The 72,089-nt window shown below is 44.0% G+C and overlaps 2 pseudogenes; one reads left to right on the top strand and one right to left on the bottom strand.

The window, feature by feature from the left end:
* Positions 1-31,076: 31,076 nt before the first annotated feature.
* On the bottom strand, positions 31,077-32,357 carry LOC100403608 (large ribosomal subunit protein uL3-like; annotated as a pseudogene).
* Positions 32,358-52,135: 19,778 nt separating this feature from the next.
* LOC100403245 (mitochondrial disaggregase pseudogene) lies at positions 52,136-54,153 on the top strand (annotated as a pseudogene).
* The last annotated feature ends 17,936 nt before the right edge of the window (positions 54,154-72,089 follow it).

Below are 72,089 nucleotides of genomic sequence, written 5' to 3'. Positions count from 1 at the left end.
TCTTGAGATCAGGTGATCTGCCCACCTCAGCCTCCCAAAGTGCTGGGATTACAGGTGTGAGCCACTGCACCCTGCTCCTTTTCCCACCATTTTGAAGTGCTCCTTTATCATATACTGAATTTCCATGTATACATTAGTCAGTTCTATTTGTCTATTTATATACCAATACCACTGTTGCCAAAGCTTTATAGGATAATTTGATAACCAAGAGGACAACTCTATCTACACTGTCACCCTATTTAAAAAAGAATCATGGCTATTGTATATAGTCTCTTGAATGGAGATTATTTATTTATTTAAAAACAGAATCTCACTCTGTTGTCCAGGCTGGAGTGCAGTGGTGTGATCTCAGCTCACTGCAACCTCTGCCTCCCAGGTTCAAGTGATTCTCCTGCCTCAGCCTCCTGAGTAGCTGAGATTACAGGCACCCGCCACCACACCCAGCTAATTTGTATATTTTTAGTAGAGATGGGGTTTTACCATGTTGGCCAGACTAGTATTGAACTCCTGACCTCAAGTTATCCACCTACCTTGGCCTTCCAGATTTCTGGGATTACAGGTGTGACCCACTGCGCCTGATCTAGATGGAGTTTTAAAAATCTGTTATAAAGTTTTATAAAAATTGTGATTTTGATTAGTGTTACACTAAGTTTCTGGATAACAGTTTAAGAAAAAGTGATGTCTTTATCATATAGAATCATTCATTTTTTGGGGGGCTTTAAGAAGGAATCTGTTATTGGAGTATAGGTAATATATAGATTTGTGAGACTCTGATTCTATAAACTATTAAAAAAAATTAGCCTGATGTTGTGGCATGCACCTGTAGTCCCAGCTACTGAGGGTTGAGGGGGCTGCTGCTGAGGTAGGAGGTAGGAGGACTGCTTGAGCCTCAGAGCTGGAGGCTGCAGTGAGCCATCATTGTGTCTTTGCACTCCGGTGTAGGCAACAAAGCAAGATCCTGTCTCAAAAAAAAAAAAGTTCTACACATTCCTCAAGGTTGAATATACCTGCTCTAGGTTGCACTGAGACTGCACCCTCTGCTGGGGTTGGGGGTCCCTTTGAGTTTCTGTGCCCACCACATGCCTTTCCAACCATCCCTTGCTTCCTAGACTTCTCTACCGTGTCACCTCCTAATTCACGATTGGAATCTGACAAACAGCCAGTGCCAACCTGTGGGCTTTGCTGATGGGTAAGTGAGGGCCTTAGGCAAGTCCCTGGCCACAGGGAGAATGAATGAACTTGATACTGGCACCATGGTTTTGCATGTGTCTCCAGGTCCCAGCAGTAGGGATTAAGGCGCCAGCTTTCCCCAGCTTCCTGGTGTTAATGCAGGGAAATCAGGGTGGCTTGGCGCCCATGAGGGAACAGTGGACTGATGGGAGTCTCAGGTAGAATCAGAAGAACTGAAACTATTCCTGGAATTTCTTCTTAATAAAAAAATATTTTGGGTTAGACACAGTGGCTCATGACTGTAATCCCTGCACTTTGGGAGACTGAGGCAGGTGAATCACTTGAACCCAGGAGTTTGAGATCAGCCTGGGCAACATGGCAAAATCCCATCTCTACAAAACAAACAAATAAAAAACCAACCACAATAACTCTTCCCCTACCCAAATTAGCCAGGTGTAGTGGCACATGCCTTTAGTCTCAGCTACTCGGAAGGCTGAGGTGGGAGGATCACCAGAGCCCTGGGAAGTCAAGTCTGCAGTGAGCTGTGATAGCACCACTGCACTCCAGCCTGGGTGACAGAGCAAGACTCTGTCTCAAAATAACAAAACAACCACCACCACAACAAAAACCCTCAAATTAGCTAGGCATAGTAGCTAATTGTGGTCTTAGCTACTTGGGAGGCTGAGGCAAGAGGATCACCTGAGCCCAAGGAGGTCGAGACTGCAGTGAGCTGTGACTGTGCCTCTGCACTCCAGCCTGGGTGACAGAGCAAGACCCTGTCTCAAAACAAAACAACAACAACAACAACAACAAAACCCCCAAAACAAACAAGGAAAATATTAAAAAATATTTGCTCAGTGGAACTATGCCCAGTAGAGCTGAATGGATCTGACTTTGTTGTGGCTTCTGCCAGCATTGTCACAGCAAGTGGGAGCCTGCCCACACTCCGAGTCTATCGCTTGCTGGGACTAAGGACACGCTGAGGCAATTTAGACCCACCCAGTTAGACTGAAGGTTATTTATAAACTCACTAGATGAGGCTGGGCATGGTGGCTCATGCCTGCAATCCCAGCACTTTGGGAAACTGGGGTGGGTAGATCACAAGGTCAGAAGATCGAGACCATCCTGGTGAAACCCCCAGGTGAAACATGGTGAAACCCCTCTCTATTAAAAATACAAAAAATTAGCTGGGTGTGGTATCAGGTGCCTGTAGTCCCAGCTACTAGAGAGGCTAAGGCAGGAGAATTGCTTGAACCTGGGAGGTGGAGGTTACAGTGAGCCGAGATCGTGCCACTGCACTCCAGCCTGGGTGACAGAGTAAGACTCTTTCTCAAAAACAAAAACGAAAACAAAACTCCCTATATGGTTATGCATGTTAAGAAAATAATCAAATCTCTAAATAAGGGCCAAAGACCTACCTGATCTCTGTTTTTAAAAATGTAATAAGTATTATTATTTTTGAGACAGGGTCTCACTCTGTCACCCAGGCTGGAGTGCAGTGGGGTGATCTTGGCTCACTGCAATGTCTGCCTCCTGGGCTCAAGCTATTCTCGTGCCTTGGCCTCCCAAGTAGCTGGGATTACAGGTGCCTGCCACCACACCTGGCCAATTTTTGTATTTTTAGTAGAGATGGGGTTTCACTGTGTTGGTCAGGCTGGTCTTGAACTCCTGACCTCAGATGATTAGCTGGCCTCAGCCTCCCAAAGTGTTGAGATTACTGGTGTTAGCCACTATGCCTGGCTGGGATCTCTGTTTTAAATACTTGACATCTTAAACCTTCCAACATGGTGGCTTATGCCTGTAGTTCTAGCACTTTGGGAGGCCAAGGCCGAAGTATCGCTTGAGGCCAGGAGTTTGAGACCAGCCTGGCCAACACAGTGAGACTCTGTCTCAACAAAAAAGGAAATATATATATATATATATATATATATATATATATATATATATATATATATATATGTATGTTCCAGGAATAGCTTCAATTCTTATGATTCTGTCTGTGACTTCCAGAAGCCACTGGCTCCTTGTGAGTCCCATACTCCCCTTGGGATCAGAGATCAGCAGGTACTTGGTCTTTTCTTCCTAAAAGCCTGAAGCCAAGAATGACTTACCATCTTGGGCAGATTATTTCCCTTCCTTGGCTTCAGTTTTCCCCATTGAAGATGAGGTTAAATCAGTGTTTCTAAATCTCTCTTCTGTGAAGTGATCCTAAACATCCTAAAACCAACTGAAACATTCCAAAACCAAAACCAAACCCTAAAACAACCCAGACGATATTTTTTCCTTAAATGTATTGAAGAACATGTAATAAAATAGAAAGACACATATATTGTGTGTGTGCGTATCTTTTTTCCTTAATAAACCATCCTTAAGGGACAGTGACCCAAGCCTGGAAACATGAGGTTGAGCTTGCTTGGCAGGGATAGGCAGTGATTGCCAGCTGACGGTGGAGTTGATGGTACTGCTGTATTATTAGGTCTCTTGTCTTGTAATTATTACACATTTTCTTGGTCATGAATTGTGCTTTTCATTCTTAATGCAATAATACGATTTAATCTAGCTAACATTTTCACTTTATTATGAGACAAAACAACAGGTAAATAAACTTTGCCTGTTTTTGAGCATTTAACTCTCCTATGAGACTGTTTTGGCTACTTAGTTGAATCCAGTGACCTACCAGCATTCTGTCAAGGCATGATGATTTTAACAAAGTGTTTTTGTCAAATTTCTTAAGAAAGCACTGAATTTTAGGATCTTGGATGTTCTTTTTAGGCCAGTGAATCTATACTAACATGCATGCAGTTCTGGGAAAGAAAGAGGCAGAGACTTCATCTAGTAGGAATTTAGTTACCTACCAAAGTGAAGTGTGAGCCTGTATGTGTGTGTACCTGTGTGTGCAGTGAGTGAGTGAGAAAAACATGCAGGTATGACAAGGTATGAAGTAGTCTGAATAGATAGGCCTGTCCTGGCACTTGTCAGGAAACACCTTGTCTAACGAGCCTTTTCAGGACTCCTGCCACAGCCACACACATACCCAGATACACAAACACATTCAGCCAGACACAGATACGCATACATGTGAATGTCCATACACACACACACACACACACACACACACACACACACCCTCAGAAATACAATCTCTTTTTAAAGAACTAAAGGCATTTCCAGCCTTGCCTTTTACTTTACAGGAGCCCTGGATGAGCTTTCTTGACAATCAGGGCTATTTCCAGTTACATCCATAGTGCAGTGGAAATGTCCCAGGATTCTGATCAATTAGGCCTTTGCATGAGAGCTAACTTTTTTTTTTTTTTTTTTTAATACAGGGTCTCCTTCTGTCACCCAGGCTGGAGTGCAGACCTTTGTATGACAGTTAACCTAAAAAAGTTTTTTTTTTTTTTAACAGGTATTGTCTCATTATGTTGCCCAGGCTGGTCTCAACCTCCTAGCTCAGTGATCCTCCTTGCATGTTTTTTCCCAAAGCACTGGGATTATGGGTGTGAGGCACCATGCCCAGCCCTAAGTTTCAATCCTCATACATCCTCCCTGTGACTCAGTAGATCTCAAACTTTAGTGCATTTATAATTCCTCTGGGGGGCTGGGTTAAGATACAGAGGCTTGAGTCCCCTGCCTCATGTTTGAAACGTGGCCAATGGATCTGCCTTTTTACAAGCCCCCACGTGATGCTGATGCATCATGAATTTTATGGAGAAACATACCATCAAACTGTCTCAGAAATTCCATTAATTACTGAGAGGATCAAGGCACAAAATATTATAGCAAAAATATCCACGAACCATCTAGAACACCACTTTCCTAGGAATTGCCTCCTTTCTTGCTCTCAGAGGCAGAAGGTGTTTTTGTTCCTCTGTTTTATATGGCAAAGCTAAATGGGCCCACCTGTAACTTGCTTACAAGGTATGAGAATTTCCAGCTTCCTTGACTCACTGAGATGATATTGGCCTTAGTGGAGTTTGGTTTATGTAGTTTCTGGAATTGCAACAATAATCTAGGTTCTTATAACTTAAAAAAATTTTTTTTTTGAGACAGAGTTTTGCTATTGTTGCCCAGACTGGAGTGCAATAGCATGATCTCGGCTCACTGCAACCTCTGCCTCCTGAGATCAAGCGATTCTCCTGCCTCAGCCTCCTCAGTAGCTGGAATTATAGGCATGTGCCATCATGCCTGGCTAATTTTGTATTTTTTTTTTTTTTTTTTTTTGAGACGGAGTTTCGCTCTTGTTACCCAGGCTGGAGTGCAATGGCGCAATCTCGGCTCACCGCAACCTCCGCCCCCTGGGTTCAGGCAATTCTCCTGCCTCAGCCTCCTGAGTAGCTGGGATTACAGGCACGCACCACCGTGCCCAGCTAATTTTTTGTAATTTTTAGTAGAGACGGGGTTTCACCATGTTGACCAGGATGGTCTCGATCTGTTGACCTCGTGATCCACCCGCCTCGGCCTCCCAAAGTGCTGGGATTACAGGCTTGAGCCACCGCGCCCGGCCCTAATTTTTTATTTTTAATAGAGATGGGGTTTCTCCAAGTTGATCAGGCTGGTCTCAAACTCCCAACCTCAAGTGATCTGCCCACCTTGGCCTCCCAAAGTGCTGGGATTACATGTGTGAGCCACCGCGCCTGGCCAAAACTAAAAATTTTACATGATGCACAGAAACAAATACATTTTGCTACTTGATCCAGTATACACATATGCAAACACATTTATTGGAAAAAGTTTCTCAACAAAACCTTCGTTATTACGTTTTCCATTCTATTCTGTTCTCTACCAGTTAATTCTTAAAAAACAATGCTGGTTATTACACACTTGAATGATTTTATGACTCACTGTTCTAGTTATCTGTTGCTGCATTACAAATAATTTCAACACGATGACCTAAAGCGACAGTAATTATTTCAGTATCTTTCACGGTTTCTGTGGGGCAGGAATTTGGGAAGAGCTCAGGAGGGCCGTTCTGATTTAGATGTCTCATGTGACTGTGGTCAGTAGCTGGGGCTGGAACAGTGACGGGCTGAATTAGCTGTCTCTCTCCAGGTAGTCTCCCCATATGGTCTCTAGGTCTGGGCTAGTTTGGGCTTTCTTGTGCATGGCAGCCTCAGGGCAGTTGAACTGATTAAGGTGACTCAGAACTCCAAGTGGAAGTCATATAGCATCATTTTCTTCAGAATCGCCCACCAATTCCAATGCAGTGATGGGAACATAGACTCTACTTCATAATGGGTGGAGTATCAAAGTCCCATTGTAAGAACAGCAGGTGGGATGGGAGATTTGAGTCATCTTTGGAAAATACAATTAGCCACATCAAGAGGGCACCATTGCAATTTGAAAACCAGTCCTCTAGAGGGCACTGTTGTCATGTGATGCCGAAACCATTTGACTGGGGGATGGGGTAGAGTGATGGGAAGTGTGCTGGGGAGAGAGAATAAGGAATTTGAGTGTTGGCAAAGGGGCAGCTTATCCTTTTTGAATTGATCATTCCTTCTGTTGCATAGAACTTATGAAGGCAGTAATGGGGGGTGTGGCTGTCTGGATGTCCTAAGGGAGGGGAACCCAGAAAAGGAGATGGTGGGCTAGTGACCAGCTTGCAGGGCTTTCAGCCTCTGTGAAATCCCCCCCAGTGCCTAGCAGAAGACCTTGTCCATGAATCAATTTGACAGCTAAGCATAAAGTGTCCATGGGTCGCCAGGCAGAAGTCTGAGCTGTAGGTAGGATAGCACCAAACCTAGCACCCTCACAGTACCCACAGTTTCCACCAAAGCATGGCTGGTTCCATACTTCTGGTGCTTGGGTGCTGGCAATGATGACTTGGAAGACTGGTGCAAATGCGTGAGTGGATGGGCTTGTCCAGGAAGAGTGACAAAGTAAGAAGAGAAAGGGGCCAAGGAAAGAAAACTGGGGCCTTCTACATTCAAAGAGAAGAGGTGGCAGAGGAGGCTGGGAAGGTGTGGTTGGAGATGCAGGAGCAAACCTAGTGAGATGGTGGCACGGGCTGGGATGGTTTCTAGGAGGGAGTGGTCCTCAGGGTCAAGTGTGGCTGCAAAAGCAAGAAAAAAGGGAATCATCAGATATGGCAATGAAGAGGTCCCTGGTGACTTTTATGATGCCATTTGCAGAAAACCAGGCAGGCAGGGCATATGGGAGTGCAGTAGTGTTGGGAGGGAGGAGTGAAGGGCTGTAACTTGAGAGGAGGACAGGGTCATGAGGTTTTTGTTTTTTAAAATCTTGAGTAAGGCTAAGTTGGCACATAAGCAAGGGAAAGGAGATGGAATGAGAAACCAAAGACTAAAAAGGAGTAACTGGGCTGGGTGCAGTAGCTCACGCCTATAATCCCAGCACTTGGGGAGGCCAAGGCTGGCAGATCATCCGAGGCCAGGAGTTTGAGACCAGCCTGGCCAACATGGCGAAACCTCATCTCCACTAAACATACAACAATTGGGTGTGGTTGCATGTGCCTGTAATCCCAACTACTTGGAAGCTGAGGCATGAGAATTGCTTGTACCCGTGAGGCGAAGGTTGAATTGCTGGCACATGGGAGATGGCGCCACTGCACTCCAGCCTGGGTGACAGAGCAAGACTCTACAAACAAACAGACAAAAAAACAGAAAAGGAGGAATAACTGATACGGCCTGGTTTGAGGCATGTGAGTGTCCAGATGGAGGGGTCTGCCTTGGAAGGGTAAGGTGGGTGTCCCTTCTGAGAGAGATGGGAACTGATAAAACAGGGAAGAGATGAAGATTTAGGGAGAAGGGATGGTCTGCTGAGCTAGTGCAAGTGAGCAGTGAGGATTGGGTAGATGGCTTGAGAGGAGTTTACTCATTAGAGATGAGTGAAAAGCCTGTTTAGCATCAACTCACACATATCTAGTACCTACTCTGTGTCACATGTTTTCACAAAATTGATTTTATCCTTACAACAGTCTGTGAAACAGAAAATATCCCGATTTGCAGGCTCCGACCTCTTCCTTGGTGAGTTCCTTGGTTCACCTGAGCGTAAGAATGTGCTTGTGAGGAAAATGTGTGACCTTGTGTGGAAGCCAGGTCAGTCCTGAAGTTCAGAGCAGCCTGGCATTGCCTAGTCCAGGGACCCTTGATGAGGCCAGTTGTCCACTTGAAACAAGGGAAAGTGACCATGATCCTGTTTTGTCTGGGAAGAGGGGTTAGCAGGGAGAAATGGGGCCTTCTGACCTTTGCCCAAGGTTTAGTCAAAGGGAGGAAGAGGAGGAGGTGGTGAGCTCTGCCTTCAGAAATACATGTGGAGGGGGGTGCAGTGCAAATAGCAGGGCCCTAGGGTTCAGTTCTTTCTGGACTTGCACCCCTGGACAAGCCATTTTGCATGAGCCTTTGTTTCTTCATCTGCAAAAAAGGGGATAATTCTATTAAATTTGTACATCTGTGGAATGCAAAGTACCTGGAAATCCTAGACATCCAATACCTGCTATTATTATTATTATTATTGAGATGGACTCTCACTCTGTTGCCCAGGCTGGAGTGCAATGGCATGATCTCGACTCTGCAACCTCTGCCTCCGGGGTTCAAGGGATTCTTCTGCCTCAGCCTCCCCCGTAGCTGGGATTATACGTGTGCACCACCGCACCCGTCTGTTTTTTATACTTTTGGTAGAGATGGGGTTTCACCATGTTGGCCAGGCTGGTTTTGAATTCCTGACCTCAAGTAATTGACTCGCCGCCTCAGCCTCCCAAAGCTCTGGGATTACAGGTGTCAGCCACTGCGCCTGGCCCTTGCTATTATTATCATCATCATCTTCATTTTATTTACTATCTCAGAGAAAGTTAGAAACTCCTGATTCAAGATCAGGACCCTAAGAATTTGGTAAGATTTTGGAATCTTTGTAACTAACGTAGACCCATTTTATCATTTTTTTTTCTTTTTTTTTTTTGAGAGGGAGTTTTGCTCTTGTTGACCAGGCTGGAGTGCAATGGTTCGATCTCATCTCCCTGCAACCTCTGCCTCTCAGGTTCAAGCGATTCTCCAGCCTCAGCCTCCCAAGTAACTTGGATTACAGGCATGCACCGCCACACCCGGATAATTTTGTATTTTTAATAGAGATGGGGTTTCTCCATGTTGGTCAGGGTGGTCTTGAACTCCTGACCTCAGGTGATCCGCTTGCCTCCCAAAGTGCTGGGATTACAGGCGTGAGCCACAGCACTCGGCCCCACTTTCTTTTTTAATGTTCCCTATGACCTTACAGTATAATTAGCAGTCAAATCCTTAAAACCGAGATTCCTGGGTACTTCATTTTTGGGGAGTAACAAAAAAAGGGAGCAGGGGAGACTGTCTTACTTCACTGCTTGAACTGGAGGGAGGAGACCTGGGGAGGCCAATCTAGAAGTCAGAGTGGCTGAGCTGAGATGGAGAAGAACTTCTGAGTAGAGGAAGGGGACTGTAACTAGCCAAGAAGGATCTTAGAGTCCAGCTGAAAGGAAGACATTCGGGGGGACCTTGGTAATGCCAGCCACAGCCAAATTATTTCTAGAGGGAGGGCTTCCTTGCCGTTTCCCTCCAATGTGGCACTTCTACTACCAAGAACCTGGATGACCATGGGGTCCTGTGCCTCCTTGTCTCTCTCTGCTCATCTTGCCTGTGTCACTCATCAGTCAGAACTGCCTTGAGGGTGGGGCCAGGAACTTGTTCACTGTTGAATCTCTAGTGCTTACTGCTCAGTGCCTTCCCTGTGCCCAATCCTCTGTAGATGTGATTCATTGACTGCCTGCATGTCTGAATGAGTGAATAAATGAATGAATGACTAATCATTGAATAACAGAATCAAGCAAATGCAAGAACCTTGCCTCAGCCTGTTTTGAGTCTATTGAAGTGTTGCCCAAGTGTCAGTTAGGGTCACCTCATTCCTTAAGAATTAGATAAACTTCCTTTGAGCCATCTATTTCGTTTTTCTTTCTTTTCTTTTCTTTTTTTTTTTTTCTGAGACAGAGTCTTGCTCTGTCACCCAGGCTAGAGTGCAGTGGTGCGATCTTTGGCTCACTGCAACCTCCATCTTCCAGGTTCAAGTGATTCTCCTGCCTCAGCCTCATAGTAGCTGGGACTACAGGCATGTGCCACCATGCCTGGCTAATTTTGTTTTGTGTCTTTTAGTAGAGACAGGGTTTCATCATGTTGACCAGGCTGGTCTCAAACTCCTGACCTTGTGATCCATCTGCCTTGGCCTCCCAAAGTGCTGAGATTACAGGAGTGAGCCACCTTGCCCAGCGAGCCATTATTTCATAAATGGGAAATCCAGAGGTCTCCCTAACATTTCTGTGGATTCTTAGGGCTGTGGGCTAGGGTGTGGAAGGGAAAATAGTAGGAGAGAGGCTTATAGTTTCCACTGCTTCTAAACTTCTGCATCCCCGGTTTAAGGACTGTCTCCATCCAACTCTGCCTTCTCTGATGCATGCAATCCAATCTCTTCCTGTTTCCACACGATTCACACTCCCAGGAAACAAGGCAAGTTGTGTGTGGAGCAGACTTCACTGTGGTACTAGGAGTGGGGGCAGAGGAGGAGTTTACATCATGACAACACAGCAATTTCAAGTGAAAAGTGTTCTTACAATCCCTTGACATCCCACCACTAGACATGTCTTGGTTGCTTTATTAACAGTGGTGTGGCTGGGCACGGTGGCTCACACCTGTAATCCCAGAACTTTGGGAGGCCAAGGCCAGTGGATCATGAGATCAGGAGTTCCAGACCAGCCTGGCCAAGATAATGAAACCCTGTCTCTACTAAAACTACAAATATTAGCCGGGTGTGGTGGCGGGTGCCTGTAATCTCAGCTACTAAGGAGGCTGAGGCAGAGAATTTCTTCAACCCGGGAGGTGGAGGTTGTAATGAGCTGAGATTGCACCATTGCACTCCAGTCTGGGCGACAGAGCAAGACTCTGTCTCAAAAAACAAAACAAGCCCGGCGTGGTGGCTCACACCTGTAATCCCAGCACTTTGGGCGGCCAAGGCAGGCAGATTGCCTGAGCTCAGGAGTTTGAGACTGCCTGGGCAACACGATGAACCCCATCTCTAAAAACAAAAACAAAAAAAACAACAACAAAACAGTGGACTCCAGTCTTAAGATAATCTTCTCTGTCCTTGTTTTCCCTCCTCTTGTTCTTTTCCTCATCCTTCCACTCTAGGTTGCTTTCAGGAACTTCAAAATCTCTTTGTATTTTTTTTTATTGCATTTTAGGTTTTGGGATACATGTGAAGAACATGCAAGATTGTTGCATAGGTACACACATGTCAGTGTGATGTGCTGCCTTCCTCCCCATCACCTATATCTGGCATTTCTCCCCATGCTATTGCTCCCCAACTCCCTACCCCCCGCTGTCTCTCCCCTATTTCCCCCCAACAGATCCCAGTGTGTGATGCTCCCCTCCCTATGTCCATGTGTTCTCATTGTTCAACATCCACCTATGAGTGAGAACATGTGGTGTTTGATTTTCTGGTCTTGTGTCAGTTTGCTGACAATGATGATTTCCAGGTTCATCCATGTCCCTACAAAGGACATGAACTCATCATTTTTTATGGCTGCATGGTATTCCATGGTGTATATGTGCCACATTTTCCCTGTCCAGTCTATCATCGATGGTCATTTGGGTTGATTCCAGGTCTTTGCTATTGTAAACAGTGCTGCAATGAACATACGTGTGCATGTGTCCTTATAGTAGAATAATTTATAATCCTTTGGATATATACCCAGTAATGGGATTGCTGGGTCAAATGAAATTTCTATTTCTAGGTCCTTGAGGAATCACTACACTGTCTTCCACAATGGTTGAACTAATTTACACTCCCACCAACAGTGTAAAAGTGTTCCTATTTCTCCACATCCTCTCCAGCGTCTGTTGTCTCCAGATTTTTTAATGATCGCCATTCTAACTGGTGTGAGATGGTATCTGAATGTAGTTTTGATTTGCATTTCTCTGATGACCAGTGATGATGAGCATTTTTTCACGTTTGTTGGCCTCGTGTATGTCTTCTTTTGTAAAGTGTCTGTTCATATCCTCCACCTACATTTGAATAGGCTTGTTTTTTTCTTGTAAATCTGTTTTAGTTCTTTGTAGATTCTGGATATCAGTCCTTTGTCAGATGGGTAGATTGCAAAAATTTTTTCCCATTCTGTTGGTTGCTGATTCACTCTAATGACTGTTACTTTTGCTGTGCAGAAGCTGTGGAGTTTGGTTTGGTCCCATTTGTCTATTTTGGCTTTTGTTGCCAATGCTTTTGGTGTTTTGGTCATGAAGCCCTTGCCTACACCTATATCCTGAATGCTTTTGCCTAGATTTTCTTCTAGGGTTTTTATGGTGTTAGGGCTTAGGTTTAAGTCTTTAATCTATCTGGAATTAATTTTAGCATAAGGTGTCAGGAAGGGGTTCAGTTTCTGCTTTCTGCACATGGCTAGCCAGTTTTCCTAACACCATTTATTAAACAGGAACTCCTTTCCACATTGCTTGTTTTTGTGAGCTTTGTCAAAGATCAGATGGTTGTAGATGTGTGCTGTTGCCTCTGAGGCCTCTGTTCTGTTCCATTGGTCTATATCTCTGTTTTGGTACCAGTACCATGCTGTTTTGATTACTGTAGACTTGTAGTATAGTTTGAAATCAGGTAGTGTGATGCCTCCAGCTTTGTTCTTTTTGCTTAGAATTGACTTGGCTATGTAGGCTCTCTTTTGGTTCCATATGAAGTTTAAGGTGTTTTTTTCCAGTTCTGTGAAGGTCATTGGTAGCTTGATGGGGATAGTATTGAATCTGTAAATTACTTTGGGCAGTATGGCTATTTTCATGATCTTAATTCTTCCTAACCATGAACCTGGAATGTTTCTCCATCTGTTTGTGTTGTCTCTTATTTCATTGAGCAGTGGTTTGTAGTTCTCCTTGAAGAGGTCCTTTATGTTCCTTGTTAGTTGTATTCCTAGGTATTTTATTCTCTTTGTAGCAATTGTGAATGGCAGTTTGTTCTTGATTTGGCTCTCTTTGAGTCTGTTATTGGTGTGTAGGAATACTTGTGATTTTTGCACATTGATTTTGTATCCTGAGACTTTGCTGAAGTTGCTTATCAGTTTCAGGAGATTTTGGGCTGAGACAATGGGGTCTTGTAAATATACAATCATGTCGTCTGCAAATAGAGGCAATTTGACTTCCTCCTTTCCTATTTGAATACCCTTTTCTTCTTTTTCTTGCCTGATTGCTCTGGCTAGAACTTCCAATACTATACTGAATAGGAGTAGTGAGAGAGGGAATCCTTGTCTAGTGCCAGATTTCAAAGGGAATGCTTCCAGTTTTTGCCCATTCAGTATGAAATTGGCTGTTGGTTTGTCGTAAAGAGCTTTTGTTATTTTGAGATATGTTCCATCAATACCTAGTTTATTGAGGGTTTTTAGCATAAAGGGCTGTTGACTTTTGTTGAAGGCCTTTCTGCATCAATTGAGATAATCATGTGGTTTTTGTTTTTGGTTCTGTTTATGTGGTGCATTACGTTTATAGACTCGCGTATGTTGAACCAGACTTTCATCCCCAGGATGACGCCTACTTGATCATGGTGGATAAGCTTTCTGATGTGCTGTTGCAATCGGTTTGTCAGTATTTTATTCAAGATTTTTGCGTCTATGTTCATCATGGATAGTGGCCTGAAGTTTTCTTTTCTTGCTGAGTCTCTGCCGGGTTTTGGTATCAGGATGATGTTGGTCTCATTAAATGATTTGGGAAGGATTCCCTCTTTTTGGATTGTTTGGAATAGTTTCAGAAGGAATGGTACCAGCTCCTCTTTGTATTCTGGTAGAATTCGGCTGTGAACCCATCTGGACCTGGGCTTTTTTTGAGTGGTAGGCTCTTAATTGCTGCCTCAACTTCAGACCTTGTTATTGGTCTATTCAGGGTTTTGATTTCTTCCTGGTTTAGGCTTGGGAGGATGCAAGTGTCCAGGAATTTATCCATTTCTTCCACGTTTACTAGTTTATGTGCATAGAGTTGTTTGTAATAATCTCTGATGATGGTTTGTATTTCTGTGGAATCTGTGGTGATATCCCCTTTATAGTTTTTTATTACATCTATTTGATTATTCTCTGTTTTCTTTTTTATTAATCTGGCTACTGATCTGTCTATTTTGTTGATCTTTTCAAAAAACCAGCTCCTGAATTTATTGATTTTTTTGAAGGGTTTTTTGTGTCTCTATCTCCTTCAGTTCTGCTCTGATCTTAGTTATTTCTTGTCTTCTGCTAGGTTTTGAGTTTTTTTGATCTTGCTCCTCTAGCTCTTTCAATTTTGATGATAGGATGTTGATTTTAGATCTTTCCTTGCTTCTCACGTGGGCATTTATTGCTATATATTTTCCTCTAGACATGCTTTAAACGTGTCCCAGAGATTCTGGTACGTTGTGTCTTTGTTGTCATTGGTTTTGAAGAACATCTTTATTTCTGCCTTCATTTCATTGTTTATCCAGTCAACATTCAAGAGCCAGTTATTCAGTTTCCATGAAGCTGTGCAGTTCTGAGTTAGTTTCTGAATTCTGAGTTCTAACTTGATTGCACTGTGGTCTGAGAGACTGTTTGTTATGATTTCTGTTCTTTTGCATTTGCTGAGGAGTGATTTACTTCTAATTATGTGGTCAATTTTAGAGTAGGTGTGATGTGGTGCTGAGAAGAATGAATATTCTGTGGGTTTTGGGTGGAGAGTTCTGTAGATGTCTATAAGGTTTGCTTGGTCCAGGTCTGAGTTCAAGTCCTGGATATCCTTGTTAATTTTCTGTCTCGTTGATCTGTCTAGTATTGACAATGGGTTGTTAAAGTCTCCTACGATTATTGTGTGGGAGTCTAAGTCTCTTTGTAGGTCATTAAGAACTTGCCTTATATATCTGGGTGCTCCTGTATTGGGTGCATATATATTTAGGTTCATTAGCTCTTCTTGTTGCATTGATCCTTTTACCATTATGTAAAAGGATCAATGTCTCTTTGTCTCTTTTGATCCTTGTTGGTTTAAAGTCTATTTTTTTCAGAGACAAGAATTGCAACTCCTGCTTTTTTTTGCTGTCCAGTTGCTTGGTAAATCTTCCTCCATCCCTTTATTTTGAGTCTTTGTGTAAACTTGCATGTGAGGTGGGTTTCCTGGACACAGCACACCGATGGCTTTTGGCTTTTTATCCCATTTGCCAGTCTGTGTCTTTTGATTGGTGCATTTAGCCCATTTACATTTAGGGTTAATATTGTTATGTGTGAATTTGATACTGCCATTTTGATGTTAGCTGGCTGTTTTGCCTGTTAGTTGATGCAGTTTCTTCATTGTGTCAATGCTTTTTACCATTTGTTTTGGAGTGGCTGGTACTGGTTGTTCCTTTCTATGTTTAGTGCTTCTTTCAGGAGCTCTTGTAGAGCAGGCCTGGTGGTGATGAAGGCCTCTAGGTACTTGCTTGTTCGTAAAGGATTTTATTTCTCCTTCACTTATGAAGCTTAGTTTGGCTGGATATGAAATTCTGGGTTGAAAGTTCTTTCTTTAAGGATATTGAATATTGGCCCCCACTCTCTTCTGGCTTGCAGGGTTTCTGTTGAGAGATCTGCTGTGAGTCTGATGGGCTTCCCTTTGTGGGTAACACGACCTTTCTCTCTGGCTGCCCTTAGCATTTTCTCCTTCATTTCAACCCTGGTGAATCTGATGATTATGTGCCTTGGGGTTGCTCTTGTTGATGAATGTCTTTGTGGTGTTTTCTGTATTTCCTGGACTTGAATATTGGCCTGCCTTGCTAGGTTGGGGAAGTTTTCCTGGATAATATCCTGAAGAGTATTTTCTAGCTTGGATCCTTCTCTCCGTCACATTCAGGTACACCTATCAAATGTAGATTAGGTCTTTTCACATAGTCCCATATTTCTTGGAGACTTTGTTCATTCCTTTTTACCTTTTTTTCTCTAATCTTGCCTTCTCATTTTATTTAATTGAGTTGATCTTTGACCTCTGATATCCTTTCTTCTGCTTGGTCTTTTTGTATTTTGAAGACCAATTTACCCCACCAAGAACATCCCTGGTAATAAAATAACTAACAACTGCAGAGTACCTGATAGGTCTTAATACATAAGCACAGAGATGTACAAGTGTATGTGTGTGGTGGACGGTGGTGTGAGAGAGGTTTGGTGTCATCCTTCATCTGGCCCAGGACTGCCAATGTCAGACCCAACCCAGTGCTTGTTTGTTTTCCTGTTATGGGGTCAATGAACAGAAGCCTGCAGGTGCCCTGGCTGTAAGAAGTACCCAACTCTAGGGCCAAGGCATGAGAGTAAGAAGCAGAGGGCCGCTTGGTGATTTCTTCTTTCCTTCATCAATGGGCTCTGCTTTAAGTGTTAAAGCCATTGAAGGTGCTTGAGGCTGCCTGGGTGTGGTGGCTCACGCTTGTAATCCTAGCACTTTGGGAAGCTGAGGCAGGCGGATCACCTGAGGACAGAAATTCGAGACCAGCCTGGGTAACAGGTGAAACCCCATCTCTACTAAAAATACAAAAAATTAGCCAGGTGTCGTGGTGTGCACCTATAGTCCAGCTACTTGAGAGGTTAAGGCAGGAGAATTGCTCGAACCCAGGAGGTGGAGGTTGCAGTGAGCGGAGATCACAAAGCTGTACTCCAGCCTGGGCGACAGAGTGAGACTCCGTCTCCAAAAAAAAAAAAGTGCTTGAGGCTTCACATGTCTCATTAAGGGCAGGGCTGGCAATGGCTGTCTCTCTCTGCTGAAGGCTGTGGCTCCCTTTAAACAGCTGGCTCCCATGGCTGTGGGTCTCTCTGTGTTGCAGTGTCCACTCCCTCCCTTGCCCCTCAGGTCTAGAGATAGCAACAGCTCCCCACTGTCACTAGTTTCAGGGTAAATCACAGGATTGTTGCCTTTAACCTGGTTCCTGCCATGTCACTGATCTCTTTATTAAACTCTCCTCAATCATGCTAAGTGTGTCGCCATTTCAATTCAGACTCTTCCTTTGAGTCCTTTGTGCCCTAGTCCTGGTTTTATTAGAGTCTTGCCTACCTGTAGGAGGAGTCCTTAAGGGTCCCTCAGGTGTTGCTGGGTTCTCTAAGAACCCCTTTCCTGCCGCCTTCCCTGGGGGTCCTGGGGACATGAGGGCTGAAGAATAAGGTTTTGTAAACAATTATTATTACTATTAATTTGAGACAAGGTCTTGCTCTGTTGCTCAGAGTGAAGCACAGTGGCACAATGACAGCTCACTACAGCCTCGATCTCCTGAGCTCAAGCGATCCTTTCACCTTGGGCTTCCAAAGTGCTGGGCTTGCAGGTGTGGGCACCATGCCTAGCCGAGATTTTGTAAGCAATTATGCACCTTTTCCCTTTCCCCTTAGAGGCTCTAAAACTCTGCCATTAGAAAGTCTTCCTCAAGGAGACCAGGGATATGCTCTGGTATGAAAAGGTGATGGGTTTTCCAGTTTGTTCTGAGGATCCAAGCCCCTTTGGAGCAAGGATCAAAACAACGCCTGGGTCCTGCCCTGTTATTCAACCCCATGCTCTCTCTTCCTAGTGGAAGCTCCAGAATTTCTGGATCACAGGATTTAGGGGATGCAATCCAGTTGGAAGAGAGTAGAACAGAGTTAGAGAACTTGACTTGAAGCTGCAATTGGAGGGTTTGGCACTGAGTGCTTTAGGAGGTGGCTAGGGTGGGGTGGTGGTGAGCGGGTGCTGATGAGATTTCATGGGAGGTTTTGAGCGTGGGGACTGCTACTGGCTTCCCCTTTTGTTAGAACCTGGCCATGCCTCTGAACAGACACCTCCCAGGCTTCTCTTTTCTCTGTGGACTGACGGTACGTGAGGGAGGGCAGGGGACAACCAGGGAGGTCCTAGGATGGGAATAGAGCAGAGAGAGGGGCAGCCCTGCCTGTACCAGGAAGCTGTTGAAGACTGTGTGGATGGTTTCTGACTTAGGATGGTTTGATTTAGGATTTTCCTACTTTAGATGGTATAAAAGTGATACACATTCAGCAGAAACTGTACTTTGAGTTTTTTGGAATTGGGCTACATTTTTTGGTATTGTTTTTTCTATTCCAATTAAGTCTAAGAGAAGAGACATTATATTTTGGCTTGCAGTGAGGTTTGAGTATTATGTGATGTGGTGTATTGTAATGGGAAGAACCCTAATATGCTGAATAATTTATATGTGTGTGAGGGGGATTCAAATCTGAGATTAATAGTCATAAGATTAAGTTCCATTGCCACTAAATCCTAGAATAGTTATGCCAAGGTATGTAAGTTTTCGTTTAGTTTCACATGACCATTCTGTTTTTCAACTTTGATATAGTATTCAATAAATTACATGAGATATTTAATACTATTATAAAATAAGCTTTGTGTTCAATGATTTTGCCCAACTATAGAGTAATGTGTTCTGAGCACTTTTAAGGTAGACTGTGCTAAGCTCTTGTATTCAATGCATTTTTGATTTTTAGTATTTTTAACTTACAATGGGTTTATCAGGATGTAACCCCATTGTAAATCAAGGTGCATCTGTATGTGAAAGAAAGTCGGTAGAGAGCCCTGTTCATCTACCAAGTCCTGCAGTGAGGACTGGGGTGGGGCTGGGAGTGGTGCTCTGCAGGGAGCAGGAAGTCATCCTCTCCAGTTACCAGGGGGCAGGGGAGCTGGGGATGAAGGCCGTATTGCTGCTATAAAAAATTACTATAAATTTAGTGGTTTAAAACAACACAAATTTGTTATCTTACAGTTCTGAAAATCAGAAGTTTAAAATCAATCTCACTGGGATAATGTCAAGGGACAAAACGGCTGATTCCTTTTGGAGGCTCTAGGGGATCTTTTTCCTTGTCTTTACAGCTGCCAGAGGCCACCTGCATTCCTTGGCTCATGTGCCCTTCCTCCATTGTCAAAGCCAGCAAGGGTAGCATCTGTCAATCTCTCTGACTTCTGCTTCCACAATCACATGTCCTTCTGTGACTCTGACCTTCCTGCCTTTGTCTTATAACGACCCTTATGATTATGTTGGGCCTACCCAGATAATCCAGGATAATGTCCCCATCTCAAAATCCTTAATTCAATCACATCCGCAAAGTTCCCTTTATCAGGTAAGATAATGCATTCTCAGGTTCTGAGGATTAGGACTTGGATATTTTTGGAAAGTCTTTTTCAGCCTGCCACAAAGGCCAAATTCAGACAGTAAAGAGTATGCGCTTGGGACACAGCTGTAGGAATTGTTATGTCTATTTTACTAGAATTCCCTCTTCCAAAGATTGTCTCGAGTCAGAGAGCTGCCAGCCAGAGGACAAAGGAGCTTAAGGGGTTTTTCTTCTACCAGAAGGAGTTCTTTTTGGGCGTTGGTACTTTTGCCTCTCTGGTGACCTGGGACAAGTGTTAAATGCCACAACATAGCTTGGAAATATCGCCCAGGTGTTACAATTCTCTACATATATGTTCCAAGAGAGTCTTCAGACAACAAATGAAGATCAACTTTAAAAAACTCAGTAGTGGTCCTAAACACCTTAAATAACAGAATCTATAATTAAAATACATCATTTCCTATATCCTACTTTCACCAAGTGAGATTAACAAACATTTCCTATATCTTTATATTCACCAAAAATATATTCAGAGTAATACCATTTGCATTAGCCCCAAACCACTTCCCAAATGCCCCCCAACAGTAGAATGGATAAACTGACAAAAGACTGGTGTAATCAATGGAACTCAAAACAGCAGTGAGAATGAACCAACAACTGCATGCAATATGAAAAAGATATCAAACAGAATGTTAAGAGATCGGCTTAAAGAAAAGCACATTTTCTATGATTTATAAAAGCCCCAAACCAGGGAAACTCAATCATGGTGTTGAAGTCAGGGCAGTTACTGTTGATGAGGGGAAAGGCAGTGAACAGCTACTAGAGGAAGGCACAAGTGGGTTCTGGGATGCTGATAAGGTTTTGTGCTTCTGTTTGCTAGCTTTATGGATGTGTTAGGTTTGCAAAAATTTATCAAGCTGGACATTTGTGGTTTGTGCAGTTTGTCATATGAATGTTATACCTCAATATAAAGTTAAAAATATATGAATACTATTTCGAACAGCAACAAAAACTATGAGTCCAGTAATAAGTCTAACAAGCAGATATGCAAAACTTTTATGGAAGGCATCAAAGAGGACCTAAAAACACAGAGAAGGTGGTGGTTAAAGTGTCAACTTGGCTGGGCTATGGTACCCAGTTATTGGGTCAAACAGCAGTCTAGATATTGCTAGGAAGGTATTTTTTATATTAGATTAACATTGAAATCAGGAGAGACTGAGTAAAGGAGATTATTCTTCATAATGTGGGTGACCTCAGAGAAAAGATGAAGGTCTCCACAAGAAGAAGGAATTCTTCTTCCAGATTACCTCAGGATTCAAGACTGCAACGTCAATTTCTGCTGAAATTTCCAGCCAGTTGGCCTGCCCTACAGATTTTGAACTTGCAAACCCCACAACTGTGTGAGCCAGTTCCTTAAAATCTCTCTACATAGACACACACACACAGACACACACAGACACACACACACACACACACACACACACACCCATATTGGTTCTGTTTCTCTGGAGAACAGAGACTAATACAGAGCTATATACTATATTCATAACTGAGAACATTGTACCCTAAATTATAATTTTAATGTAATTCAAATAAAACTTTGAGTAGGGGGTTTTTATGAAATTTGACAAAATTAATATCAAAAAAGATAAAGAAGAGCTAAGACAATATCAAAGATCAGTATGATAAGGATATTTGCCCTTAAGTTATGAAGACATCATCAAACTGCAGGAATTAAAACTGTATAACTTTTATAGAATGATGAATTTCCATTCCCTTCAACTTTACTGTGGTACAGTTGACAGTTAAACATGGCATATATTTAAGTTGTACAACTTGATGATTTGGTATATGTAAACATTGTGAAATACTCAGTATAAGCTAATTAACATATCAATTACCTCACATAGTTACCTTTGCGCGCGCGCGTGTGTGTGTGTGTGTGTGTGTGTGTGTAGGGAGAACACTTAAGTTCTATCCTTTCAGCAGAGAGGGTAGTATACAATACTGTGAAATAGAGTCGCATTGTTATACAATAGGTTTCCTGAACTTATTCCTCCTGTATAAACCGAAGCTGTGTATCCTTGACCAACATCTCCCCAATCCCCAATCCCCATTCTCCCAGCCCCTGGTAATCACCATTCTAACACTGTTTCTAATAGTTTAACATTTTTATATTCTACATATAAGCAAAATCATACAGTATTTTTCTTTCTGTGTCTGGCTTATTTCACTTAGCATAAAGTCCTCTAAGTTTATCTGTGTTGTTCCAAATGACAGGATTTCCTTCCTTTTTAAAGGCTGAATAGATTCCAGTATGTGATATATATATATCTAGATATCTATATGTATATTTTACTTTATTTATCCCATCATCCATCAGTAGAAAATTAGGTTGTTTCTATGTGTTGGCTATTGTGAATAATGATGAAATGAACATGAGAGTGCAGATATTCCTTCAAGATACTAATTTAATATCTTCTGGGTGTATACCCAGGAGTGGCATTGCTGGATCATAAGGTAGTTCCCCTTTTACTTTTTAGATGAAGCGCCACACTGTTTTCTATAATGGCTATACCAACCTTTACATTCCCATCAACAGCATACAAGGATTCTAATTTCTACACGTCCTTAACACTTATTTTTTCCTCTTTGATAATAGCCATTCTAGCAGGTGTGAGGTGATATCCCACTGTTTTGCTTTGCATTTTCCTGGTGATTGGTGAAGTTGAGAACACCTTTCCATATACGTGTTGGCCATTTGTGTGTGTGTGTTTTTCTTTTTTTTAGAGATGGGGTCTATGTTTCCCAGGTTCACTTGAACTCCTGGGCTAAAGTGATTCTCCCACCTTGACCTCCTGAGTAGCTGGGACTACAGGTGCATTCCACAGTGCCTGGCTCCTACTGGCCATTTGTATGTCTTCTTTTAAGAAATGTCTATTCAGATTCTTTGTCCATTTCAAAATTTGTTTTCTTTTTTGGCTATTGAAGTGCATGAGTTTTTTTAAAAAATATATTTTGAATATTAGCCCCTTATCAGATTCATGGTTTGAAAATATTTTCTTCCATTTCATAGGTTGCTTTTTCATTCTATTGATTGTTTCCTTGGCTGTGTAGAAGCTTTTTAGTTGGATGCCATCCCGTCCCAGACCAATGACAAGTACCTTCTTTTTTTGTTGAGACAGAGTCTGACATTTTTTTTTTTTTGAGAAGGTGTTTTGCTCTTGTTGCCCAGGTTGGAATGCAGTGTTGCAATCTTGGCTCACAGCAACCTCTGCCTCCCAGGTTCAAGCCATTGTCCTGCCTCAGCCTCCCGAGTAGCTGAGATTACAGGCATGCGCCACCATGCCTGGCTGATTTTGTATTTTTAGTAGAGATGGCGTTTCTCAGTGTTGATCAGGCTGGTCTTGAACTCCTGACCTCAGGTGATCCTCCCACCTCAGCCTTCCAAAGTGCTGGGATTACAGGTATGAGCCACTGTGCCCAGCTGAGTCTTGCACTCTTGCCCAGGCTGGAGTGCAGTGGCAGGATCTGGGCTCACTGCAACCTCTGCCTCTTGGGTTCACATGATTCTCCTACCTCAGCCTCCCTAGTAGCTGGGATTACAGGCGCACACCACCACACCCAGCTAATTTTTTGTATTTTTAGTAGAGCGGGGTTTCACTATGTTGGCCAGACTGGTCTCCAACTCCTGACCTTGTGATCCGCCTGCCTCAGCCTTCCAAAGTGCTGGGATTACAGGTGTAATCCACCTCGACTGGACCAAATATCTTTTTTCTTATTTATGTTTTCTTCTATTAGTTTTATAACTTCTGGTCTTATGTCTAAGTCTTTAATTCATTTTGAGTTGACTTTTGTAGATTGTGTGAGATAAGGGTCAAATTCCAGTCTTCTGCATGTGGGTATCCAGTTTTCCCAATGCTATTTATTAAAGACATTATCCTTTCCCCATTGTGTGTTGTTGGCACTTTTGTCAAGGGGGATGAATTTCCAAGTACTCCATTTGTGTGTGAGAACTTGGATTTGATAGCAGAGCCACTACAAATTATAGGGGAACAAAGGACTATCAAGTAAAGATACTAGAAGCAGTGGCTATCTAGAGAAAAATAGAGTTGAATTCCTACTTCATAGCACACGTAAAATAAATCCCATATGGATTAAAGCCCAAGTATAGAAAAAATTATACAACTTTAGAAAGGAATGTACAGAATATTTTTATGAAATAGAGATGGATTCGGCAAAGAAAATAAAAAATTTCCATGAACTCAAAAGGAATATTTGACAACATTAAAATTAAATCTTGTCAAATAGACTGGGCGCAGTGGCTCAGGCCTGTAATCCCAGCACTTTGGGAGGCCAAGGTGGGCAGATCACCTGAGGTTAGGAATTCAAAACCAGCCTGGCCCATGGCAAAACCCCGCCTCTACTAAACATACAAAATTAGCCAGGTGTGGTGGTGCATGCCCGTAGTCCCACTCGGGAGGCTGAGGCAGGAGAAGAGCCTGGAGGTTGCAGTGAGCCGAGATCACACCATTGAACTCCAGCCTGGGTGACAAGGGCAAAACTCCGTCTCTGAAACAAACAAGCAAACAAACAAAAAACTTGTCAAATAATAAAAGGTATCATAACTAAAGTGAAAAGACAAGGCACAGACCGAGTGAAGATATTTGCTAGGCACATAACTGACAACTGATTAGAACCCAAGATATTTGTAGATCTACAAGTCAAAAAGTACAAGACTGCCCCTAGTAAAATGACAATGGATATGAATGGGTGATTCATAGAGAAAGAACCTGTCTATTTATAAACTTATGAACAGAGGCTCACCTGATAATTAGAGAAAGAGATAATATTTTATAATCATTGTGCTGGAAAAACCATTAAGTCTGATATACCAAGGACTGGGGAGGATGTGGGAAAATGAGAACTCTCACACATTGCTGGTAAGATTGTAAATTATTTCAACCTTTTTTGGAGAATAAACTATTAATGTCTAGGGGAGTTGAAGATATGCCTTATAATCCAGAAATTCCATATCATCTATATCCTAGAGAAACTCACACTAGTGCACAAGTAACACTGAATGACAGTTTCTTTGTAGGGGGAAAAGTGGAAGCAACCTAAAATGCCCTTCGGTAGGTCCAGGCTATTATTTTCTATGGTACTTTCTCTTTGAAGCATTTTATCCCCTCTCTCTCCACTCTCCCTCTTTTTCTCCCCCCTCTCTCTTCCTCTCTGTCTGGATCTGGCAGAGTGGTAGAGTGGTGTGTAGGCTCCAGGGCTGGGATCAATGTTGGAGAAAAGCCGGAGAAGCATGGGTAGGACAAACACCGCGACAAGGAATGTGCAAAGAGGCCTCTGCATCTGGTCCTGAAAGTGGGAGGAAAAGAGGCGACTGGCAGGTCAGGACACAATTTTTAAAAATAACAGCTTTATTGAATATCATTTACATATCACATAATTTACCCATTTAAAATGTACTATTGTAATCCCAGCATTTTGGGAGGCCGAGGCAGGAGGTTCACTTGAGCACAGGAGTTCAAGATCAGACTGAGCAATATAAGGAGACCCTGTCTCTACAAAAAATTAAAAAAAAATGGTCTGGTGTGGTGGTGCACACCTGCAGTTCCAGCTACTTGGGGGGATGAGGTGGGAGGATTGCTAGAGCTGGGAGGTGTAGTGAGTCCTGATTGCACCGCTGCACTCTAGCCTGGGCAACAACAGGGTGAGACCCTGTCTCAAAAAATATTAAATGTACCATTCACAGAGTTATGCAACCAGAACCACAACCGACCACTGCTGACTTTTTTCTGGGGGGAGAGTGGGGTGAGGATGAGGTGGAAACGCACTCCTCCATGTGGCCTCCTCCTCTGGGTGTGTCTCTGTGTGTTCTCTCCTCTTCTTCTTTTCTTTTCCTTTTTTAGTGTCCTTAGTAGGGATTCTCCTCTTTTTATTAGGATACTAGTCATTGGATTTAGGGTCCGCCTCAATTTGGTATGCATGTCTCTTTGCCTTAAACTTCTCTGAGGCCCAAAATGATAATAACAAACAAGGGCAGAAAAAGGAAAAAGAGAAAGAAAGGAAAAAAGCAGTTCCCAGGTGAAGGAAAAAGGGAAAAACAAAGAAGAGCAAAGGATGCTAAGCAGCAGCAAGACCAACGCCTTATAAAGAATAAAGCGGGATGCCTCCGGGGCCAGGCTCCTACAAGTCTGGAATTTCTATCTCTGAGCTTTCCCGAAAGCTCTTTAGTTAGGACAATAGACATCCCTTCCAGAAGTTTTGAATCAATAGATAAGGCATTGTAGAGAAAGGACCCAGGAGCTTTCTTTTTACTTCCTGTGACTCCTGACTACTCTGTAATTATTAAATATTAGTGATTTTAATACTTAAAAGAGAAGATCTAAGAATAATGGCTACCAGTCCATAGGGGAACTAAAAGATATGAAATGCCATGCTTTATAACAAACAGATACCATTTATTATAAAGTTGCAAAGAGGTTATTGCACTCAGGGGTGCAGTGCAGACTCTTAGCTTAGAGCAAACTCAGAGCGTGAGTCAGAGGATAGATTTCATGACAGACTCACAAAAGACTGCAGAGCAGAAGGCTGAATCACACACCTTGCAGAGGTGGGGAGAACCATGGCTGCTGTCCTAGGGAGAAAGAAAACCCTATAGTCATTGATGCCAAAGACTTCAACATTCCCATTGAGGAAAATAAAAGGAAGTCAGAGACGTGCTAAGATAATTGTAAAGCAATAATTTAGAAAGAGAACAGAGGCAGACTGGCCCTGTTAAAAATAGTTAAAGGATCTGGAGGAAAGCTGACCAGCTGGCTTGTTATAGTCAGAGGAGTCTGAAAGAAGACCAGATGGCCAGCAATATGGAGACTTCTCCATTCCGAAGATCCTGTGGTAGGAGAACTCTGCCACTGTCCTGTAAGACTGGGGGTAACAACTCAACGGTTTCAGTCTGGAGTGACTGTCTTGTGGAGGTTCCAAGAAGGCCAAAGGAATCATGTTATTCCAGTGTTATATTTGCATCATAGACAACTGTTAGCAACCATGATTCAAATTTAAGTGACTGAACTTATGGGGAGGATGCTGAGCTCCCTAGTAGTTTTCAGCATCCATATTTTGCTTTGACTTTTTTTGTTATATGCCAAGATTGCCCATATATTAACGGCAGGTAGTTTACTGGATATTCTAATGAAAGGAGAGCATTCTAGAATCCTGCAAGAGTTGGAAATGCTATCACCTGAAGATGAAGGTCACAACAGGATACGTGACACAGCAAAAGACATGGAGGCTACAGAAATATAGCAGGCCAACTGCTGTCTAACAACCAGAATGGGTTCGCAGCACTCAAAACAGTAACAACTCTGGTGCTCTGGCTGCAGTTTTTTACTCTGACAAGTTCTGGAAAAAACTCACCAAAAGACCAAATGGTTCAAGGAGTTCCAGGAACCTAGAATAAGCATCTGAGCACCAGGCTTCCTCTCTGCATGAGATAGTGCCTGTGACCTTCTTACTGAGAGATGCATCTTGAAGATCATCTTAAAGAATTTGTGCAAATAACTCCAGCATCACAAGCATGTATGGAGGTAGAAAAACAGTGGGGATTTCCATTCCTTCCCCCATCATAGAAAACAACAGAAGAGTTTGAAGAACTTTCAAAAGACTGGTCTTGCTGATTGTTGACTGCGGACCAGATCGAATAGAAACTATCTGTGTTTAATGATATGTAATATGCTTTATTTTTCATTTTTAACTTAGAAATGCTTTTAGGGACTATTACACATTGGCATTACATTAGATGTTATATACTAATAAATTTTAATTAGTCAAATTTAGAAGAATCAGTGTTCTAGACATTGGAAATGTGTCAAGTAATAAAGCTGAACCTTAAATGTGGAGAAAAAAAAGAAACATGACCCCTAGATGCTGTCTACACTAGGCATCTGTTGATATGATCAATATTCTTCACTCTCTTCCTTTCTGGTAACAGTGTCAGCCTGTCTCCTCTGTGGATCTGAACAACCCCCATTCTACATGGTAGGAAGAGCACCCTGGCCAAAGGCATAGAGCTAGGCTTGGTCAATCAGGATATGACACATCTATTTGTCCACAATGATGGGTCCAGGGGTGGGCGTATGATCCAAACAGGGCCAAATGGAATATTTCCCTGGATTTCAAACACAGATGTATGAAGAGAGAAGCTCTGTCTTTCCTCTGGGGTTACTTGCTCCATAGAGGAGGAAGAAGAGACCAATCTACAGAGAGAAGCAGGACTGAGGGAAGGAGTTAGAGAGCCCTAATGACTTTGAGTCTTTGAAACCAGTCACGCTCCAGGCACACTTCATCCCTGCCAATGACTGAACCCTGCCGAGAGCTAATGAATCCCCTTTTTCATTAAAATTAGTTTTGAGTTGAACATCTGACACTTGTAATTCAAAGAGCCCTTATTAATCCACGGTTGGCTATACCAGCTTTGACAGTCTTCCACACCTGACACTGCTCCAGGGAATGTGTGATCGTACTATGGATGGAGCTGATTCTGACCTCCAACAGTGTTCTCACACAGTGTTACCATAGTAACCACCAAAGTAAGAATAGCCAACATCTTAGAATCAAAATATTATCAAAATCACTGTGCTCAGTGCTTTGTGTGCATCATTTCCTTTACTCACTGCCAAAGCCCTACCCAGCATTATTTATTTCTACCTCCCTACTTTTGATGTGAAGAACCTAAGGTTTGGAGAACTTGAGAAATTGTTCATGGTTCCACCACCAGTAGGTGTTGGAGAGAATGTTTAAAGCCAGGCAGTCTAACTCTCTGGAACATGTGCTGTTGGCCTTACGTTATATTACTTCCTTCCTAGACAGCCTCCCAAGAACATGTGCTGATGGCCTTTCGTTATATTACTTCCTTCCTAGACAGCCAAGGAGGGTCAATCTGAATTCCACGGTGCCATTTATCTACCAGTTGGGCAGCCACTATTATGAGATAGTGAATGATTCTGAGGGGGCGTTTTGTACTAGGATTATAGATCGAACCCTTTCAACAATGCAAAAAGATAGGAATGAGTGTTTTAGTTTAAGATTGAATTTCTAAATTAAGAAACTGGAATGGTTCAGTGACTTGCTTATGGTTGCGCTGCCCCAAGTGCTGAAGTTGGGAAAGGCTCCCAGAAACGTGCGTCTTCATCCCCAAGAGGACTGAAAAGAAAGTGTTCTGACATTGGAAGGTATACAGAAATGAAAGGATTCAGGTTGATGGGGTGAAGCGTTTGTTTTAGTAAAAAATGTCTTTTCCTTGTTTAATCAGTTATTTCATTCTAGGGAGGAGGCATCGTCTAGGTTTCCTTTTTTTGGAAAGGTCAGCCAGTGGGTCAGGCAGCTGGGGAATGTGTGCCTTTTCATGAGTTCAGGCTTCCTGATTCATGGGGTGAAATTTTGCTTTCTTATTGCCTCTCAGAGAAGGATGAGCTCATTGGTGGTGACAAGAGCAGCCTTCTGTCCTTCCTGCTCCAAATGCTGAAAGAAGTGGGAAGTGAGCTCTCAAATGTCACAGAAGCCTACAAAACGCTGACTCCCGGATGCCAGACATAACTGGGGTTGGCGCAGAACATGGAGACAGGGCAACACCATCATCTGCTAAGAATTCATTGTTCTGTAGCTTGCCCTGGACACAATGGCAAGACTGAGACAGGAGGAATAGATGTGGGGCGGGGTGGGGGCAGGCAAACTGGGTGTGTCTTTGCAAACAGTCTTCTTGGGGGTGGGGAGAAAAGCAGTACAGGATTAGTTAAGAGGCAGACTGTGTGTGGGTTTAGGGCACCAAGAATCAGCGACATGAAAAATCTCAACAAAACAAAGCAAAACATAACCAAACAAAACAAATGCCCGAACAAAGAAAGGGAGGGGAGCATTTGTTTGAAAAGGTTTTGACATTCACTGCTTTCAAGAAAGGATTGAAATAGTCATGGGATATATAATTCATAACTCGGTTTAGTATTTTGAATCACAAAGGGTGGGTGATTCAAATGACTTCGTAGAGCCAACGTGCTATTTAGATGAGAAGTTCTCTGGATTGGATGGTCCCAGACTCTCCTGTGGGCAGAAGGGCAACTGATAGCCTGATTGGGTATGCCTTGAGTGATCCGGAACAGACTCCTGATTCTTTCCAAAAAACACTGGAAGGAAGAGCTCCAGAGGGTTAGCAATTAAGGTGGTATTGGAGGTTATTTTATTTACTTCTTTGTTCTTTGCATGTTTTCCAAATTTTCTTTTGTATGTATGTATCATACACACGCATATACATACACACACATATACATACACACACACATATATATGTTTTTTGAGACAGGGTCTTGCTCTGCTAGCACCATCGCTACTCACTGCAGCCTGACCTTCTGGGCTAAAGCTATCCTTTTCCTATCTCAGCCTCCTGAGTAGCTGGGACTGCAGGTATGCGCTACCACACCAGGGTAATTTTTTATTTTATGTAGAGACTGGGTCTCACTATGTTGTCCAGGATGGCTTCAAACTCCTGAGCTCATGCAATCTTCCCATTTCAGCCTCCTGAAGTGCTGGGATCACAGGCATGAGCCACTGTGCCTGGCCTTGCACATATATTTTTAAAACATTAATTGTATTAATGTAAAATTATATAATATGTTATTGCATTCTTTTTATATAAAATTACTATTTCATGGTTAAACTGTCCCCTTGGCCATCACTTCTTTCCAATGTATTCACATTCATATAGAAACACATGAATAAGAATCAGAGTGTTTTGTGTAAATGGCTTAAAAAAACCTACAAATGACATCGGGCTGTACATTTCTTTCTGCAACTTGCATTTTCACTCAACAGGTACTTGTTGGGTGTTATGACAATTTGGTCTACTTCACTCTTTTAACTATAGCATACTAGTCTGTAGTGTGGCTTTAAAAAAGGCATTGAAGTAGGTACGGAGAAATTGAGAACTATATATGTGGCCATTCCTTTTCTCATGGACATTTAGGTTATTTCTAATTTTAACCTATTGCATATAATGCTTCAGTGAACGCCCTTGAATGTAACTTCTTGGTCACATGTGCAAGGGTTTCCCCCGAGCAGATATGGAGGAACTACTGTGTTCTAAGATATTTTTTTTTTTTTAGATGGAGTCTTGCTGCGATGCCCAGGCTGTAGTACAATGGCATGATCTCAGCTCATTGCAACCTCCGCCTCCTGGGTTCAAGGGATTTTCCTGCCTCAGCCTCCCGAGTAGCTGGGATTACAGGCAAGCACCATCATGCCTGGCTAATTTTTAATTTTTTTAGAGACAGGTTTTCACCATGGTGGCCAGACTAGTCTTGAACTCCTGACCTCAGGTGATCTGCCCGCCTTGGCCTCCCAAAGTGCTGGGATTACAGGCATGCACCACCGTGCCCGGCCATGCCAGGCTAATTTTTGTAATTTTAGTAGAGACAGAGTTTCACCATGTTGGCCAGGCTGGTCTCGAACTCCTGACCTCGGGTGATCTACTTACCTCAGCCCATGAGCCACCAAGCCTGGCTGGGCTCTAAGATTTTAATCTTCAACATATATCATCAATCTGCCTTCCAGAGGGTCTGTAATAATTGATATTCCCAATTGTATTACAGAAGTGTTTCCATAACTTTGTCAACAATAGGTCAAAAGGAAAACTTACCAATCTGTGGAATAAAAAGTGATGTCTCACTGATTTTCTTTGACATTTTCCTGATTACCAGCAAGGCTATTTATTTATTTATTTTTTCCCAATGGAAAATAGTTTTTATTGAGACCCCACCAGCTGCAAAATCTGTTCCTGGCATTATGCTCCTTCTTCCTTTGCAATTTGGTCTTTCTGGAGTGGTCCCATGAATGCTTTCTTCTCCTCCATGGTCTGGAAGCAGCCATGGCCATATTGGAGGTGATGTCAATGAACTTAAGGTCAATGTTCTCCAGAGGCTGCCATTTGGTCTGCACCAGCAAGGAGTTGCAGAGGGTGAGCACTTGCTTCTTCGTTCCCACCACACAGCCTTTCAGCATGACAAAGTCACTGGATTAGGTTTAACTGCATGACCCCAAATCAGCCAATCTATTGGCTGGCTAGAAACCAATCAGTTTCTATGAAGTGTCACCATAGTGGACAAACCACCCAGAGGGTTGATGCTCTTGTCAGACAGGTCACAGTCAGTGGAGGCATTGTTCTTTGATCAGTTTGCCGTCCTTGATAAGGTAGCTCCGGCTGATCTTACAGATCTTCTTGTTGATCTCAGTGCAGTGATGGTAGTCTTTCTGCTCATTACGTGCCACAGAGAAGGCCACACGGGCAAGATGCCATGCCCCAATACAGGCTACCTTGTACAGGCCTCAGTGGGTTTTGTGGGGCAGCTTCTTGGTGTGCCAACGACTGGAGACCCCTTTGCAGCCTTTGCCCTTGGTCACCCCGATGACATTGATCACTTCCTCCTGCCCAAACACTTGGTTCACAGATACCTGCTGCTCCAGCCTCTTGCAGGCCCAGTCCAGCTTCTTGTCCATAGTGCCTCCGTTCATCTGGATCTCCATCAGGTGGGCCTTCTTCTGGTGCAGAGGAAGTGGGTGCATCTGGGTGTGGGCAATGACTCGGACGACTTGGCAGTACTTCTTCATGCAGCTGAAGTCCTTCTCCAGCTGCTTCTTGTCATCCTCATCCTGCCATTTCTTGCAGTACTTGGTAAAGGCCGTCGTCTTAGATTTATGCCAGTTCTTACAGAAATGACTATTGCACTCATCAATGATGTGCTCAGAGAAGATGGCCTTGAAGGTCCGGAGGCCTCAAGGGGTTCCCGCATAGCCCACAATGCCCACAACCACCATGGGTGGTGTCTCCACAATGGTCACAGCCTCTACCACCTCCTTCTTGTTCACTTTGGATTCTGGCCTGTTGACTTCCCACACGATGTGGGTCATGCCAAGCCTTGTATCCCAGGAAGGCTGTGAGGTGGACCGGCTTGGAAGGGTCATCCTTAGGGAAGCTCTTCACCTTCCCACAATGCCTGCTGCTGTGCTTCTGAGGCAGGAAGCTGAGGGACCCATGTCTGGGAGCGGAGAACTTTCTGTAAGACATCACACTGTCAAATCCCGCTGGTTGAGAAGCTATTTTATTTCTTCATCTTTTCCCATATTTAACTTTTTTTTTTTTCCAGGAAACATGCACTACTTTGATAATATTGAAAGGAGTTCTCTTCTCCTCTTTCTTGTTAGCACTCAGATGAGGACTATTTGCTTTGATGGGACCATCTTAGGTCAAATGCCTATTCCTGAACCCATCACTATTAGGAGCTAGGAGGGTCTATCATTGTGTCCAGGTGAGTGGGATTCACCTGATTGGCTCCCAGGCCTTTCTGAAACTGGGCGGGGCCAATCCCATGGTCCTCATAGCCACTGCTGAGCAGGGGAGGGGTTTGTTTATTGTACGGTGACCTTTTTCAGTTCTAATGTTCTTTGACTCTAAGAAGAAATGACATTCCATCGGTTTAATTACTGATCTTTTGGTTGAAATGAACAGAGACCTAATCAAGTTAGATCAAATGATAAGTGAGATTTATTTGAGGGAAGGGGAAACAGGGGTATCTCTCAAAACACAAAGGCAGGAAATAGAGCTGGCCTGGGGTAGGTAGTGGGATGCCAGCAGAAACAAAGGCCACTTTCTCTTCTCTGTTTTTCTAGGCACATCTCCCCTTTCTCCCTTTCCCTCCAGGCCAACATCTTTTATGTGTTTGTCATCTTAACTTTGATTTAATGTCTTTTCTCTGTAAGCCCTCAGGCCACCTATTTCCTATGGTCTCTGGGTCTCCTAGTTCCATTTTTTCAGAGGATAGAAATATAATTGGTTTCTATTGAGTCAATGGACTGGCTGATTATGGGTCATGCAGTCAAACCTGATCCAATCAACTTGTTTATTTGTGGTGAAGAGCAGAGTTATTGGCCATAGAGGCCTGCCTTTTCCAAAGTCTGAGGGTGTGGCAGTTCTTCTGGGAACTGCCTGGGCAGGGCAGACAATGGAATTTGCCTACTGCAAAGGTGTGGTCTTTTTTTTTTTGAGATGGAGTCTTGCTCTGTTGTCCAGGCTGGAGTGCAGTGGTACAATCTCAGCTCACTGCAACCTCTGCCTCCTAGGTTCAAGCGATCCTCCTGCCTCAGCCCCCCAGTAGCTGGGATTACAGGCACGCACCGTTATGCCTGGCTCATTTTTGTATTTTTAGTAGAGACGGGGTTTTGCCATGTTGGCCAGGCTGGTCTCAAACGCCTGACCTCAGGTGATCCACCTGACTTGGCCTCCCAAAGTGCTAGGATTACAGGCATGTGCCACCGTGCCCAGCCAAAGGTGTGGTCTTTTTTTTTTTTTTGAGACTGAGTCTTGCTCTGTGGCCCAGGTTGGAGTGCAGTGGCCGATCTCAGCTCACTGCAACCTCTGCCTCCCAGGTTCAAGCGATTCTCCTGCCTCAGCCTCCTTAGTAGCTGGAACTAGAGGCATGCGCCACCATGACTGGCTAAGGTTTGTATTTTTAGCAGAGATGGGGTTTCACCATTTTGGTCAGGCTGGTCTTGAACTCCTGACCTCATAATCCACCTGCCTTGGCCTCCCAAAGTGCTGGGATTACAGGCGTGAGCCACCTCGCCCAGCCAGGTGTGGTATTCTAAAATCTGAGGAGTTGTGTTGAATTCTAAAGCATGTCAGCATAAGCAAGAATAAAATGAGCTCCCCTAAAATGTTCCCGTTTCCCTTCCTCCACCTTTGACCCTCAAACCTCGGTTCTGGAAATCTAAGTTAAGTTTTATGCATACAGATGTTTAATAAGTACTATATATGACATTGATAAATAGAAATTAACAAAATGTCCTAAACTCAAGGAATGGCTAAATAAAATGTGCATTCTATGGCATATTATGTGCCATTAAGTTGATGCTTTAAAAAATTTAAAATAACAAGGGAAATGCATAAGATATAATGGTAAGCAAAAAAAGACTATATTTGTATATCTACTAAGATCACAGCTTTAGAAACATTTTATATATATATATATATATATATATACACAAACACACACATATACATACATATGTGTTAGTCTGCTAGTTTAAAAATGGGTATTTGTTTCTCTCCTGTACTTTTTTATATTTTTTAATGCAATAAACACACATTGCTTTTGGGAAGGAAAAACCTAATTAAAGGTTTTAAAGACAGTTTGGGCCTTATGAACCCTGGGCTATGTGACTGACAATTCTTCTTAATAAAGTTTAAAACCCAGACTCTGAGCTCTGGGACAACAGGGAATATTCTTATTTTATTTTATTTTATTTTGAGACAAAGTCTTGCTCTAGGCTGGAGTGCATTGGCGCAATTATAGGTTACTGCAGCCTCCAACTTCTGGGCTCAAGCGATCCTCCTGCCTCTGGCTCCAGAGTAGCTGCGATTAGTAGCACATGCCATCATGTCCAGCTAATTCTTTTCTTATTTTTATTTTTAGACAGAGTCTTGCTCTGTCACCCAGGCTGGAGTGCAATTGTGTGATCTTGGCTTACTGCAACCTCCACCTCCTAGGTTCAAGCAGTTCTCCTGCCTCAACCTCCCAAGTAGCTGAGATTACAGGCACCCACCATCACGCCCAGCTAATTTTTTGTATATTTAGTAGAGATGGGGTTTCACCATGTTATCCAGGCTGGTCTTGAACCCCTAGGCTTAAGCAATCCTCCCACCTTGTCCTCCCAAAGTGCTGGGACTACAGGCAATAGCTGCTGTGCCTGGCCCTGATAATCTTTATTTCATCACTGTATCACCAGGGTTTAGCACAGCGCCTGAATGCACTGGATACTGAGCAAATATTTGCCAAATGAATGAATAATGAGTGAATACTTAAGCTGGGGGTGGTTGTGAGGAGAGAGACAAGGTTAGTGGCCATGAAGTCGTGGGAGTCCAGGCTCTTCACTAGTAGTTTAAGTGCAATCAATCCCTCATTGTTTCCAAACTAATAATCCTCATCTGAGAAGAGAAGTTCGTTTGGAGCCCCATTAGCACCTTCTCAGGGCCACCATGGAGTGTATGCTCATCAGCGACTTGGGAGACCACTTTGGCTTACCCCTGCACCCACCATTTTGCTGACATCCAAGGGGCTGGGGGAGCTCAATCCTTCATCCATGCCTGAGATCAGTAGCTTGTCCTATTCCAGTTCTCTACTAAAAATTGTGTTTCTACAGCTCTTTGCATAGCAAAAAAAAAAAAAAAAAAAAAAAAAAATCATGTTCCCTGTCTTAGGATGGTACATTTCTGCAGCTGTTAGTAAAACCAGAGTTTTCTATTCAGTGAGAGGAGAGGGCTCAAGACTTCCAGTGCAAGAGAATATATGTGTGCATATATGTATCTGGAAAGGAAATTCTGAGATCAATAAATCTACCAAGAATGAGGGTCTCACATCCACAGGAACCTGTCTGTGCTGCATCTTCTGATCACTGAACACTCCTAAACCTCCACCGTTCTAGATTTCACCTCTTTCATCCTTTGCCCTGTTGTCCCCTGCTGGTGGTGGCTGCCCTCATCCAGGTGGCACATCATATCTCTTATGGCTCCCAGCACCACCAGTTTACCTTGGAGATTCTTGACCTCCAGGGGCTACCACGGCACTTCTCATACGCCCCTGGAAACCTCCTTTCACAGCAAGCAAGGCTTTATCCCTGTTACTCCGTTACCTTCTCCACCAGAGCCAGAGATGTCTCATAGTGAACACTGTTTGGAAGAGCTCTGGGCTGCCTAGGAGTAGCTTCAAAATTCAATAAATACTTACTAAAGCCTTACTATGTGTCAGGCACGTTTCTCGGTGCTGAGGCCCCAATAGTGGACAAGGCAGAACTGAATCCTGCTCCAGTGGAACTCACTTGCTACTAGAGGACACAGACATCAATAGAATCAGTGCACAATGAAGCTCTGTTGTGAGAAAAGCCATGAAGTACAGGGCACCCCAAGAGCAGCATGGGACCCACCTGAGTCAGGGAAGGCTTCACTGAGACAGTCAGAGGGTGAGCGTGGGCTGGGCAGGTGGAGTGAGGAGGGCACGGTGGGCAGTGCCCTAGGTCAGCACTTTAATGGACATTCCAATCACCTGGGCACCTCGTTGTGGAGTGAGGCCCAAGAGTCTGTGTTTCTAACAAGCTCCCAGGTGGCTCCTGAGTTGCTGATCTGGGAACTCACCTTAAGTAGCAAGTTTCTACACCAGTGACGCTCAGCCCTAACTGTGTATTGACATCATCTGAAAGCTTTAAAAACAGTGATGCCTGAGTGCTACCTCCAGAGATTCTGATTTTCTTGGTCTTAGATGTGGCCTGGAACTTGGGATTTGAAAAAACAAACAAACACACACACACATCCCCAGGGTATTCTAATGTGCAGCCTGGATTGAGGACCCTTCATCTAGGCAAGGCTAACAGCACATGTAAAACCCCAGGACATTCAGACAACAGCCTCTCTGTTCACTTGAAGAAGCGTCAGGAGTCCAGGCAGTTGAGATAAGGAGGGACTAGTTCACACACAGTCTTCTAGTTTATATTAAAGGTTTATCTAATATGATAAGGACAACAGGAAACTTCTAAGGGTGTTGGGCATGGGATTGAGTCTGTTTTTGAAAAGATCACTGTGGCTGCAGAGGAGGATGGAATAGAGGGGGAAGACGGATAGTAGGAAGACCAGCTAGAGTAATAGACTAAGCTGGTGAGAAATGACGGTTGTTGCAGTTTGGATTCCTGGGAGCAAACACAGAGATGGAGTTTGGTGGACAGAATATTTATTCATTCTTGTGGAAGAGGGGAGAGAAAGCAGGAGTGGCAGAGAGACAGAGAGAGACAAAGAGAAGCCAAAGTGCAATGCAGGTAGGTCAAAGCCTTGGCCACCTCTGGGGTGGATCCAGCCTGCCAGGTGTCCCTTGTTAGCACAAAATGGCCGACGTTCATGCCCCTGCCTTGATCGGTCATTGGGTGTGGCCTTCCTGGGAAGGTGGCTCTCTGCAGCTGAGACAGTGTGCCGACATCTGCGCACCTGTTTCTATAACAGTAGGAGGAAGAAGCAGGAGCTGACTAGATGGATTAGCTACGGGAGTCCAGACATTCCTTCACTTGCTCAACAAGTATTGACTGAGACCTATTATGTGCCAGGCACTGTTCAAGGCATTGGGATTCAACAGTAAACAAAACAGGTAAAGATCCCCGTCCTCATGGGCCTTACCTTACAGTAAGGGAGACAGAATAATTCATGTAAGTGAAATACATAGAATTTGACAAATGCTCAGAAGGGAAATAAAGCATGGAAGGAGGATGAAAGGATTCAGGTGCTTGTGAGTGTGGGGTGTTGCAATTTCAGATAGGGTGGGCAGGGAAGGCCATATTTAAAAGGTGACTTTTGAGTAAAGATATAACGGAAGTGAGGGAGTTCGTCTTGTGGATATCTAAGGAAAAGACACTCCTGATGAAGAAACAAGTACAATGACCCCGAGGCTGGAGCACACTGTATTTGCTTGAGGTTTAGCAAGGAGGCCAGTGTGGCTGGAAAAGAATAAGGAAGAGGGAGAGCTATTGCAGGTGAAGCCAGAGAGGAGCCAGGGGCCCCAGACTGTGTAGGGCCTCATAGATTATGGGTAGGACTTGTTGTGGTAGGGAGTTGCCAGAAATGAATCCATGGTGTCTGGCTGGCACACAGAGAGGACGATGGTGCCATTCACTGCGACAGGGAACCCAGGGAATCCTGGAGAAGAGCCAGGACAAGGTCATGAATTCATGTGTAGATCAAGGGGCTGAAAGACATCGGAGTGGAGGGTCCACTAGGCAGCTGCTCATCTGCCTGGAACTCAGAGGCACATTGTCAGCATAGGCTTGGTGAAGGGGCCATCAAAGCTAAAGAGACCACCCAGGGAGAGCAGAAAGTGAGGAGAGGAGAGGGTGAGAACTGAGTCTTGGGAAGCCCTACATTTTTATGTCAGGACAATGGGAATGAGACGAAAATGAGGAGAGTGCAGGTGCTGGAAGCCATGAGAACTGTTTCAAGGACATGGGAGTCACATCTGTGTAACCCTGCTGACAGGGCCAGGAAAACAAGGGCAAGAAGCCCTTTGGATGTGTTGACAGAGAAGCCACTGGTAGTCTCAATGGGTGTTTTGGGGAAATGATAGGGAAGAAATAAAGATTATTTATCTTTTATTATTTATTGAGTTTAGGAGTTCTTTATATATCGCAGGTACAAATCACTCTGGATATTTTTATAGAAAACTGTTATTGTTAGTTTATGTGCAGAGGTGTGGAACTAAATGAGTTTTCACAAAGTGAACACATCTGTGTAATCAGGACCCAGATCAAGATATAGAATGCTACCAGCACCCTCTAAGCCCCCTTTGTGTGTCCTCCCAGTTACTATTCCCCACCCCAAGGGAACCACTATCCTGCCTTCAAATGAGCATAGACTAGATTCAAAAGGTAACACAGGAAAATGTCCTCATGACCTTGAAGTAGGAAAATATTTCTTAAAAAGGACACAACAATAACCATAAAGATTTATACAATGAACTTCATTAAAATTAAGAACTTCTGTTCATTATGAGAATGAAAAGAAAATCTTGGGATGGGGAGAAGATATTTGTGATCTCTCTCTCTGTCTCTCTCACACACACACGATCTCTCTCTCACTCTCTCTCTCACACACATGATTTAGCCCTAAACTTTAATCACATGATTTAGCCCTAAATTCTAATAATCTCTTGTTAAATAGGAGGCAAGTTTATCTGCTGAGCTTGTGGGAGGAGGTGGGAGGATGAGAAGTTTGAGGAAAGTGGAGAGTAATTGAAATAGTTATGGTAGAGAGTTGACCAGAGAAAATAGTTGTTTAAAGTAATGCTGAGAGCTCGCCTAAGGTTGATGATCATGAATTTGTTGTAGGACAATTCTACTCATTGGACAATTTCTTCAGCACCTTTCAAGTGCCCATCCTGGACACAGAGAAGGTATAGAGCATTGGTTTATAGAGCATTGGAGTTTTGCCAAATAGGTATGACAAAAGAATAGAGGAACAAAGTAGCTTAGGATATTGGCAGGAGTGTGATAGAAACGATGGAATATGAAATTACAGCTATAAAGAGAGGAACTAACACAGAAGGGAGTTAATGGTTAAAAAGGCTGATGGAATCAAGGTTTTCAAAAGGCTGACGATGGCCGTAGTGTGAATAATTGGGCAAGCAGGCTGGGAAGTGAGGGAGTTATGGTTGCAGTGGGATGTTTGAGTTGACAAGGTGGGGCAAGGTGACAAGGTTCAGGGTATGCTTGTGGGGACAGGTGGCTGAGGGGAAAATGAGGATGTCGAGGAATGGTGAGGTCATGGTTTTGGATGGGCAAACTTTGTGGGTAGACACCTAACTCACCTAAGAAGCGGAGAAAGGTTGATCCAGGTGGCACATTTTTCAATAAATATGGAATTCACAAGAGGTAAGTGATGCAGAAGGGAAAAGGGTTGTACTGATGGGAGGGGTGAGTCTCAGAAGAAGGGTCAGTAGGTTACAACTTTGTTCAGCACCCCAGTGCTTGGCTTGCCTGAGATAAACGCTTAGACAACTTACCCTTCTCAAGAGAGTTTAACTTCCATGTATGTAACAAACTATGATTAGTACTAGCTAATTTTTATTATGTTTTTCTTATGAATAGAAGCTGCTCTGAGCCAGGTGGTCTGCTAGGACCTTTACAGGCATTATCTCTGATGCTCACTACCACCTGAGGTCATTTTATAGACACTCAGAGAAGCTGAGTAGTTTCGGGTTACTTCACCAGGTAAGGTAGAGCCTGGATTTGAACCTAAGATCTATGTGACTCAAAAGACAGTTACTCAAAACTAGCATTCTATATTGTGTATGGACTCTAGTCTTGTTATAATTAGCTAACATTTTTATAGATCATACAATCTAAAAAACTACTTTCATATACAATGTCTTTGCTAAGAGAGAAGGCAGATTGGGCTATGTGTTAGTTCGGGTGTTAATTTGACTAGACTAAGGAACACCTGGAGAGTTGGTGAAGCATTACTTCTGGGTGTGTCGTGAGGGTGTTTCCAGAGGATATTGGCATATGAGTCAATGGACTGAGTGGAACAGATGCATTCTCAATGTGGGTGGGCACCACCCAATCAGTGGGGGCTGGGATAAAGCAAAAAAGGCAGAGAAAAGATGATTTTCTTCCTCTCTCTCTCCTGGAGCTGGGATGCTCTTCTGCCCTTGGACATTAGAATTCCAGGTTCTCTGGTCTCTGGGTTCCAGGACTTACAGTAACCACACCCCCTCCTCAACACCCCTTTGGCTTGAGACTGAGAGTTACACTGTTGGTTTCCCTGATTCTGATGCTTTCCAGATTGGACTGAGTCACACCACCAGCATCCCAGGGTCTCCAGCTTGCAGAGGGCCTGTTTGGAACTTCTCAGGCTTCATAATTGCCTGAGCCAATTCCCCTAATTTCCTCTTATCTATATATCTATCTAGCTAGTACTAGCTGTTTGAACATGTCTTAGAAAGTTAATGGAAGGCCAGGCATGGTGGCTCACACCTATAATTCCAACATTTGGGAAGCTGAGGCAGGAGGCTTACTTGAGTCTAGGAGTTCAAGACCAGTGTGGGTAATATAGCAAGACCTTGTCTCTATAAAAAGAAAACAAAATTAGCTAGGCATGGTGGCATGTGCCTGCAGTCCCAGCTACTCAGAAAGCTGAGGTGGGAGGATTGCTTGAGCCTAGGAGGTGGAGGCCACAGTGAATTGAGATCGTGCCACTGCACTCCAGCCTGGGCAACAGAGACCTTGTCTCAAAAAAATAAAAGGTCATTGAGAATGTAGACTATTTTCTGTAAAATAATCACTTGATTGAGCAGCATATTTAATGAAACAAAGCCAACTTCACCAATATATTCCTACAAAATTAATTCTCAGGAGCAAACTGATAGAGGTGGGGACTGCCAGCTTTGAGGTCTTCTCTGAATTTTCCTCACTTCTGTTCCATACCCATCCTCACCTTGGGCCTTCTGGGGAAATAACACAAATATTCTGTACTTTAGCCAAGTTCCTTTGCATATGTGCCCCAGGGCATTGAGACCAGGATTGGAAAGAAAGATGACTAAACTTTTAATCTATTGTCACAATATGTCTCCAATCATATTGTCACATGATTGGAGGTAAAGATAATGGAAGGCCATTGCCATACCAGGAAAAGAGGAAGCAGGCAGAGCCCCCAGCAGGAAGTCCAGGGTAGCTGGTTTTGCCACTCCTGGTGATTACTGAATGGTGGTGGGCTTGTGAAGGAATGGGTTAGTGGGTCTGGCCCCAGGCCATGATTTCAAGGCAGCGTCATTGGAATGTGAATGGCAGCCCAAGCCTGAGCTGTGGGGCATGCTGGGGCAAGGTAGGAGCCTGGGGTGGGCACTTGGGCTTAGCCTGTTTGTTCCACTGACAGCCAAGAAGATGGTTTTGATAATCTATTGCTGCACAATAAACCACCCCAAGACTGAGTACCTTCAGTCAACAGCAAACAATGTATTGTTTCTCAGGATTTTATGAGTTGTCATGCAGTTCTTCTCTGATCTTGCCTGAGCTCACTAATGCTCTGAACAGTTAGTGGTGCCTCAAACAGCTGCATGGGCCAAGCTTGCCTCATTCACACATCTGGAAGGAGGTTCTGGCTGGCCAGGGCACCTTGGCTCTCCAAGTAGCTTCACATCTAAGAGTATGCTAGGCTAACTGGAGGGCATGAGAGCGAGGGTGGGAGCCGCGAGCCTTCTGAGGCCTAGGCTCTGGAATTCATGTAGAACAATTTCTCCACACTCTAAGTCACAAGGACCTCCCAGATTCAAGGGGATGGAGACATAGACTCCATCACCTCTTTATTTTATTTATTTTAACCTTTTTTTTTTTTGTGGAGATGAGGTCTCATTATATTACCCAGGCTGGCCTCAAACTCTTGGGCTCAAGCAATCCTCCTGCCTTGGCCTCCCAAAGTGCTGGGATTACAGATGTGAGCTGCTGCCCTGGGTACTAGACTCCATCTCTTGATGAGAGGACAGAAGGCATCACATTGCCAGGGGGGCCGGGCCCTTTGGTATAAAGATTTGCGCCTCAGTGGCTCATGCCTGTAATCTCAGCATTTTGGGAGGCCGAAGTGGGTGGATCACGAGGTCAGGAGTTCAAGACCAGCCTGGCCAAGATGGTGAAACCCTGTCTCTACTAAAAATAAAAAAATTAGCTGGGCGTGGTGGTGGACATCTGTAATCCCAGCTACTTGGGTGGCTGAGGCAGAGAATTGTTTGAGTTTGCAGTGAGCCGAGACTGTGCCACTGTACTCCAGCCTGGGCGATAGAGCGAGACTCCATCTCAAAAAAAAAAAAAAAAAAAAAAAGGATTTGCTACCGTGATCCAAGCAGCAGCTACATAAGGACCCTATGTTCAGAAAGTGGAGTTTTGGCTGGGGATGGAATCCCTGTTTAATCTTTGAGGACTGGAGTCTGATAGTGGTCTCAGACTGCCTGCTCAGAATGCAAATTTCCTACCTCAATTTTGCCCCTGGTGAGATGGTGAGGAGAGAACCGGGATGAGAGGACTGATGCTTTCCCCACCTCCATGGTGTTTCCTGCCTGCCTGACCCCATGGCGGGATTAACCTTGTGACATTCCAGCCTTCAGGGGCCCTTCCCATACGTAGCTGCTCTCTGGCCAAAATTAGAGGCCAGGAGTGGTTCAGACTCCACAGACAGGAGGGTCTTCTCAGCAGTGGGCATCTTTCATCATGGTGGGAATGGAAGGAGGGAATGGAAGGAGGGAGAGTCAGGAGCACCTGACTCTCAGTGCTGTCTCTTCTTCCCACCAGAAAGTCCACCATGGTTAGGTGTGCTCTGAGCTTTTCATCTTTTGGAAGAGAATTCAGGACTTTGTGTGAAGATCTAAAGGAGTGAGAAGAAGTGGGAGTAGTATAGCGGCACCAGAGCCAAAGACAAGCCTGGAATTTCACAGAATAGCCCTGGCCTGCCTCTCACCACCTGGAGGGCAAACTGGGCAGAGACTTTTCTAATCAGGGCTGTAGATTTGGCGACTGGGTGGTGCCTGAGAACTGAAGGTTGAGGGAAAACTCTTATTCAGCTGCTGCTAATATAGACCTGTAAGCTGCCCTGTTACCAAGGCAAAGAGGAGGGACTCTCTCCCTGTTCTCCCTCTTCTAATCTCGCTGCCCTTACCCCAGCATGGCCACTTACTTATTTAGTCTTCTTTGCAGTGGACATTCAATCTATTTATTTATTTATTTATTTTTGAGACAGAGTCTCACTTTGTCCTTCAGGCTGGAGGAGTGCAGAGGTGCTATCTTGGCTCACTGCAGCCTCTGTCTCCCATGTTCAAGTGATTCTCCTGCCTCAGCCTCCCAAGTAGCTGGGATTACAGGCATGTGTCACCATGCTCAGCTAATTTTTGTATTTTTAGTAGAGACAGGGTCTCATCATGTTGGCCAGGCTGGTCTTGAACTCCTGACCTCAAATGATCCTCCCAGCTTGGCCTCCCAAGGTGTTGGGATTACCGGCAGGAGCCACTATGCCTAGTCCCATTCAGTTTATTTTAGATGAAAGGTCTTGGTCTTTCCCTAGCAGGCATGGGCCCAGTTCTGCCAGTTTTAGCTACAGAGAAGGTTTTTGTGAGAGCTACTCCCCTGGCCCCAGCCCCAGCTTCTACAGGACTGCCTGATCCCACCCTACAACCCCCTCAGCCCAAAGGGGTTGGACAGAGGAAGATGCCAAAGCCAATCCCAGGTGGTGCTCCTCCAGGAGGCTTCAGGGACCACTCCTTTTAGGCTGGGCCACATGGCACTTACTGTTGCAAAAAAAAGAGGCTTCTTGTGGAGGGAGCTCCAGCAGCTTGGTGCTGGCCAGTAGAAGAGGTAAATATAAAGGAAATTATGGCCTGCCACTTAACTTTTCTTGACATGCAAACTGGGTTAAAAATCCCAAGGAATGTGCTTCTGGGCACGACTAGTTTGAGATGTGCTGGATGCCAGGATGCTGGGTGGGTGAGAGGATGTGGGTGGGCCTGTGTGTGTGAGAGGTGCAGGGAGAATGAATTCTAAAGAAGCAGGAATATTTTCTAAAACTTTGATGGCCGCTGAGTGCCCTTTCCTCTGCTTTGGGCTCCGCATCTTCTAAAAACCTCCTGACTGAGGCTCACAGGGCTGCTTTGACCTTTCTTTTCTTTTCTTTTCTTTTTTTTTTTTTTTGAGATGGAGTCTTGCTCTGTCACCAAGGCTGGAGTGCAGTGACACGATTTTGGCTCACTGCAACATCTGCCTTCCAGGTTCAAGCGATTCTTCTGCCTCAGCCTCCCATGTAGCTGGGATTACACCTCACTCAGCTATGCTTTGACCTTTCTAGGAGCAAAATCATCAGAAATGGAATTCCTAAACTTTTCTAATTCAGCGCTGAGCCTTGGCTTCTAGCTTTGGCTGGGTCAGCTGAGTACCCAGCTCAGGCATTAGTCCCTATTTGAGAAGATGGGTCCTTCCAGGCCTAGTTCAAGACCTGCCCAGGTATTGGGGGTACCTAATTATGAAATCTCTCACTTCCAGCAGCACTAATATAAGTCATTCTCTTTAGAAGGGGCAGCTACAGTGCCAACATCTTAGGTTTCTCTTTGCTGTGGGATGAAGGATTTTCTTCCTGGCTTGAAGATGACGCCTTCTCACTGTGTACTTACGTGGCCTTTCCTTGGCATGTGTCCATGAATGTAGAGAAGGGGAGAGAGGACAGCTCTCTGGTGTCTCTTCTTAAGACATCGATTCTATCAAACCAGGGCCCCACCCTTATGATCTCATTTAACCTTATCTTCTAAGGCCCTGTCTCCAATTACAGTCACATTGGGAGTTAGGGCTTCAACATATTCAGTTTTTTTTTTTTTTGGGTGGGGACACAGTTCAGTCCATAGTAAGTGGTATAAATGATAAACATGAATATTTTAAGTACTGTGCCAAGTGAGAAATGGTCAAGATGAGCCCTTTTAGCAGCCCGGGGCCTTGCCCAGTGCTGCCAGTTCTCCCCAGTATCTTCCACCTAAGCCTCTTTACTGTACTTCCTGCCTTGAATCCTCTCCATCTCTCTGTGAATTAATTTTTGCTTAGGCAAAAATGAGGTAGGAGGCAGAACTCAACTGTGGAGGTGCTCGGACACCAGACCAAATTGAGGACTAGCTAAAACAGGGCTGGAGCAGAAGTAGCTTTCCAAAAGACATGCCCACCAGTGTGCCACATCAGTTTACCATTGCCATGACAACACCAGGAACAACACCCAGGAGTTACCGCCCCTTTTCATAGCAATGACCCGATGATTCAAAAGTTACTACCCCTTCCCTAGAAATTTCTCTGCAAACGACTCCTTAATCTATATGTAATTAAAAGTAGGTATAAATATAACTGCAAAACTGCCCTGAGCGGCTACTCTCTGCCTACGGGGCAGCCCTGCTCTGCAGGAGCAGTCACAGAGCTGGATCATGGCCAGAGCTGTAACACTGCTGCTTCCATAAAGCATTTTCTTCTACCTCCAGTTTGCCTTTGAGTTCTTTCCTGGGCAAAGCCAAGAACTCACATACGCTAAGCCCTAGTTTGGGGCTCACCTGTCCTACATCAAAAGTAAAGAAGAAGTCATTTAAATTGCTCACAGGTAAATCACAGTTGACTCCAATGCTGACTCTCTTCTCCCTGTCCAGAGGTGGAAGAACTTGGGGTGAAGGGAGGTCTGAGTAGCCTTTTAATTCCACAGGGTCACCTCTATCTCTGCCTTCTGTCTTTCTTCTCTCTCGATATCTCAGTGGCAACTGTGAGAGGGCCAGCCTTGCATCAGACACAGGTGAAGTGGGAGGCAGCTGGGCTTTGGCCTAAGAAAAGGACCTGACATACATGTGTAATTTTATTATAAAGGAAGATATACAAATGGGGGTAGATGAACTCATTTTACTACCGTGTTTGAGCATTAAACTTTATAGGGCATGTGTCTTTTTGTACTAGTGACTGTCATCTGTTAAACACAGGTTTTGGAATGTTCTGGTTCGTTTATTTCTGCAAAGTTCTGGCATGTGGCTCTGATAGGCTTCCTAAAGAAAGACTCTGATCCTGTCTCTGACAGGGACGTTTAATAAGTATTCACCAAACTACCTACTGAGGATCTCAGTTCTCAGTGGAGATTAAAGGGTAAGTAGGTGTTTTTCCAGCCTCTATGTATAATTTAAATTTCAATTGTTATTTATTTTACACTGATTAATTCAGAAGTTGTTAGAAGCAAACATGGAGCCATGCATATTTCCATCACAAAAAGGGAAAATAAAATATCTGCAGACTTCGAGGGGCCTTTGGGGTCCTGGCACCCTGCCCGTTCCATCTCCCCTGTGGAGGCATTTGGCTTATGATCTTGCAGGGACTGTTTGTCTCCTAAGTCCTGCTCTACCTGTTTCTCAGTGTCTTAGTTCTTGCTTTTAGTAGAGAATATACTTTATTTTTTCCTCTTCAAAGATTTTGTATGTGTGGCTATGAAGGAGCAATTCATGTTCATTGTAAAAACATGCCAAGTGCAGAGTGGCATAAAGAAGCCGCAACAAAAAACACCCTCATAATCTTAGTACCTACTGGTAACCCCTATTCATATTTTGCCTGATTTCTTTCCTTAGATTTTCTTTGTGTTTTTGACATCATTGAACCACACTGCATTTTTTATTTTTATTTTTTGAGATGGAGTCTCACTCTGTTGCCCAGGCTGGGGTGCAGTTTGGCACAATCTTGGCTCACTGCAACCTCTACCTCCCGGGTTCAAGTGATTTTCCTGCCTCGGTCTCCCAGACTGCTGGGATTACGGCCATGAGCCACCATGTCCGGCCACACACTGTATTTTTATTTTATTTCTTTTTGAGACAGAGGTTTGCTCTTTTGGATCAGGTTGGAGTGCAATGGTTTGATCTCAGCTTAACTGCAACCTCCACCTCCCTGGTTCAAGTGATTCTCCTGCATCAGCCTCCCAAGTAGCTGGGATTACAGGCGCACACCATCACATCCAGCTTATTTTGTATTTTTAGTAGAGATGGGGTTTCACTGTGTTGGCCAGGCTGGTCTCAAACTCCTGACCTCAGATGATCCACCCACCTCAGCCTCCCAAAGTGCTGGGATTACAGACATGAGCCACCGCGCCCAGTCACACACTGTGTTTTTCAATATTGCATCTTGTTTTCTTCACTTGACATTCTTTCTTCAGCAGTCTTATTATCATTCAAGCAAAATGCTCTGTAAACACACTTTTAAATGTCTGACTGCCATTCTCTCCTGCACATTAATGGATAATTTTTCAAAGGTAAAATTATGATTTTCATATCAATATAAAATTAACACGTCAAAGATTTTACTTAGATGATTAATTAATGAGGAAACCAATAAGATACTACAGCTGATTCAAAAGGAAGAATTTAAGAACTAATGATACTTAGATAATAAGGAATGCTTAAATGAATTTACAAGTACAGTCGATGCAAAACTGGACTCCCTAGAGAGCAACAATGAATTACCCCTCACTGGATACAATCTATTTGCCTTTCTATGGATACAGGGAATTTGCAGTTATTTCTAGTTTTCTGCAACTTGCATAATTGTAAAATAGCTTAAAGACAAAGAAAAGTAGTTATAACACTGTCATCTTTTTTGGCCATGTGAATGTCTTCTACAATTTTTCCTGGTAAGATGTAATGTGATTTTACGTGGATGTTAGGGTTGCACGTGTTGTGTCCCTACAAGAATGTGTGTGCCACAGGAGGCTTGGCTTTCTACCCACAGGCCCTCATCTGTACAGTGAGGATGGTTGTATGGTCCCTAAATGCCTTACCTGAAACTCTGATGTCCACAATCCCTTAATTACCTCTAGGCAAAGGTCTGCATGGGAACATGGCTGCTGCTTTGTCTCTACTCTTATTCCTTTTAGCAAGATTATACAGGTAGGATATTAGTACTATATTTGAATTTAAGCCAAGAGTAATAAGATAAAAATCTATGTTTAAATTAGTTTTCAAGGCTGGGTACAGTGGCTCATGCCTGTAATCCCAGCACTTTAGGAGGCTGAAGCAGGTGGATCACCTGAGGTCAGGAGTTTGAAACCAGCTTGGCCAACATGATGAAACCCCGACTCCACTAAAGATACAAACATCAGCCAGATGTGGTGGCAAGTGCCTGTGGTCCCAGCTATTCGGCAGGCTGAGGCATGAGAATCGCTTGAACCTGGCAGTTGGAGGTTGCAGTGAGCCGAGATTGTGCCACTGCATTCCAGCCTGGACAAAGATTCTTTTCCAAAAAAAGAAAAAAAATTAGTTTTCCAAAACTCTTCCAGATGCTAGGAAGATGAAGTGCGCCAACTCAGAGCCTCCTGGGGGCTGCATAAGAAATGTTCCTAAAGCCCTGAGAGCCCACTGCCCATCCCACTGGTTCTAATGGATCCACAGAGGTCATTCCAAGGATGAGAGTGGCCCCATAAAGGACACAGGAAGGATCTTTGCATGTCTGGTTGACTGTGGGCCTTGCTACTAAGCCCTTGGATTCAGTGAGATGAAAAGCAACAAGTAGTACGTGTCAGGCTGTGATAACCAAGGATCTTAGTACTCCGCCACTAACATTGCTTTTACTTTCTCTTGCTTAAATTTGGAAATTTTGAATTTTTCAACAAATATTACTTGGGGAGGTATTTACTTATTTTTATTGTGGTAAGATACACATAACATAAAACTTACCATTTTACATCAGACAACTCAGAGGCAATTAGCACATTCGCAGTGTTGTGCAACCATCACCAGTACCTCGTTGCAAAACATTCCCATCGCCCAAAAGAGAACCTCATGCTTATTAAGCAGTCACTTCTCATTCTCCACTCCCCTGATCACCTAGCGACCATTAATCTATTTTCTGTCTCTATGAATTTGCCTATTCTGGATTTAAATTGAACAGAAGCGGAATCATAGAATATCTGTCCTTTTGCGTCTGTCTTCTTTCACTTAGCATAATATTTTCTAGGTTCATTAATGTAGCATGTATCAGTACTTTATTCTTTATGGCCAAATAATATTTCCCTCAGTGAATAGTGACAGTTTGACTTCCTCCTCACATGTTTGGATACCCTTTATTTCTTTCTTTTGGCACATTTCTCTGGCTAGGACTTCCAGTACTATGTTGAATAGGAGTGGTGAGAGTGGGCATCCTTGTCTTATTCCAGTTCTCAGGGTGAATGCTTTCAACTTTTCCTACAGCATAATGTTGGCTGTGGGTTTGTCATAGATGGCTTTTATTACCTTAAGTTATGTCCCTTCTATCCCCATTTTGTTGAGGGTTTTAATCGTAAAGAGATGCTAAATTTTGTCAAATGCTTTTTCTGATTGACTATTGAGATGATCATGTGATTTTTGTTTTAAACTCTGTTTATGTGGTGTATCACATTTCTTGACTTGCATATGTTAAATCATCCGTGTATCCCTGGTATGAAACCCACTTGATCATGGTGGATTATCGTTGTGATATGTTGTTGGATTCAGTTAGCTAGTATTTTGTTGAGGATTTTTGCATCTATGTTTGTACCATTTTTTTTTTCGAGATGGAGTCTTGCTCTGTTGCCCAGGCTGGAGTACAGTGGCACAATCTCGGCTCACTGCAACCTTCATCTCCCAGGTTCAATAGGAGTGGTGAGAGTGGGCATCCTTGTCTTATTCCAGTTCTCAGGGTGAATGCTTTCAACTTTTCCTACAGCATATTGTTGAGTGATTCTCCTGCCTCAGCCTCCTGAGTAGCTGAGATTACAGGCATGCACCACCACACCCAGCTAATTTTTGTATTTTTAGTAGAGACGGGGTTTCGCCATGTTGGCCAGACTGGTCTTGAACTCCTGAACTCGAGTGATCCTCCCTCCTTGGCCTCCCAAAGTGCTGGGATTACATGTGTGAGCCACTTGCCCTGGCTTTTACCATCATTTTAAGGCTAGAAAGTCCTTTCTAAGCCAAAGGTTATTAATTCTCTTCTAATTTTCCCCTCCCACATGTATTAGTCAGGCTTTACTGGAGAAACAGAATAGGATGTGTATACCTGGAAAGATTTATTATAAGGAATTGGCGCATATGACTATGGAGGCAGAGATTGCAGTGAACCTCATGGCCCAATGTCTTGAAGAAGCTGGTCATTTTCCCTCTACAGAAAAGAAAAAAATAAAATAAATTTAATCTCTGGCAACTAGGGCATGCCACATGAGAACAACTAGAGAATATGATACAGTATGATCAGGGATTTGATTTTGTTTGTTCTAGCAAAGTTGGGATTAGGATGGGCTATGTTTTGGTGCCACATCATGGACCAAGAGGGTCTAAATATTTGAATGGAAGTAAGATTTGTCCTGGGAAAGCAGATAGTGGGAGTCTAAGAGGAACATTCGAAGTAAAGTGGAAAGTAAGTTTAATGGGTGAAAGTTGTACCCTTAGAACTTGTTAGGGAGTCAGGCAAGTTATCAGGTGACTTGTCTCCATTTCTGGATCTGTAAAATGGATACTTTTCCACTCTCTTCAGGAGGAGGGGGTGCCACATGGAGAACTGAGAGAGTATTTGCTACATGTTTGGAGTTCTTTAAAGAAAAACCAAAGGGCACTACAAGGCATTTATTCATTAAATATGAAAACCTTTCATCCTCCATCCCACCCCCAAGCTGGAGACCTTGGTTATAAAGAACTAATGTAATAACTGTTGCAGTATGTTTTTCCTGGTCTGTTTCTTATTCCTTTGGAGTAAGAGGCATGGACATTTAGACCTCAACTGAAGGCATTGATTGGAAGGGTTTCTCCCAGAGTTGGCCCACTTGGAAACCAGGTAATCTGAGCTGGAGGGAAAAAAGCAAAAACCCACAGCCTGTTAGCACACACAACACAAGGCTTTTAACTCAGATCAGAGTTCAGCTGGGCTTTCCATGTGAGCTGGGGGCTGGAGGCAGTTGAGTTCGGTTGGAAAGGGGGTGGTGGGCATGTGCTTGCTTTTCCTCAGAGTCAAGAGTCTGCTGAGTTGGGAGACCAGGGAGGGAGGGAAGTTTGCCAAAATGGGAAAGGAGAAGCTAGAGATGAGTGGAATGTGCTAGGAATGTGCTGGAGATTATCAGAAGCTGAGGCTTCCCTTCATGGAAACCTGGCTGTTGGGTGGTTGATGTTTTTCCAAACTCCTAACTCCTGTGACTCAGGACTGTGGCTTTAGTAATTATCAAAGTACTACTTTGCCCTTGTGCATAAATGGACAATTACCTCAAGCTGTCAGAAGGACTCAGAAGTCTCAAATAAGGATCAGTTCCCCAAAGTCAGGGAATGGACTAACCCAATTTTGAAAAGTTCCAGGCATAGATTTGGAGATAGCATGTCTTTTTGTGGGTGTATAGACATGTATGTAGGGGAGGAATGGAACCTCCATTTATGATTTTTTTTTTTTGAGACAGGGTCTCGCTCTTGTCATGCAGACTGAAGTGCAGTGGAATGATCACAGCTCACTGCAGCCTCGACCTCCCAGGCTCAAGCGGATCCTCCTACCTCAGCCTCCCAAGTAGCTGGGACTACAGGTGTGTACCATTACGCCCAGATAATTTTGCATTTTTTGTAGAGATGAAGTTTTGCTATGTTTCTCAGGTTGGTCTTGAACTCCTGGGCTCAAAACAATCTTCTCACCTTGGCCTCCCATTGTTGGAATTACAGATTAAAGGTGTGAGGTACCATGCCCAGCCTGGAACCTTAATTTTTTTTTTTTAAAAGCCTGATTGAGGGGGTTATCAAAGCAGCTGTCATGATGCTGGGGTCCCTGGTGTAGAGGAGAAAAGCACTGGTGGCATGGCTACTCCTCTGGCTGCTCAGGTCCCCAATGCTCCAGGGCCATGGAGGTGCTACTGGCCAGAATGTGACCACTGGAGATCTGGGGAGCTGCAGTGGCTGAAGGCAGCTGCTGGGAGGTGCCCTGGAACATTGCTGGCCTTGGTCTCTGGATGTGGGGTGGCACCAGGGAGGATGCTTTGATACCAAATGCCTTATAGCTGCCACTTGGAGACACCTTCCTGGCCCTGAATAAACACTCCCAGGACAGGAAAGCTGGAACAGGGTCCCCGACAGGGCCAGACTGGGCATGTGGGCCCTGACCACAGTGCTGGTGGTTCATTGCTATAGCAAGAGTCAGTTTAATAAGGATGCAGCCCTGATGGAAGCTGCGTGTGCCAACAATCTGCAAGAAGTCAGTAGGCTGTTGTCAGAAGGTGCAGATATTAATGCAAGGCACAGACTTGGCTGGACAGCACTCATGGTGGCAGCCATCAACCAAAACAACAGTCTGGTACAGGTCCTGCATGCTGCCAGGGCTGATCCAAACCTGGAGATGATTTCAGCAGTGTTTATAAGACCTCCAAGAAACAGGGAATCCATTCTTTGGAAGTCCTGGTCACCCGAGAGGATGACTTAAACAACTGGCTGAACAACTGTACCAGTTTCAAGGGCTGCACAGCCCTGCACTATGCTGTGCTTGCTGATGACTGCCGCACTGCCGAGGAGCTGCTCGATGGAGGAGCCAACCCCCTGCAGAGTGGTGAAATGGAACACACACCCTTGGATTATACCCAAGAAGGGGAAGTGACAAAGCTTCTGAGCACTTCTGAAGCCAAGTACCAAGAGAAGCAGCGGAAGCGTGAGGCTGAGAAGTGGTGCTGCTTCCCCTTGGAGCAGCGACTGAAGGAGCACGTCACTGGCCGGGAGAGTGCTATTGCCGCAGTTGGTGTTGCGATCCAGAGGAAGGAGAATGGTTGGTACGAGGAAGAACACCCTCTTGGTCTTCCTCTTCTAGGGATCATCTGAAATAGGAAAAACAGAGCTGGTCAAGCAGACAGCCAAATATATGCACAAAGATGCTAAAAATGGCTTCATCAGGCTGGACATGTCTGAGTTCCAGGAGCAACACTAGGTGTCCAAGTTTATCGGGTCCCACCAGGCTACATCAGCCATGAGGAGTGTGGCCAGCTGACCAAGAAGTTGATGCAGTGCCCCAATGGCATGCTGCTCTTTGATGAAGTAGACAAGGCCCATCCAGATGTGCTCACCATCATGCTGCAGCTGTTGGGTGAGGGCTGACTGACAGATGGAAAAGGGAAAACCATTGATTGTAAGGACGACATCTTCATCATGACCTCCTGTGTGGCCAGTGACAATATCACATAGCATGCGCTGCAGCTGAGGCAGGAAGCTTTGGAGATGAGCTGTAACCGTATTGCTGAAAACCTGGGGGATGTCCAGGTAAGTGACAAGATCACCATCTCAAAGAACTTCAAGGAGAATGATTTGCCCTATCCTGAAAGCTCACTTCCAGAGGGATGAGTTTCTGGGACGGATCAATGAGATTGTTTGCTTTCTCCCTTCTGCCACTTGGAGCTCATCCAACTCATCAACAAGGAGCTAAACTTCTGGGCCAAAAGGGTCAAGCAAAGGCACAATGTCATGCTGCTCTGGGACCGTGAGGTGGCAGACATGCTGGTTGATGGCTACAATGCGCACGATGGCTCCTGCTCCATCAAACATGGGGTAGAGTGCCATGTGGTGAACCAGCTGGCAGCAGACTATGAGCAGGACCTGCTGCCAGGGGGCTGCACTCTGCACACCACGATGGAGGACTCAGACAAGCAGCTAAGCAAGAGCCCAGAACTGCCCTCAGCCCAGGCTGAAAAGCACCTTCCCAAGCTGCAGCTGGAGATCATTGACAAGGACAGCAAGACTTGCAAATTGGATATTCAGGGACCACTGCAAACTGAGAAGGTATGCAACACCATCTAGCAGCCGCCTACCTGCCTATATGCACCCTCACCATCCAACAAAGGCCCCTCGGCCATGGGAAAAAAAAAGCTTGATTGAGATATAATTAACATGCCATACATTTGTCCATTTAAAGTATACAATTCACTGCGCTTTAGTATGTGCAGAATTGTGCAACCGTCATCACAGGCAGTTTTAGAACATTTCTTTGCTTCCAGAAGAAACCTGCTACTCTTTAGCTATCACCCCATCTTCTCTCCCAACCCCAGCCTTAAACAAGCACTGATATACTTTCTGCCTCTATAGATTTCTCTATTCCAGACTTTCATATGAATTGAATTATATAATATGTGGACTTCGTGCCTAGTTTCTTTCACTTAGCATGTTTTCAAGGTTCATGCATGTTGTAGCATGTATCATCACTTCAGTCCTTTCTATGACTATTATTCCATTGTATGTGTATACTATGTTTTGTTTATCCATTCATCAGTTGATGGACATCCGGGTTGCTTCCATCTTTTGGCTATAATGAATAATGCAGCTATAAACATCTGTGTACAAGTTTCTTTATGTGTATATGTTCTCATTTCTCTTATACAATGTTGCTGTAAATATTTGTGTGCAAGTTTTTGTGAGGGAGTGTTTTCATTCTCTTGGTATATACCTGGTAGTGGAATTGCTGGATCATATGGTAACTCTATGTTTAGTCATTTGAGGAATTGCCTGACTATATGAGGGTTCCAATTTCTCCCCATCCTGGCCGGCACTTGTTCTCTTCTTTCTTTCTTTAAAAAATAGTCATCCTAGTGAGTGAGAAGTAGTATTATGGTTTTTGTTTGCATTTCCCTAATGACTAATGATCTAGAGCATTTCTAGATGTGCATATTGGCCATTTATATATCTTCTTTGGAGAAATGTGTATTCAGATTTTTTTTGCCTATTTCAAGATTGGATAATTAGTCTTTTTACATTGAGTCATAAGAGTTTTTTAATACAGACAAGGTCTTGCTCTGTCACCTAGGCTGGATCGCAGTGGCTTGATAAAGCTCACTGTCACCTCAAACTCCTGCCTCAGCCTCCCCAGTAGCTGGGATTACAGTTGTGCACCACCATGCCTGGCTAGATTAAAATGTTTTTTTTGTAGAGACAAGGTCTCACTATTTGCCCAGGCTAATCTCAATCTCCTGGCCTCAAGGAACCCTCCAACCTGGGCCTCTCAAAACACTGGTATTACAGGCCTAGGTTCCTGGCCCTGGATCTTACTTTTAGCTCTTTCTTTTAGATCTTTCCTCTATTTTGAGTTAACCTTTTAAAATGGAGGTATAATTTATGTAACATACTATTAACCATTTTAAAATGTACAATTCCGTGGTATTTAGTGCATTTATAATGTTGTACAACTACTACCTCTCTCTAGTTTCAAAACGTTTTCACCACCCCAGAAGAACAACCTATATCCATGAAATAATCACCCCAAATAATTAAATCTCCTGTTAACCACTAGTCTACTTTCTGTCTTGATGAATTTGCCTATTCTGGCTATTTTACATAAAAGGAATATTCCAATATGTTACCTTTTGTGCCTGGTTTCTTTCAGTTAGCATAATGTTTTAGAGATTCATGCAAGTTACAGCATGTATCAGTACTTCATTCCTTTTCCTGTGGCTGAATATTCCATTGAATGTATATAGTGTCATTTGCTGTTATATTCATCCATTGACGGGCATTTGGGTTGTTTTCACCTTTTGGATATTATAAATAATGCTGCTATAAATATCTATGTACAAGTTTCTATGTGGGTATATGTTCTCATTTCTCTTGTATGTATGTGTGTATATATATGTTATATATATACACACATATATGTTATATATATACGTTATATATATACACACATAGAAACTTTGTACATATTTATATATACACACACACATATATATAATACATACACACACGAGTGGAATTGCTGGGTCATGTGGTAATTCTATATTTAACTTTTCAAGGAACTGCTAAACTGTTTTCCATAGTGGCAGCATTATTTTACATACCCACCAGCAATGCATGAGAGTTCTAATTTCTCCACATCCTCATCAATACTTATCTTCTGTTTTTTAAAATAAGTTATTACAGCCATCCTCACAGGTATTAAGTAGTATGTCACTGTGGTTTTGATTTATATTCCTAACAACCAATTGAGTTAATTTTTTCATATGATGTGAGGGAAGGGTCCAACTTCTTTTGTCTGTGTCTACTCAGCACTGTTTGTTGAAAAGACTCTTCTTTCCCCACATAGCAGTCTTGGTACCCTTGTAGAAAATTAGTTGATCATAGGCCGGGTGCGGTGGCTCATGCCTGTAATCCTAGTACTTTGGGAGGCCAAGGCGGGTCACGAGGTCAAGAGATTGAGATCATCCTGGCCAACATGGTGAAACCCTGTCTCTACTAAAAATACAAAAATTAGCTGGGCATGGTGGTGCATGCCTGTAGTCCCAGCTTCTTGGAAGGCTGAGGCAGGGGAATCGCTTGAACCTGGGAGGTGGAGGTTGCAGTGGGCTAAGATTGCACCACTGCACTCCAGCCTGGATGACAGAGCAAGACTCTGTCTAAAAAAAAAAAAAAAGAAAAGAAAAGAAAAGAAAATTAGTTGATCAGAGATGTATGGGGTTTTTTCTTGGCTGTTAATTTTAGTCATTGACATGTCTGTCCTTGTGCTAGTATTACAGTGTCTTGATTATAGTAAACAGGAACGTCTGTAGTAAGTTTTGAAATCAGGAAGTGTAGTCCTCCGACTTTGTTATTTTTCAGGATTGTTTTGGCTAGTCTGGATCCCTTGAAACTCCATATGAATTTTACAATCATTATTGATTCGTATGAAGAAATCAGTTGAGATTCTGATAGGGTTTAGATCAGTTCGGGAAGTTTCACTATCTTACAGTGTTAAGTCTATCGACTCATAAACAGGGAATTTTTCCATTTATTTAGATTTTTAATGTCTGAAACAAACAGGTCATTTAGAAAGCACATTCATGTAGTCAACTTTCTGGAACCTACAGTTTGAACCTAGGAAACATTCAGGGAAAGAAGTTCCGTGGAAGGTGGGGAAGGGTATGATGAATTCTGGCTTGATGCCTCATTCTTTTTTTTTTTTTTTTAAATTTTTTATTGCATTTTAGGTTTTGGGATGCCTCATTCTTGAATTCCCCAGAGGTGAGGAGGATCTCCCCTTCTGAGCTGCGCCCTTTGCAGTAAGTCTCAGTGGCCTTCAGGAGAGGGCGGCTGAGCAGGCTCAAGAAACCTGCTGGAAGTCCCTGGTCAACTGCCCTGGAGAAGGCGGGGGCTGCTACCTGCCATGCTAGGGAGCCTGATTTCTGGGGTGAGGGAGAATGAATCATGACCCTCTTAGACCCAATCTACCTGCCTATGAGAGGTTGTGGTGAGTCACCCTTACTAACGATAATGTTTAAATGACTGAATGACCTCAGAGGTTTGCCTCTATTCTCCTGAAAGTTCTAATTTATAGAATGATGCCCTCTGGTTTCATAACTAAACAAAATGCACATTAACAGTTGAGAGAGAAAGAGAGAGAGAGAGAAAGTGAGGAGAGAGAATATACCAGGCCCTCATGAAATTTCTCTAATTAATAACCCCTGACATAGAAAACCCCCACCCACTCTTTAGATGTGACTCCATTTTATAAAGAAATCGCTTTTTCTTTTCCTTGATTTCTACTGCCATTCTCTTCTCTGCTGCAGGAAGTCCTTATCTGTCCCCTGAATACCCAGTTTAAGTTTTTCCCCTCCCGGTGAACCTCCTCTGACTGTCTTTTCTGCATTTCTGGTATGTGCAGTCAGGGTTTCTACCCAACACTTCCTCACACGCAGTTGGGATTGCTTTCTGATAGTCCCTGGCATTCATCTCCTCTTCCCTGTGCTGTCATCTCCACAAGGCCAGGGGATGCCCTGGGGGATTGGGCTCACACTGGGTGCAGCAGGAAGTGTGGCCCCAGTGGAATGTTCTGACCCATTCCGGTACAGGATTGAGACTTCCTGTCCTCATCCAGGCTGTGGAGGTTAAGTATAAACCTTTCCCATACCTGGGTCTCTACCTCAGTTGTCCTTGCAGGTTGTGTTGGTTCATCATGCCCTGGGCATTCCTAAGGCCATTATAGTGTGTCAGGTCTGGGTCTTTATCTTGATTAGAATATTAACTGCCTAGGCCGGGCGCGGTGGCTCAAGCCTGTAATTCCAGCACTTTGGGAGGCCGAGGCGGGTGGATCACGACGTCAAGATATCGAGACCATCCTGGTTAACATGGTTAAACCCCGTCTCTATTAAAAAAATATAAAAAATTAGCTGGGCATGGTGGCGCGTGCCTGTAATCCCAGCTACTCAGGAAGCTGAGGCAGGAGAATTGCCTGAACCCAGGAGGCGGAGGTTGCGGTGAGCCGAGGTCGCGCCATTGCACTCCAGACTGGGTAATAAGAGCGAAACTCCGTCTCAAAAAAAAAAAAAAAAAGAATATTAACTTCCTGAATTTGGCCAGTGGGCTGCCTTTCCTTAGTGAATGAAAAAAGAACTGGAATGTTACTGTAAATGAGTATCTACCCCATTCTTTTTCTGCAGAACTATTAGCATTTTGTTGTTATGAAATTTACTGGTTATCTAATTGGATGCATATTGCTAGAGTGCTTCTGATTTTCTTTCTTCTGACATCAAGTTTCATTTTAATGATATGAAAAAAAATGAATCCTTTTAATTAAACCAACATGGATATTAACTTTTTTTTTTTTTTTCTGAGAAGGAGTTTCGCTCTTGTTACCCAGGCTGGAGTGCAATGGCGCGATCTCGGCTCACCGCAATCTCCGCCTCCTGGGTTCAGGCAATTCTCCTGCCTCAGCCTCCTGAGCAGCTGGGATTACAGGCACGCGCCACCGTGCGCAGCTAATGTTTTGTAATTTTAGTAGAGACGGGGTTTCACCATGTTGACCAGGATGGTCTCGATCTGTTGACCTTGTGATCCACCCGCCTCGGCCTCCCAAAGTGCTGGGATTACAGGCTTGAGCCACTGCGCCCGGCCGGATATTAACTATTATCAATGACTTGTAGCAAGGAAATCTTACATGCAAGAAACAGGGCAGATACCTCCTGCACTCCCTGGCTAGCCTGTGGGGCAGCCTCTTGGAACTCAGTCTCAAAGGGATGAGGGGCCCATGGGCGTTCCTAGTTCCATGGAGGATGGGGACTAGTATGGATCATTCATTTATTCACTTTTAGTTGCATGTTTGCTAAGTCCTTACAAATAAGGTGTAAACCAAAAATAAAATCCTAAGCACCCCCTTGCCAACTGAGTGGATCCAACTGAGTGGATCCCTTTTGGACAAAGGGGACTCCAGAGATACAAGAAAAACTGAATTCCCAGTGCATTAGTCAGGGTTGCCTAGAGAGACAGAACTAATAGGGTATATATATATATACACACACACACTTAATAAACTCCCCTATATATATACACACACACACACACACACACATATATGTGTATGTATATATATATATAAATTTGTATGTATGTGTGTGGGTATATATATATATATATATATATATGTAAAGGGGAGTTTTTTAAGTATTAACTTACACAATCACAAGCTCCCACAATAGGCTGTCTGCAAGCTTGAGGCACAAGGAGAGCCAGTTCAAGTCTCAAAACTGAAGAACTTGGAGTCTGCCGTTTGAGGGCAGGAAGCATCCAGCACGGGAGAAAGATGTAGGCTGGGAGGCTAGGCCAGTTTCATACTTTTCACATTTTTCTGTCTGCTTTATATTTGCTGGTAGCTGATTAGATTGAGCCCACCAGATTGAGGGTGGGTCTGCCTTCCCCAGCCCACTGACTCAAATGTCAGTCTCCTTTGGCAATACCCTCACAGACACATCCAGGATCAATACTTTGCATCCTTCAATCCAATCAAGTTGACACTCAGTATTAACCATCATACCCAGCCATGATGGGAAGTAACATGGTCTGGCTCTGTGTCCTCACCCAAATCTCATGTAGAGTTTAAATCTTTACTTGTTGTGTCGGGGAAAGGACCTGGTGGAAGGTGACTGGACCATGGGGGTGCTTCCCCTCATGGTGTTCTTGTGATAATGAGTCCTTACAGGATCTGATGGTTTAAAAGTGTGTGGCAGTTACCCCTTTGCTCTCTGTCTCTTGCCACCATGGAAGACATGCCTTGCTTCCTTTTTGCTTTCTGCTATGATTGCAAGTTTCCTGAGGCCTCCCAAGCCACACAGAACTGTGAGTCCATTCAACTTCTTTTCTTTATAAATTAACTTGTCTCAGGTAGTTCTTTATAGCAGTGTGAAAATGAACTAATACAGGAAGGAAGGTCAGACCACCTCATTATACCTGCTTCCTTTGGAGTCTAGGCACAATGGACCAGCATTAATATTAAAATAGAGATCATAAGACTAACAAAGCAGACTCTGGCAATAAGACACCAAATGCCAACGTGAGTCTGGTTAGCATCACAGGACCTATAGCAGACCCTGAAGGAAATAAAAAGATTTTATCCCAAAATATATTTCTTTGACATATTTTGAAATGATCCCACAAAACTGTCTTTTAGGGGAGGAAATTTGCATATGTAGAGAATCTCCATTAATGCAGACAGGGCTTTCCTGAATTTAGGAGGGATAAACACCCTTTAGGGTCCAAAAAGAGACATTTACCATCTATTCTCTCCAAAGACTGCTACCTATGAGGCTTCATCTATATAACAAGAGCCCTGGTCACCATAACCCTGCTTAGCTTAACTCAAGCTTTTGTTTCTACTGGCAAGTCTTTACACAAAGTTGAACTCTTTCAACCAATTGGCAATCAGAAAATCATTGAATCCACCTATGACCTGCAAGTCCCTGCTTTGAGATGACCAGCCTTTCTGGGCCGAAGAAATGTATACCTTACATGTATTGATTTATGCCTTTGCCTAAAGCTTCCATCTCTCTAAAATGTATAAAACCAAACTGGAACCTGATCATCTCAGGCACACTTTCTCAGGACCTCTTGGGACTGTTCCCTGGGGCCTGAGTACTCATATTGGCTCAAAATAAACCTCTTTAAATATTACACAAGATTTGGTTTTCTTCAACAACACAGGACACAACGTTTTCTCTCTGTACATTCAGGTAGTGTTTTCCACACGTAGATTTTGGATTTTCAGATTTAAAAATTCCTACATAGCAACTGCCTGGCTTACTTGCCCTATTTAGAATTTATGTGCAGGCTGGGTGCAGTGGCCCACACCCGTAATCCCAGCACTTTGAGAGGCTGAGGCAGGAGGACTGCTTTAGCCAAAGGGTTGGAGATCAGCCTGGGCAACACAGTTGTAGAGACCCCAGCTCCATAAAAAAATTTAAAAAATTAGCCAAGTGTGGTGGTATGTGCCTGTGGTCCCAGCTACTTGAGAGGCTGAGGTGGGAGGATTGCTTGAACCCAGAAGGTGGAGGCTGCAGTGGGCCATGATTGTGCTACTGCACTCCAGCCCCTGGGTGACAAAGTGAGAACCTGTCTCACAAACAAAACAAAACTAAACAAAAAACCCAAGAAACAAACAACAAAGAATTAATGTGTAGTTGGACAGAGAGAGGAAAATTTTACATTATCCAAAGCAAAACACACCTTAGGTACTAGCCATGGGGAGCCATTTGCTATCCTGAATATGCCATGCTTCTGCTAAGTGCAGTGCTTGGTGTCAGGCTCATGAACATCCCCGGGGACTGGCTAATGTTGAATAGTCAATGGAATTAAAGGAGCCATCAAGCTCTGATCTGGGAAGCCACCTTAAATAATGCTAGGGTATCTTTTGTGACTGGACTGCTCCACTGACTTTGTCAAGGAAAGACCAACAACTCCAAGGGTATGAGAATAAGAAAGGCTTGGGGAGTTTTGGCATTTTGCCTTGTGTCCTGTGTCATCAAGTCTTTCTGACAAGCATGGACCAAAGGCTGTTTGACCCTAGATACAGCAAGTGACCAGAGTTTCATCTCATTCACGGAGAACCTCACATCTGTAGGTAGACAGGGCTCATTTGTAAATGATCAAGCGAGCCTAGGGCAAGGCCAGAGAAGCATTTTTGATGTTGTTCCCTTGATGTTTGTTGTCCTAGGAATTAGACAAACCTGTCTTTCTCCTAAGTTCCTTGCTACAGGGGGGCACAATGGTTTTGTGCTTTATAAAGAAATGGGGTCTTGCTCTGTCACCCAGGCTAGAGTGCAGTGGCTCAATCATAGCTCACTGCACCCACAAATGCCTGAGCTCAAGAGATCTTCCTGCCTCAGCCTCCTGAGTAGCTGGGGCTACAGGCATGCATCACCATGCTTGGCTATGATTTTTGTGTTTTTGCTTTTTCGTTTTGTTTTGTTTTTAGTAGAGCTGGGGTCTTGCTCCATTGCCCAGGCCAGTCTCAAACTCCTGGCCTCAAGCCATCCTCCTGTCTTGGCCTTCCAAAGTCTTGGGATTACAGGTGTAAGCCATCATGCCCAGCTAGGTTTTAGACTCTTACTGGTTCTTCCTTCAAAAGTGGAGCATGATTTATAACACAGTTCTTATGCCCTGGCCTTTTCTTTCTTTCTTTCTTTCTTTTTTTAAATCACCACACGCTTTGTTCCCAGTGACACAATTTCTGTACCATCTTTATGGTCAATTTTTTACATAATCAAAAGACTATTTTTCAGACTTGAAAGAGTGTTTTCTACCAATTTGGATGCTGTTTTGCTCTTTACTTTGGTGGGTTTCCAAACAGGCAGGCACCAACCGATTTCTGTCTTCAGGAAGTGGCTGCAGATGTGTGAAGAATCTGAAGGAAATGTGAAGGTGGAGGGAGGTACTGCCCCACCAGCTCACCCCTGCAGTTAGGCCAGGCCAGGCCAGGCCAGCTGGGGTGGCAGCCGTCTCTCCAGCCTCAGGGCCCGAGGATGCTGCTCACTTGAGACCAGGCCAGGGCCACAGCATAACCTTCATCTCCATCACAGTTCCCTCTACTCTTTAACCCAGGAGTTCTGTTCCACGTGAATGGGCCAAAGGCCAAACTACGTTTCTTTCAGAAAGTCTCCTGTTTATTCTGTATTTACATGTGGAGAGCCACGGAGATTGGTGAGAAGAGTGTGACAAGGGCATGTGGAATGACTCAGGGCAGTAGCTCCTGGAAGGTTGGCTCATGGCTCTTTAGGGAGCTCTGCGGTCCTGCTCTGGTTGCTGGATTGAGAGGCACCAGCCCCACTGTAGTTTCTAGGCCAATGTCTCACCACACTAGCCCAAATCCCTGCCGGAGGAGGAGGAGGAGAACTGAACCACTCCCCACTAGTAGATTCAGAATGAAATGTTATTGGTGCTATCGGCTGAATTGTGTCGTCCTCAGATTCATGCGTTGAAGTCCTAACACCCAGTACCTTGGAATGTGTCTGTATTTGGAGATAGAGACTTTAAAGGGGTAAATTAAAATAAGGTCTTTAGGGTGGATCCCAATCCAATAGGCTGGTGGCCTTAAGCAGAGGAAATTAGGATTCAGAGGCATGTAGAGGGGTGATGACTATGTTAGACACAGGGAGAAGGCTGCCACCTACAAGCCAAGCAGAGAGGCCTCAGAAGAAGCCAATTTTTTGACACCCCAGTCTTGAACTTCTGGCTTCCAGAGCTGAGAGGAAATAAATTTCTGTTGTTTAAGCCCCCTAGTCAGCTGGGCGTGGTGGCTCACGCCTGTAATCCCAGCACTTTGGGAGGCTGAGGTGGTGGTGCTTGAGCTCAGGAGTTTGAGACCAGCCTGGGCAACATGGTGAAACCCCGTCTCTACCAAAAATTCAAAAATTGGCTGGGCATGGTGCACACACTTGTAGACCCAGCTACTCAGGAGGTTGAGGTGGGAGGATTGCTGGAGTCTGGGAAGTCAAGGCAGCAGTGGACCGTGACCGTCACTGCATTCCAGTCCGGGTGACAGAGTGAGACTCTGGAACTGCATGTCCTAGACTCCAGGAAGCTTAGTTTTACCAGGAAGATAAGTTACTTACATGAAATAATCTAAGAATAGTCAAGACAAGACAAAAAGGCCATGGCCTCTGTCGGGCTGAACAGAGGCTCAAAGGAAAAAGCCCCCCATTCTGTGGTCTTCATGACAGCAGCCCTAGCAAACACACACGGGGTCTGGTGGGCACTATAGATACTTCCGGCAACAATGAGCTCCGCAGCCCACTCTAGCTGTTCTGTGGAACGTTTCTGTTGCCGTTCTTTGTGAGCTTTCAAAGGATATTGTCCTTCTCACCCATCAAGTTTTACCACAGAGTTTGTACCTTATTTTTTAATTCTTTGCATTCTTTTCTTTTTGGGTACTGGGAAAACCTGGGACTGGGAGTTTGGAGGCCACAGCCCCAGCTGCAGGAACACTGTGATGACACAGTGTGGCCTTGGGAGGTCATCCAGTCTTCAAGGCCTCAGTCTCCTGGCCTGTTAACACTGGCGATGGAGCAGGTGCTCTCTGAAGCCCCTCCCAATGCTGACAAACCCTCCAGAGACTCCAACACTAGCCTCACTCTGTATACTCTGAGTACCATCGTCTCTCAAGTTGCTGATTTCTCCCACTCATATAGTGGCCAGAAAGTTTTTTTTTTTTCTTTGAGACAGAGTCTTGCTCTGTCACCCAGGCGAATGCAGTGGCGTGATCTTGGCTCACTGCAGCCTCCACCTCCTGTGCTCAAGCTATCCTCCCACTTCAGCCTCCTGAGTAGCTGGGACTACAGGTGTGCACCACAACACCCAGCTAATTTTTTTTTTTTGTAGAGACAGGGTCTCCCTATGTTGCCCAGGCTGGTCTTGAACTCCTGGGCCCAAGTGATCCTCCTGCCTCAGTCTTGCAGAGTACTGGGATTACAGGCATGAGCCACTGTGCCTGGCCAAAGGTTCATTCTTGCTAATATCTGCAAGGGAGGCCATTAGAAAAAATGCCCTTTTAGAGTTCAAATTGTGCCGGTGAGAGAACAGGGAAGCCTCCTTCCAACTGCAGTGAGTAAACATGGAACTCTAGAGCTGTCAGTGAAATTCCCAGGGCTACCTCTGACTTACATTGTTCAATTGGGTAAGTTGATGAGTTATTCGTTTCAACAAAGGTGGAGGTTGAGGTAAAATCCGGTGTCCTTTGAAAACTGGATGATGACAGAGATATAGAATAGTGCCAAAATGACTAATGGACAACTAATCTGGTGAACTTGGCACCTGTTTCTGGGAAGTGTTGCCATTCGGGCAGCCTGGCTTGGACTATGGCTTGATGTTGAGTCTCAGTCCAAATAAAGCATTGGATCTTCCTCTCTCTTCCCTCTGCATGTGCAGACTACTCAATCCAAAACCCCACAGCACTCTGTCAGCTTACCTACTGCAACAGGTACTGGCCCATGTGTTATTCTGCCTTATACCTAGGGGCCCATCCTAGGCATTGCTCACCTGAAATTGGAGGCCACTAAACATTTTCCTGATGTGTGCCCAGTGATTTGATCTTTTGTCATATGCCTCCCTTTGATTCTGTTCAGCTCATTGCAGCTTCATAAAAAACATTTCCTGTGTATTCAGAACCAAATATAGAACATCGTATATGACACAGTGTCATATACTAAAGAACTACATGTCCTAGACTCCAGGGAGCCTACAGTTTTCCCAGGAAGATAAGATACTTACATGAAATAATCTAAGAATAGTCAAGACAAAAAGGCCATGGCCTCTGTTGGGCTGAACAGAGGCTCAAGTATTTAAATGGATGATATAGTCAGTAAATTTCAAGACTGGTGAGGTGGGAGAGAGGTCAGAGATGGCTGCAGTTTTCAGGAAAGACTTCAAGGAGAGGATGTGGGCCTTGCTTTGTTCTTGGCGTTTTAAAATGGGACCAGTGATACTAAGTTTATGCAGCAATTCAGGCTCTTAAAGGATCAGGAAGAATTCCTTAAACTCTTATAGAAGTGGGACATTGGGTTGAAAGAGAAAGGTTTTAGGAGAGGTAGAATAAGTAGAGAGATGGGCAGAGATGGAAAGTAGACTTGAGCAAACAGCCTGTTTAATTTGGACTGTGTGCAATGGTTTCCAAACAAACATCCCTCTCCTTTCTCCCTCCCGTGCCTTCTTCAGTTTCCAGTCCCTGATGTCATGACATGGTGCAGCTGCAGTTATGTATCTTTTCCTTTCTGCTTGAACCCCCAGCTAAAGTACCACTTTCTTGGCACCCACAATGGAGGGCACTGCCAGTGGAGTAGATGAGAGATTGATTTTGGACTGTCAGCCCTGATGGAAAGCTAAGGACTATTGCATGATCTTCCCTGAGGCAACTATGGCATGGAAATGGTGTGGGATGGCTCTTCTAAGAGGTAGAATTTGGGGTGCCCCTAATGAATCCTTCTCTAGCAAATGGAGACTGGTAGACATCCATCCTTCCTGAGTCAGTCAGAACTGAGACCCCTCTTTATGTAAAGTCCTAGGTCTCATTCCCTTCCAGGAGGACAGAGATGGCATTGTCTTGGGACTTAATGTAATAGGTAAGCTGGTAAGGTCAAGGGTTCAAAAAAAGAGAGGGGTGCTGAGTGGGGTAATGGTCCATGTCGAGCTATTACAGGAAACCACAAATTTAACAGGACAGAACAGATTCTTTTTTAACACCCTTGGGAGAACCACCTCCTGGGAAGATACCAGGAACCCATGGCTCCTTTATTATTGAAAATATCAGGAAGGATTCTGGCTGAGCTTTGGTCTGTCCTAGATGGAGGATGAATATGAACTAAGGAAGTGGCACCTTGTGCACAGAGCTCTGGTACACTTCTGTAAACTAATTCACCCGTGCCCATGCCCACTTCTTCCCAAGACAGGTGAAATGTAGGAAAGGCCCATAGAGGGAAGACCATTAGTTGACTGAAAACACAAGTTGATTTCCTTTTGCGATACTGCCACCCTCTATATCATTCTTGGCAGTTAAGAGCTGCATGGCTGGTCTCCACTTCAGTTGTTCTGATCTGACTCTGATAGCACATCAGGGAGAGATGACCTCAGTGACCCAGTCAGCTCAGAAAGGCAGTTTTGCTGCTTTCCAGAAGGTAACTGAATAATCCAAGTCTGATAAGAGAATCTGGGCTAAATGCTTTTCCTTGTGAAATTTTGACTTAAGAGGAAAACAAGCAGCTTACTTATTTTGTGACCTTGTGAGGGGCAGTCTAGCATAGTGGTGAAAATCAGGGGCTTTGAATAGACTAGGTTCAGGTTCACAACTTGTGTCCTTTGCTTAACAGCTGTATAACCTAGGCCAAGTTTCTTAGCTTCTCCAAGCCTCAGTTTCCTTATCAGAAAAATAGGGATGATAATAATACAAATTTGAGATGCTTTAAGAACTTGATGAGAAAATATATGCATACCACATGGTAATCAATCAGTAAACGATAGCCAATAGTAATCATTATTAATTACAACTAAGTTTGGGATAGGAAGATATTTGGTAGGTTTAATGAGATGGGCCTTTTGGCAAAGAAATTCATGATAATACTGGTTATTTAAAACAAAGTAACAAATGTGTAAGTAGGATAGATGCCCTTGACCTCCCCTATCCTGGTCACACCAGGCAATAACCTCTGACCGCTGGGGAGCACTCATGCTGGCTACCTGGCTTACCCCACCCCATGACTGTGAAAGCACAGTACCTTTTGTCTTGCTGGTGTCTAACAAAGAGGGTCCAAGATGGAAACTATAATAGGTGCATTCAAAGAATATTTGCTGATCTGCTGTATTTCAGACACTTTTAGGAGCTGGGGACCCAGCAGTGAATAGGCAATATCCTTGACCCCAGGGAATATACACAGAGATTAAACAATTGGATAAATTAAGTTAACAAGGTCATTTCCAGTGTCGATGAGGGCTGAGACATCTAGTTTTCAAACTGGTGTGTTGGAGTCTTTGCCTCCTGATAATGTTGAATGTGGCTTTCAAGGCCACCAGGGCTGATTCTATTGTGCCTGATTCTATAAGATCCCCGTGTCCTCTGAGAGACAGAGTGCACTGAGTGTGGGAGAGCCTTGGAAAATTCTGTTTCCCTCCTCCTGGGAACGTGTTAACAGCACTTATATCCCAAAGGGCCCCTTTGCAAATAAAATCAGATGTTTCTGCCCAGCTCAATACTTCCTTGTCTCTCTCACTTGGACAGGTCTCTGGGCCATTTGAGGGCTTAACATTTTGTAGAGCCCTTGGGATCGCATGTTTATTAGTCAAACAAATATATTTCTCTTTTTTTCTTTCATATAGAAATGTATCTCTGGAAACATATACCAAACACTGCCAAATGCCTGGGAGTCAGGAACAGCACGACCTGCCAAGCCTTTAAAGTTTGATTCGCTGCCATCCAAAGTGCAAATTATGGAGCTGGCTCTTCTCATCTTTGGATCTGTGACACAGGAAGCTGAGTGGAGCCTGAATTAGAGGTCAGGGGACCCAAGTTCTCTGGAGGTTATTAGTCATGGACATTGGGCAAATTACTGAATATCTTTGGGGCTCAGTTTTCTCATCTGTAAAATGGGGCAATTCAAAAGTTGTTGTGGAGGGCAAAACAAGATAATGGCTACTTTCAGTGCCTCAGCTGTGAAGCAAGCAGACTATCAGCAGAGGAGGAGCCAGCTAGAGGGCGAGCTAGGGCTAGAGGGACTAAGAGGTAGTGGCATTTGGATGTCAGAATCTTGGAGGGCACAGCGACCTTCAGTTTGAGCCAGGCTATGCCAGCATCTTTTGAGTTGTGGATAGTGACCAAGGTGAGGCAGGGGTTCTGAGTGAGGCCCTAGTTCTAGAGAGGTATTTGGGAGGCAAAGTGGGGTTATCGCCAACGGAGAGGGTAAAGGTAGAATGTACCAGGTTCCAGAGAGGGGGCTAGTCAATGCTAGATGAGGAATCAGGGTGAGAGCATGCTAGACAAGGAGTCAGGGCTAGTACATGTTTGACAAGGAGTCAGGGCTAATACATGCTAGACAAGGAGTAAGGGCTAGTACATGTTAGACAAGGAGTCAGGGCTAGAGCATACTAGACAAGGAGTCAGGGCTAGTACATGCTAGGCAAGGAGTCAGGGCTAGTACATGCTAGACAAGGAGTCAGGGCTAGTGCATGCTAGACAAAGAGTCAGGGCTAGCGCATGCTAGACAAGGAGTCAGGGCTAGCGCATGCTAGGCAAAGGAGTTGAGGTTAGTGCATGCTAGTCAAGGAGTCAGGGCTAGTGCATGCTAGACAAGGAGTCAAGGTTAGTGCATGCTAGACTAGGAATTATGGTTAGTGCATGCTAGGCAAGGCATCAGGGATAATGCATGCTAGACAAGGCGTCAGGGATAATGCATGCTAGACAAGGAGTCAGGGCTAGTGCATGCTAGACAAGGAGTCAGGGCTAGCACATGCTAGACAAGGAGTCAAGGTTAGTGCATGCTAGACTAGGAATCATGGTTAGTGCATGCTAGGCAAGGTGTCAGGGATAATGCATGCTAGACAAGGAGTCAGGGCTAGTGCGTACTAGGCAAAGAGTCAGGGCTAGTGCATACTAGGCAAGGAGTCAGGGCTAGTACATGCTAGACAAGGAGTCAGCTCTAGTGCATGCTAGATAAGGAGTCAGTGCTAGTGCATACTAGGCAAAGAGTCAGGGCTAGTGCATGCTAGGCAAGGAGTCAGGGCTAGTGCATACTAGGCAAAGAGTCAGGGCTAGTGCATACTAGGCAAAGAGTCAGGGCTAGCACATGCTAGACAAGGAGTCAAGGTTAGTGCATGCTAGACTAGGAATCATGGTTAGTGCATGCTAGGCAAGGCGTCAGGGATAATGCATGCTAGACAAGGAGTCAGGGCTAGTGCATACTAGGTAAGGAGTCAGGGCTAATGCATGCTAGGCAAGGAGTCAGGGCTAGTGCACACTAGGCAAAGAGTCAGGGCTAGTGCATACTAGGCAAGGAGTCAGGGCTAGTGCATGCTAGACAAGAAGTCAGCTCTAGTGTAGGCTAGACAAGGAGTCAGTGCTAGTGCTTGCTAGATAAGGAGTCAGGGCTAGTGCATACTAGGTAAGGAGTCAGGGCTAATGCATGCTAGGCAAGGTGGCTCACTTTTAGCTTCATCAAGGGTATACTCAGAAACTGAAGGCAGAGGATAAGTTACTGGCTGGAAGGCTTTTTTTCAGAGTTAGAGGGAAGATTACAGGTTGGAGTTTGGGGCTGTACAAATTTAAGGCAGCAAGAACAATTCAGGAACCCACCTGTGCAATGGGGGAAGGGGAGAGGAGGGTGGGAATTGGACCCTAATATACTGCCAGGTCTGGTTAAGGTCAGCTCAGTGCCTGCCATGTTCTGTCACACGATTCAATATATTCTTCACATGACCTATGACATATACGGTCTTTATTTTATAGATGAGAAAAATAAGCCCCAGGGAGATAACTTGCTCAACATCTTACCAAAGTGCTAAGACGTACAGCCAAAATGAAAACCCAGGTCTGTCCTATGCCAAAGGCTACTCTTTTAACTTCTGGAGACTGGGCTGTGATCTCTCCCTTCTTTGAGAAATATGTTCTTTTTTTTTTAGATGGCATTTCACTCTTATTGGCCAGGCTGGAGTGCGATGGTGTACTCTCGGCTCACCACAACCTCCGCCTCCTGGGTTCAAGTGATTCTCCTGCCTTAGTCTCCTGAATAGCTGGAATTACAGGCATGTGCCACCATGCTTGGCTAATTTTGTATTTTTAGTAGAGACAGGGCTTCTCCATGTTGGTCAGGCTGGTCTGGGACTCCTGACCTCAGGTGATCTGCCTGCCTTGGCCTCCCAAAGTGCTGGGATTACGGGCGTGAGCCACTGTGCCTAGACCGAGAAATATGTTCTTAAATTAACACACTTGTTTATAGAAAAGTAATGGCACTTGAAGGAAATCTAAGGCCTGTGTATCTAGCACTTAGACCAGGGCCCTTTCCTTTCACTGTTCCCTCAAATACTATGCCCTTTGCAGCCCTTCTTGTCCCCAAACCAATTTGGCATTAAAACTTATTTGGAAACACATATTTGTTCTATCTCTGGATGGCTGAAAATTGAAATTAAAGCTGAAGAGACTTCTGTTGGAAACAAGGAAAACCTTATCAGCAAGGAACATACATTTTTTTGAGTGAGAACAACATAAGAATGTGGAGCGGCTTTGCCTGGAGGTTTTTCTGAAGAAAACAGACTATAGCTGCTGGTCTCGGTTAGTTCAGGGTGACTACAGTCTATCAGTGACATCAACCAAGACCTGAACTAACTTTTTATTCTTAAATATGAATTTCATATTGCTATGATCTGAATGTTTGTGTCCTCCCCAAAATCCACGTGTTGGAACCCAATCTCCAATGTAAGTATTAAGAGGGTGGCTTTTAGGAGATGATCAGGTCATGAGGACTCTGCTGTCATGAATGTGATTAGGGTCCCTTGTTAAAGAGGCTCGAAGGAACTTGACTTCCCTTCCACCTCATAGATGCCAAATCTGCTGGCACTTGATCTTGGACTTCCCAGCCTCCAGAACTATGAGCAATAAATTTCTGTTGTTTATAAATTGCCCAGTCTAAGGTATTTGTTATAGCAGCCTGAATAGACTGAGACATTTTGTTAACTTATACTACTGAGAAGACTTGATGCGTATTTTATAGATATTATTTACCCATGTAATTGTTCCCTGCCCCCACCATGTGTCCATGTGTTCTCATCATTCAGCTCCTACTTATAAGAGAGAACATGTGATGTTTGGTTTTTCTGTTCCTGCATTAGTTTGCTGAGGATAATGGCTTCCAGCTCTGTCTATGAACATGAGCTCATTCCTTTTTATGGCACGTAGCATTCCATGATGTATATGTACCATATTTTCTTTATCCAGTTTATCATTGATGGGCATCTGGTTGGTTCTACATCTTTGC

Source organism: Callithrix jacchus, chromosome 14, assembly GCF_049354715.1.
Source record: "Callithrix jacchus isolate 240 chromosome 14, calJac240_pri, whole genome shotgun sequence".
NCBI classification, from domain to species: Eukaryota; Metazoa; Chordata; class Mammalia; order Primates; family Cebidae; genus Callithrix; species Callithrix jacchus.
This window is presented reverse-complemented; position numbering and strand designations above follow the sequence as displayed.